This window comes from Aegilops tauschii, chromosome 4, assembly GCF_002575655.3.
Source record: "Aegilops tauschii subsp. strangulata cultivar AL8/78 chromosome 4, Aet v6.0, whole genome shotgun sequence".
NCBI lineage: Eukaryota > Viridiplantae > Streptophyta > Magnoliopsida > Poales > Poaceae > Aegilops > Aegilops tauschii.
The window spans coordinates 131,077,202-131,149,290 of NC_053038.3; positions in this window are offsets into that span (position 1 = coordinate 131,077,202).

Sequence of the window (72,089 nt, forward strand, 5' to 3'; positions counted from 1 at the left end):
TTGTAAACAACATTATTGAAATTTGATAGGTGACTTAAACAACCTCAAACAGTGGCTGAAAACATTATTTAATAACCTTTTTATTAATACAAAATAAATATGAAATGATATTTACGCCAAACTAGTTTTTGGTGGTAGGATATATTGTGTTGTGGTTTGTGGGCCAGCTCTCATATTTTACAAAACTCATTTGGTGCCCAGACAATTAGCCAAAATAGAAAAGACAATAAAATAAAAAGAAATGGCAAAACTGTAAACAAAAACAAAAAAATAAAATAAAAACAAAAGGCCCCCAGCCCCTCCCCCATTGGGCCTCTTGGCCCAGTCGGCTTAGCTGACCAGGCCGACCCAGCCGGCCCACCCCGCACCTCCTCTGGACTATATGGCCCCCTTGCCCCCCCGAAACCCTAAAACCGCTTACCCCCAATCCCCCACTCTCTCCACGCGCCCCCCACCTCTCGGTCCCGATCTGGATCGGGGACAGCGGTTCCCCTCGCCGCATGCCCGACGCCGCGACTCCCCGGATCCCGTCGCCGGAGCCATCTCGCCGGAGCTGCCCCGCCGTCCTCTTCGCCGTCGACCTCGTCCCCGTCCTCCTCCTCGACGCCCACTGCCAGTTCCCTACATTACCCCGTGAGCTCCCCCTCTCCTCGCCCGGTCACCGCGCGCATGCGCTGTCTCGCACGCGCACACCGCCGCACAGGCTGCACCCGGCCCGCTTCGTGCCGTCGCTCCTGCTGTTCGGCGCCGACGCCCATCCGCGCACCGCCCCGATGCCCCACTGCTCCTGCTGCCGCCCCTGACGCCGTTCGTCGGGCACGCCCCGCAGCCGCCTCGCTCCCGCTCGATGACCCTCTCGCCCCTGCTGCTATGCGCAATCATCTCCCTCACAGCCGGCTCCGCCCCTACCTCTCACTGCCCTGCCTCGCCGGGCCTCTTCCCCCTCGCCCAGGCTCGCCGTCGCCCGCACCAAGTGCCTCCGTTGAGCTCCCCGAACGCGCCCGCTCCTTTCACCGGTCGCACCCCGCACCGAGCTCGCGCCGCTCCGGACACGGCCCCGCTGAACCGCTCGGGGCCGCTAGCGGCCACGCCCGCACGCCCCCGGGCGCTAGCGCCCAAGAACCCGTCACCCGTTAAGGCCCCCTGGACCTATGACATAGGGGCCCATGCCCCAGAACGAAAATTAAAAAAAAAAGAATAAATAAATAAATAAATAAATAATAAAAATAAAAATAATGAATTAATTAACTTAATTAATATTGATTAATTAAACTAAACAACTAATTAAACTAATTAAACATTAGTTACCTAATTAACCTAATTAGCTAATTAAGTAGTCAGTGACAGTGGGGCCCACCCCTAATTAATCCTGACTAGGTTAATTAATATGTTTAATTAAAATGTGTCACTGACCAGTGGGACCCACTGGTCAGGTTGACCAGTCAACCCCTGTTGACTGCTGACTTCAGCATGACATCATGCTGATGTCATAAATCCAGTTTCAAATTAAATTAATTCTGTTAATTCTAAAATGATTTAAAACTTTGAAATTTAATATAAAATAAACCGTACCTCGGATGAAAAAACATTGTACATGAAAGTTGCTCAGAACGACGAGACGAATCCGGATACGCTGCCTGTTTGTCCGCCACACATCCCTAGCATAGCGAACACGCAACTTTCCCCCTCCGGTTCATCTGCCCGAAAACGCGAAACACCGGGGATACTTTCCCGGATGTTTCCCCCCTTCGCCGGTATCACCTAATACCGCGTTAGGGCATACCTAGCACCGCGTATTACCTCATTATGTTTTGTGATGCTTTGTTTGCTCCGTATTTACTATTTCTTCCCCCCTCTTCTCTCAGGTAGACTACGAGACCGACGCCGCTGCTGGTGCCCCGTCCGACTACGCTGTTGATGACCCCTCCTTGCCAGAGCAATCAGGCAAGCCCCCCCCCTTGATCACCAGATATTGCCTATTCTTCTCTATACTGCTTGCATTAGAAGAGTGTAGCATGTTACTTCTTTCGATTAATCCTATTCTTTTGCATAGCCTATCATTGTTGCTACAGTTGTTACCCTTACCTGCTATCCTACTGCTTAGTATAGGATGCTAGTGTTCCATCAGTGGCCCTACACTCTTGTCCGTCTGCCATGCTATACTACTAGGCCGTGATCACTTCGGGAGGTGATCACGGGTTTATACTATATACTTTATATACATGACACATGTGGTGACTAAAGTCGGGTCGGCTCGTTGAGTACCCGCAAGTGATTCTGATGAGGGGGCTGAAAGGACAGGTGGCTCCATCCCGGTAGAGGTGGGGCCTGGGTTCCTGACGGCCCCCGACTGTTACTTTATGGCGGAGCGACAGGGGCAGGTTGAGACCACCTAGGAGAGAGGTGGGCCTGGCCCTAGTCGGCGTTCGCGGATACTTAACACGCTTAACGAGATCTTGGTATTTGATCTGAGTCTAGCCATTTGGTCTATACGCACTAACCAACTATGCAACATCGTGGTATCAGCCGAAGCCTTCGTGACGTCAGCGACTGAGTGGCGCGCACCGGATTGGACTGGAACGCCTGCTAGGCTAGGTCTGCTTCCGGCCGCGTTCGCAACATGCAGGTGAGCAATGGGCGATGGGCCCAGACCCCTGCGCCATAGGATTTAGACCGGCGTGTTGACCTCTCTGTTGTGCCTAGGTGGGGCTGCGACGTGTTGATCTTCCGAGGCCGGGCATGACCCAGGAAAGTGTGTCCGACCAAATGGGATCGAGCGTGTTGGGTTATGTGGTGCACCCCTGCAGGGAAGTTTATCTATTCGAATAGCCGTGTCCCTCGGTAAAAGGATGACCCGGAGTTGTACCTTGACCTTATGACAACTAGAACTGGATACTTAATAAAACACACCCTTCCAACTGCCAGATATAACCCGGTGATCGCTCTCTAACAGGGCGACGAGGAGGGATCGCCGGGTAGGATTATGCTATGCGATGCTACTTGGTGAACTTACCATCTATTCTCTTGTACATGCTGCAAGATGGAGGTGGCCTGAAGCGTAGTCTTCGACAGGATTAGCTATCCCCCTCTTATTCTGGCATTCTGCAGTTCAGTCCACCGATATGACCCTTTACACATATACCCATGCATATGTAGTGTAGCTCCTTGCTTGCGAGTACTTTGGATGAGTACTCACGGTTGCTTTTCTCCCTCTTTTCCCCCTTTCCTTTCTACCTGGTTGTCGCAACCAGATGCTGGAGTCCAGGAGCTAGAGATCCCGAGGATGATTCTACATGGAGTTCGGCTTCGAGGAGTAGTTAGGAGGTCCCAGGCAGGAGGCCTTGCCTTTTCGATCGTTGCTACTTTTGTGCTAGCCTTCTTAAGGCAAACTTGTTTAACTTATGTCTGTACTCAGGTATTGTTGCTTCCACTTACTCATCTATGATCGAGCACTTGTATTCGAGCCCTCGAGGCCCCTGGCTTGTATTATGATGCTTGTATGACTTATTTATGTTTTAGAGTTGTGTTGTGATATCTTCCCGTGAGTCCCTGATCTTGATCGTACACCTTTGCGTGCATGATTAGTGTACGGTCAAATCAGGGGCGTCACAAGTTGGTATCAGAGCCAGGTTCGATCCTGGGACCTGTGGGTTATGGGCCCACCTCTACCGGGATCGAGCGTGTTGGGTTATGTGGTGCACCCCTGCAGGGAAGTTTATCTATTCGAATAGCCGTGTTCCTCGGTAAATGGACGACCCGGAGTTTTACCTTGACCTTATGACAACTAGAACTGGATACTTAATAAAACACACCCTTCCAAGTGCCAGATATAACCCGGTGATCGCTCTCTAACAGGGCGACGAGGAGGGGATCGCCGGGTAGGATTATGCTATGCGATCTACTTGGTGAACTTACCATCTATTCTCTTGTACATGCTGCAAGATGGAGGTGGCCTGAAGCATAGTCTTCGACAGGATTAGCTATCCCCCTCTTATTCTGGCATTCTGCAGTTCTTTCCACCGATATGACCCTTTACACATATACCCATGCATATGTAGTGTAGCTCCTTGCTTGCGAGTACTTTGGATGAGTACTCACGGTTGCTTTTCTCCCTCTTTTCCCCCTTTCCTTTCTACCTGGTTGTCGCAACCAGATGCTGGAGTCCAGGAGCTAGAGATCCCGAGGATGATTCTACATGGAGTTCGGCTTCGAGGAGTAGTTAGGAGGTCCCAGGCAGGAGGCCTTGCCTTTTCGATCGTTGCTACTTTTGTGCTAGCCTTCTTAAGGCAAACTTGTTTAACTTATGTCTGTACTCAGATATTGTTGCTTCCACTGACTCGTCTATGATCGAGCACTTGTATTCGAGCCCTCGAGACCCCTAGCTTGTATCATGATGCTTGTATGACTTATTTATCTTTTAGAGTTGTGTTGTGATATCTTCCCGTGAGTCCCTGATCTTGATCGTACACGTTTGCGTGCATGATTAGTGTACGGTCAAATCGGGGGCGTCACAAGTTGGTATCAGAGCTGACTGCCTGTAGGAATCCCCCTTCCACACTCCTTGGCCGATGTCGAGTCTAGACATTACAAAACTTTTACTAACATGGTTGTGCGGCTTACGGGCCCACGTCGCCATTGGGTGGTAGTAGGATCTCTTATTCCTCGACCTTTACTCTAGGACTCTGATCTCTCTTCTATTCGGGTTAAGTGAATTTTGCTAAATCTAACATTAGGATCTCGTTATCACTTTTACCCGGAGAGCCCCTTATTACTGATGATCGTCTGCTGCACGTGAAGATCCTGAAGACACTCCCCGATGTTAACCCGAGAACTTGTGTTCATCGCGTTTGCAATTCCCCTTCCACGGTCAACCCTTATGGATAACTACATGCAATTGTCATTCTTACATTCATCCCTAGTTGGTCTTGTTATTACAAGATACCCCGAAATTCTCTCTGTTGTTCCGAGAATCCTTTAAGCTTACTGCCTTGCTGTTCTTTGTCACCTGAATAACCCTACGGATAATTCTCGCACTTACCGAGTATCCGCTCACCCCCAGTTGATTCTAGTATTTCACAAAAGTGTTCAAAATACCATTCGATCTTCCAAAAATCCTCAGGAGCCTTTTTGCTCTTGAAATTCTTGCTTACTTGCATTATGGTTAATCCCATAAGTCTTGTAATCTTATTGGCAACTCTTGTCATTATCATTTTGAGTCCGTTGATTCAATTTGTCGCGAATGCTCGCAATCCTGAATCAGATCCTAGAATTCATCCTTCCGGCTCAGACGTCATTTTAAACGTGAGATGGATCTCGACCAATCAAATTGCCATCGATTGTACCCCTAAGCCTACTCAACTTATCTATCCTTGATCAGAGCATTGCTTCTGATCCCCTGATTTGGAAATCATAATTCTTTTGCATTTGAACTTTGAATTAGTCAGTTGTTTCTATAATCAGATCTCCTTGCATTCTTCTTCCTCTGGTTGTGTGCCGATACTCACATCAGGTCCTTTATGGACCATCAGAACCTTGTTGGATTTTATCCGACAACGTCCTTCATATTCAATCACTTTGGAAGTTCTTTCCCTGATACATAATGCCTTTAGTAAATTGTATCCTCTCGTTTTGTCACCCATGCTCTACTATCGAGCTTGAGTTATTTACCCCTAAAGCTTGTGGTATATGTTTCCATGATGCCCCGATGGGTTGAACCTATGCCTTTCATAATATGTGTGAACTCGAAAGTTTTCATGAGTCATACTCTTCTGGTATTTTGCCAGATAAAATTTTTCAACACTGCAACTTCATCAAACGCGAGAAGTGAATGAAAGGTTATGCATTGAAGAAGTGGGAGTCGACCTTGAACTTTGTGTTCATGCCCATGGACACGATGTAGATCTTATCATTAAAGGTTTTCTTAAATTAATTATTCCTTTGGTATAAGTTCATCTTATATCTGGGATCTGGCCTTTTGCAATCGTGGTTCCGACCATGTTCTCCTTTAAATACCATTTCTCGTACAAGTTTAAGCACTTGTCTTCTGTAGAGTAATACCCCAGTCCAACCTCTACTTTGGTTAGTCGTCGAGTATTACCCCCCTGGTATCTCAAGATTATCACGGAACTACATAACTTCTTATGAGTTCTCGATCAAGTATTACATTCTCATTGATCCCAATTTTTCACAGGCTCCGAGTTATTAAACACTCAAGGACATCGATAACTGAATCGAGTCCGCCTCACGATTAAACAACTCTTAGTAATCTCCTTTGCTTACGAGTTCATACTCGATCACGTCATCACTAGCCTGCTTGGCTATGTCTTTATCGTGCCGATTTTAACTGTGCTACCTAGTCCTTCCCAGCGCACAAATTTCGACAGTGAGCTAATCTTGCGTCGATCTTCCTCGTCATATCACTTCTCCTTGAACAGCAAACTTGATTTCGAGTTTGTGTCCTAACCGTGGTTCCAATAACCTTTCGCTTTTCATCATTCCTTTGACTTGATGTCATCATCGATCAATTACGTCTTCTTGAAAACCTCTCGACAAATTTGTCGTGATCATTGTCAACAATTTGACTTCTTCCAAGTTGTGTGTCGAAATTCAGGATGAGAAATACCATCCTTGCCCCTCGATGAATTGTGTTATCATCGACAACATTCTTGCCTCCCCCCAACACAAACTTGTTCATATTTTGTGTTGTATCTTGATTTCCCTGCTATCCAACTTATGTTATGTTCTACCGTGGAGTATTACCATCTTTGATGTCAAGAATGTCATGAGCATTACTCCACCTCTTAAGAATTCTTGGTACAGTGATACTTCTCACCATCACCATTCTTTCTTGGTCCCCGTGTTGTTTCTAAACAAAATACCGACAAATGGTCTGTGATGTGTAAATTCTAAACTTCTAGCAACCCTATTGCTTTGAAGTTATTGGTCTATAGTTTCATTCTACGTCTATGGCTTAATGAAACATCATTCGAACATTGATCGTGCTACCTAGCCCATATTTCGGGTGCACATTTCAACCAATGTTTAACTGTGTATGTTTTCCTCAAGCATACATCATTAAGTCATTCGATCTAGCTAATGTTATCTCCTTGTTCACATAGTTGTGGAAATCCATCTTTTGGAAATCTCAATGGATTGTCGCTGAGTCAGTCAGTCACCTCCTCACCTCTCCTTGATTAAATGATGAACCCTTGTTCGGAACTCGCTTCCATAGTTCATCTCCCGAGAATCTTACATTGTCATCTCATCAATTTGTGTTGCACCTTTTCTTCTCAGGCATCCTGAGTCTGAGTTATCCTGACACCAATCAGATCTGAATCTCGGTCAGATATGATGGTTGGAACATATTTCCAAGAGATATAACATTGGTCTATTTATGACCCGGTAAGGTGATGTCATGCCTAACACACCTGGCCGGAGGACCTATTGTTGTAAGTTTTCCTTTTTAGCAAGGTTAGCCATTCTTCCATGAGGAAATTGTAAGACTTATTCTATAAGTTGTTCCTGATGAATCCTTTGAGTATCCAAAGTCCGACCATGCTCGAAGACCATGTCAATGCTATCTCGAAGCATGTCTGTGGTACTCCGATTTTCGACAAGAACATTTGAAGCCCAATGCTACATGTTTTCTTGCTCAATTATCCAAACACCGTTGTATGGGTATTGTCATCGAATTCCTCTCCCCTTACCTAAATGGTTTCTACTTTCTATCCTGTCGTGGATATCTTGCTCTGCTTGTCCTTGGGAAGGGTATACCCCTGGTATATGTGTCAAACACATTTTCCTTTCCATTGATTTGTTTAACCTTCCTTGTGATCCATATGATCTAAGTAGTAATATTCTTCTGCTTATGTAAACACCTTGGTGTACAACCGTGTCAGTAAGACCCTGTTGCATTTGTCGATAGCATTCCGGTAACCACCGATGGACGAGAACTTTGCCTATTGGTCCGCCTCGTTCAACGAGCAGGAAAATGGTTCTCTTCGTCCCTCGCTCTTTGTACCGACGATGTTGCTGACATATAACTGACAGGCCATCCTCTGACATGCCTTGCTATCATGATCGTGCAAGATGTCACTGCCCTTCCTACTTTAACCACATGGTGGGCCCCTAACCCACAGTTCCACAGGATCAAAACCTAACTCTCCTGTGCACTCCCTGTTCCCAAATGTATTCATCGCGTGTGGCCTCGTATGTAATTCACGGACCACCGTCCTACTGATCTATACTGGCATCAGATATAATACTTATTCCGATTGCTTTGAACCCCTTTCACACTTTGTTTCAGGCTTCGAACGATTGCCTACCCATTTGAAACTTCTCATGGTACTTTCTTACTTGCTCTCGGCTTTTCCTTAAGATTTAGTTCGAGAGTTACTTTCCGCCACCTTCCCCGATGATATTGACGAGATAGTCAACCTTGCAGAGGTCCGTTCTTCCAGAATACCCCCTTACTCTGTCGTAAGTACGATGGAGATCCCGAACAAAGGATGACGACTTGTCATGGTGACTTGAAGCAGAGAAATGAAGACATCAAAGTATTGGACCGGCCTCTTCAAGAAGAGCAAGCCAGAATGAGAAGACCTGCTAGATTTCGTAACCAGATCTTTCCCCCTTGCTCCACCTCTTAAATCTCGGGGCGAGATTTCTTGGAGTGGAGGAGAATTGTGACGCCCGGATAATTAAGCTACCGTAATCCCACGTTAACGATGCCACGTCACCTTGGTTATTGTTGCTAATCTCGCGTTAGTTCGAAACCGATTCAAATTCAAAATTTAAAATCAAGCAAACAATAAAAGTTTTCAAATATTAAAACTAAAATGTTCAATAAATAGTAGATAAATCAGAGGCTATGGTAAAATTGTAAACAACATTATTGAAAGTTGATAGGTGACTTAAACAACCTCAAACAGTGGCTGAAAACATTATTTAATAACCTTTTTATTAATACAAAATAAATATGAAATGATATTTACGCCAAACTAGTTTTTGGTGGTAGGATATATTGTGCTGTGGTTTGTGGGCCAGCTCTCATATTTTACAAAACTCATTTGGTGCCCAGACAATTAGCCAAAATAGAAAAGAGAATAAAATAAAAAGAAATGGCAAAACTGTAAACAAAAACAAAAAAATAAAATAAAACAAAAGGCCCCCAGCCCCTCCCCCACTGGGCCTCTTGGCCCAGTCGGCTCAGCTGACTAGGCCGACCCAGCCGGCCCACCCCGCACCTCCTCTGGACTATATTGCCCCCTTGCCCCCCCCCAGAAACCCTAAAACCGCTACCCCCCGATCCCCCACTCTCTCCACGCGCTCCCCACATCTCGGTCCCGATCTGGATCGGGGATAGCGGTTCCCCTCGCCGCACGCTCGACGCCGCGACTCCCCGGATCCCGTCGCCGAAGCCATCTCGCCGGAGCTGCCCCGCCGTCCTCTTCGCTGTCGACCTCGTCCCCGTCCTCCTCCTCGACGCCCACTGCCAGTTCCCTACATTACCCCGTGAGCTCCCCCTCTCCTCGCCCGGTCACCGCGCGCATGCGCCGTCTCGCACGCGCACACCGCCGCACAGGCTGCACCCGGCTCGCTTCGTGCCGTCGCTCCTGCTGTTCGGCGCCGACGCCCATCCGCGCACCGCCCCGATGCCCCACTGCTCCTGTTGCCGCCCCTGACGCCGTTCGTCGGGCACGCCCCGCAGCCGCCTCGCTCCCTCTTGATGATCCTATCACCCCTGCTGCTACGTGCTGTCATCTCCCTCACAGCCGGCTCCGTCCCTACCTCTCACTGCCCTGCCTCGCCGGGCCTCTTCCCCCTCGCCCAGGCTCGCCGTCGCCCGCACCAAGTGCCTCCGTCGAGCTCCCCGAACGCGCCCGCTGCTTTCACCGGTCGCGCCCCGAATCGGGGTCGCGCCGCTCCGGACACGGCCCCGCTGCATCGCTCGGGGCCGCTAGCGGCCACGCCCGCACGCCCCTGGGCGCTAGCGCCCGAGAACCCGTCACCCGTTAAGGCCCCCTGGGCCTATGACATAGGGGCCCACGCCCCAGAATGAAAATTAAAAAAAAGAATTAAAAATAAATAAATAATAATAAAAATAATTAACTTAATTAATTTTGAATAATTAAACTAAACAACTAATTAAACATTAGTTACCTAATTAACCTAATTAGCTAATTAAGTAGTCAATGACAGTGGGGCCCACCCCTAATTAATCCTGACTATGTTAATTAATATGTTTAATTAAAATGTGTCACTGACCAGTGGGACCCACTGGTCAGGTTGACCTGTCAACCCGTGTTGACTACTGACGTCAGCATGACATCATGCTGATGTCATAAATCCAGTTACGAATTAAATTAATTCTGTTAATTCTAAAAATGATTTTAAACTTTGAAATTTAGTATAAAATAAACCGTACCTCGGATGAAAAAACTTTGTACATGAAAGTTGCTCAGAACAACGAGACGAATCCGGATACGCTGCCCGTTTGTCCGCCACACATCCCTAGCATAGCGAACACGCAACTTTCCCCCTCCGGTTCATCTGCCCGAAAACGCGAAACACCGGGGATACTTTCCCGGATGTTTCCCCCCTTCGCCAGTATCACCTAATACCGCGTTAGGGCATACCTAGCACCGCGTATTACCTCATTATGTTTTGTGATGCTTTGTTTGCTCCGTATTTACTGTTTCTTCCCCCCTCTTCTCTCCGGTAGACTACAAGACCGATGCCGCTGCTGGTGCCCTGTCCGACTACGGTGTTGACGACCCCTCCTTCTTGCCAGAGCAATCAGGCAAGCCCCCCCCCTTGATCACCAGATATCGCCTATTCTTCTCTATACTGCTTGCATTAGAAGAGTGTAGCATGTTACTGCTTTCGGTTAATCCTATTCTGCTGCATAGCCTATCATTGTTGCTACAGTTGTTACCCTTACCTGCTATCCTACTGCTTAGTATAGGATGCTAGTGTTCCATCAGTGGCCCTACACTCTTGTCCGTCTGCCATGCTATATTACTGGGCCGTGATCACTTCGGGAGGTGATCACAGGTTTATACTATATACTTTATATACATGACACATGTGGTGACTAAAGTCGGGTCGGCTCGTTGAGTACCCGCAAGTGATTCTGATGAGGGGGCTGAAAGGACAGGTGGCTCCATCCCGGTAGACGTGGGCCTGGGTTCTTGACGGCCCCCGACTGTTACTTTATGGCGGAGCGACAGGGCAGGTTGAGACCACCTAGGAGAGAGGTGGGCCTGGCCCTGGTCGGCGTTCGCGGATACTTAACACGCTTTACGAGATCTTGGTATTTGATCTGAGCCTGGCCATTTGGTCTATACGCACTAACCAACTACGCGGGAACAGTTATGGGCACTCGACGTCGTGGTATCAGCCGAAGCCTTCATGACGTCAGCGACTGAGTGGCGCACGCCAGATTGGACTGGAACGCCTGCTAGGCTAGGTCTGCTTCCGGCCGCGTTCGCAACGTGTAGGTAAGCAATGGGCGATGGGCCCAGACCCCTGCGCCATAGGATTTAGACCGGCGTGCTGACCTCTATGTTGTGCCTAGGTGAGGCTGCGACGTGTTGATCTTTCGGGGCCAGGCATGACCCAGGAAAGTGTGTCCGGCCAAATGGGATCGAGCGTGTTGGGTTATGTGGTGCACCCCTGCAGGGAAGTTTATCTATTCGAATAGCCGTGTCCCTCGGTAAAAGGACAACCCAGAGTTGTGCCTTGACCTTATGACAACTAGAACTGGATACTTAATAAAACACACCCTTCCAAGTGCCAGATATAACCCGGTGATCGCTCTCTAATAGGGCGACAAGGAGGGGATCGCCGGGTAGGACTATGCTATGCGATGCTACTTGGTGAACTTACCATCTATTCTCTTCTACATGCTGCAAGATGGAGGTGGCCTGAATTGTAGACTTCGACAGGATTAGCTATCCCCCTCTTATTCTGGCATTCTGCAGTTCAGTCCACCGATATGACCCTTTACACATATACCTATGCATATGTAGTGTAGCTCCTTGCTTGCAAGTACTTTGGATGAGTACTCACGATTGCTTTTCTCCCTCTTTTCCCCCTTTCCGTTCTACCTAGTTGTCGCAACCAGATGCTGGAGTCCAGGAGCTAGAGATCCCGAGGATGATTCTACATGGAGTCCGGCTTCGAGGAGTAGTTAGGAGGTCCCAGGCAGGAGGCCTTGCCTTTTCGATCGTTGCTACTTTTGTGCTAGCCTTCTTAAGGCAAACTTGTTTAACTTATGTCTGTACTCAGATATTGTTGCTTCCGCTGACTCGTCTATGATCGAGCACTTGTATTCGAGCCCTCGAGGCCCCTAGCTTGTATTATGATGCTTGTATGACTTATTTATGTTTTAGAGTTGTGTTGTGATATCTTCCCGTGAGTCCCTGATCTTGATCGTACACGTTTGCGTGCATGATTAGTGTACGGTCAAATCGGGGGCGTCACATGGATTAAGCCATGGAAAAGTTATATTACAGTAGCTATAATGCAAAAATAAAATATGAATTGGTTTGCAACAGTACTTATAGTAGTGATTTGCTTTATTATACTAACAGATCTTACCGAGCTTTCTGTTGAGTTTTGTGTGGATGAAGTGTTCGAAGATCGAGGAGGTCTCGATATGAGGAGAAGGAGGAGAGACAAGAGCTCAAGCTTGGGGATGCCCAAGGCACCCCAAGTAAATATTCAAGGAGACTCAAGCGTCTAAGCTTGGGGATGCCCCGGAAGGCATCCCATCTTTCTTCAACAAGTATCGGTATGTTTTCGGATTCGTTTCGTTCATGCGATATGTGCAAATCTTGGAGCGTCTTTTGAATTCACTTTTCACTTTTATTTTATGCACCATGCTGGTATGAGATAGTCCTTGGTTGATTTATAGAATTCTCTTTGCACTTCACTTAAATCTTTTGAGTATGGCTTTATAGAATGCTTCATGTGCTTCACTTATATCATTTGAAGTTTGGATTGCCTGTTTCTCTTCACATAGATAACCGCCATTTGTAGAACAATCTTTTGCTTCACCTATATTTTTTAGAGCGTGGGCATATATTTTGTAGAAAGAATTAAACTCTCTTGCTTCACTTATATCTATTTAGAGAGATAACAGGAATTGGTCATTCACATGGTTAGTCATAAAATCCTACATAAAACTTGCAGATCACTGAATATGATGTGTTTGATTCCTTGCAATAGTTTTGAGATATAAAGATGGTGACATTAGAGTCATGCTAGTGGGTAGTTGTGGATTGTAGAAATACTTGTGTTGAAGTTTGTGATTCCCGTAGCATGCGCGTATGGTGAACCATTATGTAACGAAGTTGGAGCATGAGGTATTTATTTATTGTCTTCCTTATGAGTGGCGGTCGGGGACGAGCGATGCTCTTTTCCTGCCAATCTGTCCCCCTAGGAGCATGCGCGTAGTACTTTGTTTCGATGACTAATAGATTTTTGCAATAAGTATGTGAGTTCTTTATGACTAATGTTGAGTCCATGGATTATACGCACTCTCACCCTTCCATCATTGCTAGCCTCTTCGGTACCGTGCATTGCCCTCTCTCACCTCGAGAGTTGGTGCAAACTTCGCCGGGGCATCCAAACCCCATGACACGATACGCTCTATCACACATAAGCCTCCTTATATCTTCCTCAAAATAGCCACCATACCTACCTATTATGGCATTTCCATAGCCATTCCGAGATATATTGCGATGCAACTTCCATCATCATCATATACGTGACTTGAGCATTTATTGTTATATTGCTTTGCATGATCGTAAGATAGCTAGCATGATGTTTTCATGGCTTGTTCGTTTTTTGATGTCATTGCTACGCTAGATCATTGCACATCCCGGTACACTGCCGGAGGCATTCATATAGAGTCACATCTTTGTTCTAGTATCGAGTTGTAATATTGAGTTGTAAGTAAATAAAATTGTGATGATCATCATTATTAGAACATTGTCCCATGTGAGGTTATCAAAATAAAAGTGGCCAATGAAGCCCCCCCCCCAAAAAAAGAGGCCAAAGAAGCCTACAAAAAAAGAAAAAAAAGAAGAAAAAAATGAGAAAAGAGAGAAGGGGCAATGTTACTATCATTTTACCACACTTGTGCTTCAGAGTAGCACCATGTTCTTCATATAGAGAGTCTCTTGAGTTATCACTTTCATATACTAGTGGGAATTTTCATCATAGAACTTGGCTTGTATATTCCAACAATGGGCTTCCTCAAATGCCCTAGGTCTTCATGAGCAAGCAAGTTGGATGCACACCCACTTAGTCTCAGTTTGAGCTTTCATACACTTATAGATCTAGTGCATCCGTTGCATGGCAATACCTACTCCTCGCATTGACATCAATTGATGGGCATCTCCATAGCCCGTTGATTAGCCACGTCAATGTGAGACTTTCTCCTTTTTTGTCTTCTCCACACAATCTCCATCATCATATTCTATTCCACCTATAGTGCTATGTCCATGGCTCATGCTCATGTATTACGTGAAAGTTGAAAAGGATTGAGAACATCAAAAGTATGAAACAATTGCTTGGCTTGTCATCGGGGTTGTGCATGATTTGAATATTTTGTGTGATGAAGATGGAGCATAGCTAGACTATATGATTTTGTAGGGATAACTTTCTTTGGCCATGTTGTTTTGAAAAGACATGATTGCTTTATTAGTATGCTTGAAGTATTATTGTCTTAATGTCAAATGATAGACTATTGCCTTAAATCACTCGTGTCTTAATATTCATGCCATGATTAGATTGCATGATCAAGATTATGCTAGGTAGCATTCCACATCAAAAATTATATTTCTTATCATTACCTACTCGAGGACGAGCAGGAATTAAGCTTGGGTATGCTGATACGTCTCCCTCGTATCTATAATTTTTTATTGTTCCGTGCCAATATTATACAACTTTCATATACTTTTGGCAACTTTTTATACTATTTTTGGGACTAACATAATGATCCAGTGCCCAGTGCCAGTTCCTATTTGTTTCATGTTTTTTGTTTCGCAGAAAATCCATATCAAACGGAGTCCAAACGGAATAAAAACTAACGGAGATTTGTTGTGGAATATATCTGATTTTTGGGAAGTGGAATCAACGCGAGATGATGCCCGAGGGGGCCACGAGGCAAGGGGCACGCCCCAGGGGGGCAGGCGCGTCCCTAACCCTCGTGAACACCCCGTAAGGCGGTTGTTGCCCTTCTTTCGCCGCAATAAAGCTAATATCCGGATAAAAATCATGTTCAAATTTCAATCCAATCAGAGTTAGGGATCTCCAGTTATAAAAGAAACGGTGGAAGGGCAGAATCGAGAGTGCAGAAATAGAGAGAGATAGAGAGACAGATCCAATCTCGGGGGGGCTCTCACCCCTCCCATGCCATGGAGACCAAGGACCGGCGGGGAAACCCTTCTCCCATCTAGGGAGAAGGTCAAGGAAGAGTAAGAAGAAGGGGGGCTCTCTCCCCCTCTCTTCCGGTGGCGCGGAACGCCACCGGGGCCATCATCATCACCGCCATCTACACCAACAACTTCATCGCCGTCCTCACCAACTCTTTCCCCCTCTATGCAGCGGTGTAACCCCTCTTTTGCCCACTGTCATATTTACTTAAACATGGTGCTCACCGCTATATATTATTTCCTAATGATGTATGGCTATTCTATGATGTTTGAGTAGATCCGTTTTGTCCTATGGGTTAATTGATGATCGTGATTGGTTTGATTTGCATGTTTTATTATTGGTGTTGTCCTATGGTGCTCTCCATGTCGCACAAGCATGAGGGTCCCCTCTATAGGGTTTGCAATATGTTCATGGTTTGCTAATTGGCTGCGTTGCGTGAGTGACTGAAACACAAATACGGATAAGTGGGTCATGGTGTATGGGAATAAAGAGGACTTGATACTTTAATGCTATGGTTGGGTTTTACCTTAATGATCTTTAGTAGTTGCAGATGCTTGCTAGAGTTCCAATCATAAGTGCATATGATCCAAGAAGAGAAAGTATGTTAGCTTATGCTTGTCCCTCAAATAAAATTGCAATAGTGATTACCTGTCTAGTTATCGATTACCTAGGGACACATAACTTTCTCGTGACAAAAAGCTCTCCACTAAAACTAATTTAGTTGTGTCTTTATCCAAACAGCCCCTACTTTTTATTTACGTGCTCTTTATTATCTTACAAACCTATCCAACAACACCTACAAAGTACTTCTAGTTTCATACTTGTTCTAGGTAAAGCGAACGTTAAGTGTGCGTAGAGTTGTATCGGTGGTCGATAGAACTTGAGGGAATATTTGTTCTACCTTTAGCTCCTCGTTGGGTTCGACACTCTTACTTATCGAAAGAGGCTACAATTGATCCCCTATACTTGTGGGTTATCAGTCGACCACGAACAGCGTCGAGGAAGTCGATGGCGATAGGCTGCGGCAAGCGGAAGTGCCGAAATGTGGTGGGGTTTGCCGGGAGCCTGGCGGCGGCGGCAGGCGTCGAGCTAAGTGGTTACCGCCATGCATAGACACGGAGGAGCTTGTGCAGGTGTGAATGGGGGCCGGAGGGGGTGGCGGGCGGGGTGAGGGTTTTTGTGACGTGGGGATGGTGAGGGTTTTCTTTTTTGAATTGGGTGGTGACGGTTTTCTGTCCCACAAAGAATTTCGAAGGAAACGGTTTGCTAGAGCCAACTGTGTATGATTGACGCAATAGGCAAAATGAAAGTCATTGCACACGGTTCCAATTTTGGGAATCGTGTGTGATTGATGTACTACCTCTATCCTGGTTTATTGGTCCCCTTTGTAATTTGTACCAAATTTCAACCAAATATTTATCTAAGAAATGTTTATGCATGCCACGAAAAATTATATCATTGAACACTATGTTCAAATACGCATCGAACGATACAATTTTTGCTGGCCTGTACTAACATTTTGTTAGTTAAATCTTCGGTCAAAATTTAACGCAAATTACAAAGGAGACCAATAAATGATGACGGAGGTAGATTCCTTCAACCGAACTGATTGCATCCATATCCCACAGTTAGACATAAGTGAAAGTGCGTTAAGTCGACTAGAGGGGTGTGAATAGGCGATTTTAATGAATTCTTCACTGAGGAATTTCGGGGTCGGGAAATTCCTTAGAGAAGAACTACTTGCAGCAGAATAAGTACTCAGATTCATACATGACATAACATAAACATGGACATCATGATGAAACGAAAACAGACACAGAGTACAGGAAGCGTAAGCACAGCATAAAACAGGATGAAGAGAAACAGACTGAAGAAATTGAACTGAGGAAATTGAGAAAGTCTTCAGTCAAAGTCTTCAAACAGATATGAACAAGCATACAACACAAAATGAGGAAATGGAAGGGTTGAGGAAATAGTACCTGTTAGCTCGGTGAAGACAATGATTTGGTAGACTAGTTCCAACTGATGTGACAGTTGTATCTATGGTTGGAGCGGCTAGGTATTTAAACCTGAGGACACACAGTCCCGGACACACAGTCCTCACTATATTATCCTTGAGCTAATGTCACACAGACCTCGCCCAATCACTCGTGGTAAGTCTTCAGGTGACTTCCAAACCTTCACAAACTCGGTCACTCGGCGATCCACAATTTCCTCTTGGATGCTCTAGACCATGAGGCCTAACCATCTCGAAGATGCATAGTCTTCAAAGGTAACAAGCGTCAGATCCACGCAGGATCAATCTCTTCAGTGATGCTTAATCACTTTGGGTTTGTAGGTGTTTGGGTTTGGGTTTTCCTCACTTGATGATTTTCGCTCAAAGTCCTCGGAGGATGGGATGCTCTCAATGACAAGTGTCAATTTCTCTCGGAGCAGCCAACCAGCTAGTGGTTGTAGGGGGCGGCTATTTATAGCCTAGGGAGCAGCCCGACATGATAAGACATAAATGCCCTTCAATGATATGACCGTTAGGTGGGTAGATATTTTGGGAAAGCTGGCGCGTAGCACGGCAACGGTCGGAAATTCGAATATCAAATTCCTCAGGGCTATCATCTTACTCACTTGTAGGCAATCCGCACTGGCGAATTCCTAACTCCTCAGTCAGAACAAATTCCTCAGAGACCAGAAGAACTTCATCTCTGTCACTAAAGAAATTGACTAAACTGCATGAGATTTCCAATGGCTTCACTCGAAAGGATTGGTAGGTGTAGGATTTTGAGATGAGCATCACTTGGAAACTTTTCCTTAGTTTTTCCTCGACCCGCTTCAACAGTACGGTGTTTCCTATGACTCAAGAAAGAGAAAAACGAAACAACAAAAACAAAGTCTTCACGCTTCATGTTCCTTGCATGAATATCAAGTCCTCATGGTCACAACAATTTCTTCATCTTCAAAGTCTTCAGAAAGTCTTCAGAAATCCAAAGTCTTCAGTTGAAGACGTTCATTTTTAGGGGTCGACTTTCTCTGTAAATATCAAACTCCTCATAGACTTACATGTGTACACTCACAAACGCATTAGTCCCTTAACCTATAAGTCTTCAATACACCAAAATCACTAAAGGGCACTAGATGCACTTACAATCGCCCCCTTTTTGGTGACTGATGACAATATTGGTTAAGTTTTCAACGGGGATAAACATATGAAGTGTAAATACTGATACTGAGGAATTTGATTGCAAGATATAGAAGAACTCCCCCTGAAGATGTGCATAGTGAGGAATTTGCTTTTGAATCAATGCACATTTTGAAGAGTACTATCATGGAGATCTCCCCCTATATCTTGTAATTCATACACGCATTTAACATATGATATGAAGAGTTTGAAATGCATGATGAAATATGGTGACTGATGTAATTCAGCATGCGTGCATTTGACATATATGAGGAAATAGCATGCAGAAGAACAAAGCGAAAGTATCAGACCACCATCGGGTTTAAGTTTACAACTCGATCCAACAAAGTCTTCAGAAGAACGAGAGTTGTAACTTAGCAAAAAGATGCCCATATATAGAGACCTGCTTGAAGACTAACTCAAATTTCTCCCTCTTTGTCATCAAATGACCAAAAGGGACGAAAAGTGAGGACTAACGCCCCTGAAGAATATCATCATGAAGTCGATGGAGGAGCGCCAGCATTGTTGGGGTCGGTTGTTGAAGTAGGGCCTGCCGCAGTGTCGTCCAAATCTTCATGCTCATCAGTGTCGCGCGATGAAGAATATGAGCTGGACACCAAGGAAGGAACTTTTACTTTCTTGAATTTGTTCGCTGGTGATTGAGACCAGTCAAAGTCCTGCTTGAAACCCATTTTCTTCAGATCTGCTTCACCATATAGATGAGACAAAACAGCCTAGGTGCGATTGAATACTTCATGGAGGTAGAAGTGGTTCTTCTTCACTGCATTGTGTGTAGCAATCATGTTGTGAAGAATGGAACCAAACTAACGCTTAACCCATTTGTGGTTGCGATTGTCGGGGGAAACGACACCTACAGGATCGCGAGGAATCCCTTTTGCTATGGTTGGCGGGCGCAGGGCTGTGGAAAGAGCGGGATTGAGAGATCAACGTAGGGGGATTATCCAGGTTCGGGCCGCAAGTGATGCGTAATACCCTACTCCTACTGGTTTCTGTTTATCTAGTGTTCTTGGACTAGCTACAAGGCGTGTAGGGTCCAAAAAGTCCGAATCCTTTCTCAGTATGCCGCGGGCCTCCTTTTATAGACAAAGGGCTGCCACAGTGGCACACATGAGGTGGAAAGCTATACAGTCGTCGAGTCTATCCTCTGGCACCATAGGACAAATGCATTTAATGTGCTGCCGATGTGCCCTTCTTGCTTTATCAGGGACGGCAAGGATGCTCGTCCCAGCTGTCGCCGCCTCGCCTGGCTTCGACACGCGTCCGAACTGACGAGGCGTGTAGCACCACGCTGGCTGGCTGGCTGCTAAGTTGGTGCGGTGGAAGGGCCTTCACGAAGATCTGCATGCCACCACGCAGGTGCGTGCTGAGTTGGCCTAGAGGCCGTACGTCGCCACACAGGTGCTTGCCTAGTTGGTGGGCTGGTAGCTGCATGGGAACAGCGGCGGAGTCTTGGAAGATGTGGGCCTGGCTGCGGCCCTGCGGATGTCTTCGGCAAGGGTCTTGCCGCGGCGTCGTGGGCGTCCCCGGCGGGGCCTCGAGGGTATCCTTGGCAAGGATCTTGCTGAGGATCTCTGTTTTCGGATTCTCATCTGATCTTGCACGTTCTTGGTCTTCACAAAGATCTGCAGGCCACCACGGAGGCGCCTCCCGAGCTTTGGTTCCAATGTGGTTGAGGGGATCGGAACTCTCAGGCTCCAGGGTGGTAGCCCTGCTGGCGCTGGGCAAGCTGCCCCGGCAAGGTTCTTGCCGGGGCTGTGGAGTCCACCTCGCCCTTCTGCTCTTTGTGTTTCCGGATTGGCGTTGGTCTCGTCGTCTCGTGCCTTTGCTTCCTCTGCCCCGCTAAGCATGGCCAGGGGCGTGGGGCTGCGACTACCCGTGCACAAGTAAAGGGGTGCAAAAAGGGACCCCTACTTTTGTACACCGACAGGAGCCCCCGGGCCTGGGCCACATATAAGTGCGGGGCGTTAATGGGCCAGGCCCAGAACGGTGCGCGGGCGCGCGTGTGGCGGAGTTTTTACCACAGTAACTACCTCGCTCGTTGCGCTTCCCCACGACCCGCGTTGAATGCGTGACGTGGGGGTCATGCGTGGGGTGGTTGCTGCCCTCATGCGTCACATCATAGTAAAGAGGCGGCTCGTGCCTTCCCCATAAAAAGAGGAAAACGCAGGGGCACGACTCATTTACTAAGTGGACCCGAGTCGTGGCCTTCAAGGCACCCGTGCCCCACGATCACGGGGTGGAAAACGGTCGCTTCACTTGTCTTCTCGAAGTTGGCTTGATCGCCACGTGTCCCCCATGCCTCGAAGATGGTAGGCGGCGGACGCGGGGGGAACGGGCCTTAAATGGTGAGGCGGGAAAATGGACCGTCGCTGATTAGAGCAGCGAGTCGGTCTCGATTCCCTGCGCCCCTGGTGACTGGATTGGTTAAGTGGGGCGGCCGAGCCCTGGCCCCACCCCTTTATAAGAAGGGGAGGGGGATGGCACCCCTCAATCCTTCATCATTCATCTCCTTCCACCTTGGCTCCTTCATTCCTTCTGTTATGGCGAGAGGGCGCTGGCACTCCGATGGCGGCGACGAGGGCCTCTGCTCGACAGCGTGCCCCTCCTTCCCTAGAGCTCGTGGCGGCGGAGCCGGCCGTGAGAGGAAGGGCGAGGGGGCGAGGCCGAGGCCACCGTGGCGCTCGGGGAAGAGGAGGACGGGGTGGCGCACCGGCCTCGCCTCCGCCAGCGGCCCCTCCCCCAATGGAGGGCCATGTTGGAGACCAACCCTGCGAATTTTTCATCAGGCTGTACAGGCCAGTGCGTCGTCGTCTTCGTCTCCCTACTCCGTTCGCTCAGGAGATGGAGCTCGACCCACCAAAGGCTTTGAGGCTGCATATGAGGGGCTGCGGGAATGGCAGCACGCGGGTCGACATCGACTTCCCCGCCCCTCACGTCATGTATCTTCGCCGTGGATGGAAGGACTTCGCTCGCGCCCACAGCCTGTCGGAGGGGCTAGTTCTCCACTTTAAATTAATGGAGAACAGCCTGCTCTCCGTCAAGGTCTTTGGACACTTGGGAACTCGCTTAAGGTGCTGCGTGGAGAGCTCATCCGACGATGAAGACTCCTCCTCAAGAAGGAGTGACGAGGAGGACAGCGACAGCGACGACGAGGGCATCAGGCGGGAGGACGCCGACTCCGACTGACCGCACCGCCCTCCTCCCTCGGCCACGCGCCCTGCCAAGGGTCTTCCTCGTCAAGCTCTCCATTGGCGCGTTCCCCTTCGCCGCCTTTTTGCCTTCACCTGCCGCATCCGGGGAGGGAAGGGGCAAAAACAGGGATCACGGGGCACTTATTTTTTTTTAGCTTTTAAGCCTGCGGGCACTTGTTAGATTTACATTCCGTACGAATGGTACCTGTTTGGAACGTATTAATGAAAAAGGGTGCTTGCCGGGTTCTTTGTGCATGAGCAAGGCCCATGCCAAGGAATGAATCCTTGTTATTTTTAAGATAAACATTGTCGCCCGGCAACAGGCCTTGCCGTCCCCTCACTTCATTCACGACCATACTCACGCTCTGGCGGAGGCAGGGGCGAAGTAGGGTCAGGCCCTTCATTTGCTTCCTTGCCACCGCAACTACAACCAAGTTCCAGCCCGGGGAATAGTTCCTGGGCACAGGAAAGGGGGAGCATGGTGGCTTAGGAATAAATGAGGCTTCATACGTCCCAATTCCATACGGAAATGCATAACAAGGGATAAAGGACTTATCTGAATCTGCAGCCTCCAGCAACGTCGGCTTGCCATGGTCGGGTGCTTGAATCTGCAACCTCCCGGCAATGGCTTGCCGGGGTCGGGGATGTCGATCCACCTCTCTGCCCTTAAATGGCTTAGCAGAAACGCCGGTGCAACCTGCGAGCCAAAGAAAAGACTGGAAAGGACGGAAAGAAACACACCCAACCTCTATGCTAGGGGTTAGTTGCCGCTGGCAGTATCAACCCTACCAAAGAGAGACTTAACCTAGCATGCATGCTAAAACTTAGGGCGCCAGCGCTTCATTTATTTATGCTCAGGGTCTGCGCCTAGCTTTGTACGAAGGGTTACATGCCTTGCGGCAAGGCTTGTACAAAAGGTGGCTTGCCGGGAGGCCCGGCAACCGCGCCTCATGGGTAAAACTTACGAAGATGTTCGATGTTCCAGGAGTTGCTCACTGGGACACCATCTTCGGTCTCCAGGCGGACTGCGCCAGGCCTGGCGACTCGTATTACCCGATAAGGGCCTTCCCAATTCGGCGTCAACTTGTTGGAATTCTTGGCCAACTGAACGCGCCGAAGAACAAGGTCGCCTTCCTCAAGACTTCGGGCATGAACCTTGCAGCTATGGCAGCGGCGCAAGGCCTACTGGTAGCGTGCAGCTCGCACAGCCGCCCGAAGACGATCTTCCTCAAGGAGCATCGCGTCATGTTGCCACAACTGCTCTTGCTCAAGCTCATCATAAGCGAGCACTCGAGGTGACCCGTATGTGAGTTCCGTGGGGAGAACTACTTCTGCCCCGTATACTAGGGCAAAGGGTGTCTGGCCGGTGGCTTGATTTGGCGTCGTTCTGATCTACCAAAGAACCGTCGGCAACTCATCAATCCAGTGCCTTCCACACTTGTGCAGCCTGTCAAAAGTCTTTGTCCTCGGGCCTCGCAGTACTTCAGTATTTGCCCTCTCCGCCTGGCCGTTGCTCCGTGGGTGTGCCACCGAAGCGAAACAGACCTTGCTACCGAGGTCCTGGATGTACTGCATGAAGATTCGACCTGTGAACTGCGTGCCACTGTCGGTGATGACCCTGTTCGGCACACCAAAACGGAAAACTAGCCCCTTGAAGAACTTGATGGCTGACTGTGCTGTCACCTTCCTCACTGCCTCCACTTCGGGCCACTTTGTGAACTTGTCGATTGCAACGTACAAGTACTCAAAGCCCCCGACAGCACGGGGGGGAGGGGCCCAGTATGTCTAGGCCCCAGACCGAAAATGGCCAGGAGAGAGGGATTTTTTGAAGGGCTTGAGCTGGTTGATGAAGCTTCTTCAAATGGAACTGACACACTTCAAACTTGGTTACTAGCGCAGCTGCATCCTGGAGGGCTGTGGGCCAGAAGAAACCTTGCCGGAATGCCTTGCCGGCAAGCGCCCTTGACCCTATGTGGGAGCCACACATACCTCCATGTATCTCTGCCAACAGCTCTAGTCCGTCCTTTTGAGGAATGCACTTCAGCCTGACTCCGTTCGGCCTCCTTCTGTACAGGGTTTCATCCACAAACTGGTACATGTTGGACCGCCGGGCTACTTTCTCTGCTTCTTCCTGCTCCTCGGGGAGCTCTCCTGTTTGGAGGAAACGGACAGTGGGCTGCGCCCATGCCGGAGCCTGGGGCTCGACGACAAGGACCAAAGGCACATCTTCGGCCGCAGGGGCAGCTGCCTCTACCGTCAGGGCCTGGGGCCCCGTCGGAGGTAGTTGCCCCTCGGCAGACTTGGGGTACCCGGCAAACTCCTTGCCGGCGGCTCCTGGGAGCTCGGCGGGAAGGTACTTGCCGGGGCTTGTCTTCCTTCGCTTGTTCTGCCCTGCCGATGGCTCTATGGATGGTTGTATTAACTGAAGTTCAAAGGTACCTGGTTCCAAAGGCAACTTGAGGGCAGTGCGTTTTGACAGGTCCTCGGCAATGCTGTTCTCCGCTCGGGGAACATGTTCTGCCTGTAGGCCGTCGAAACGTGCTTCCAACTTCCTCACTTCATTCATGTAGGCCTCCATCAGTGGGCTCTGCTAATCCTTGTTAACTTGCTTGACGACAAGCTGCAAATCACCTCTGATGATGAGCTTCTTGATTCTGAGGTCCGCCGCGATCCTGAGACCGGCAAGCAACCCCCCGTACTCCACTGTATTGTTCGTTGACCTCTCCTAGGGAAAGTGCATCTGGATTACACACTTAAGGTGCTCTCCGGTGGGTGCGACGAGTAGCACGCCAGCACCAGCACCTTGGAGTGAGAAAGCTCCGTCAAAGGACATAATCCACTCACTACTCGTCTCCTTGCCGGGAAGGGTGGTCTCTTGAATCTCCTTGTCGGGTGTTGCGGTCCACTCTGCTATGAACTCGGCCAAAGCTCGGCTCTTGATCATTGAAGTACTTTCAAACCTAAGGCCAAAGCTCGACAGCTCCAATGCCGACTCCACAATCCTCCCTGTCGCATCCGGGTTGTGCAAAATCCGTTGCAAAGGGAGGCGGGTGACGATGGTGATCTCGTGCGCCTGGAAATAGTGGCGCAGCTTTCTCAAGGCCATGAGAAGGCCGAAAAGCAGCTTCTGCATTCCAGAATATCTTTACCTAGACCCCTGCAAGAGGGAGCTAACAAAATATACTGGGTGCTGCACCATCTTCTTCTTCTGTCCCACTTCGCCCATCCGCTCAGGCTTTGCCTCGCCAGGTCCGGGCCTTGCCGGGGGTTCTGGTTTGCCGGCGTCAGGCTCTGCCGAGGAAGACCGCGGCCCGCCATCCGACGGCTCTGCTGCAACTGCTGCTTCTCCATCAGGTTCCCTCTGCGCCACCAGCACAGGACTGACCACTTGATTCGTTTGCTGCTAAGTACAACAGCAACGGCTCTCGTGGTTTAGGTGCGACTAGTATTGGCATGGAGGAGAGGTACCTCTTCAAATCTTGCAGTGCTGCCTCTGCCTCTGTAGTTCATTTTACTGGACCCGCCTTTTTCAAAACTTTGAAAAAGGGGAGGGTGCGCTCAGCGGATTTGGAGATGAACCTACTCAGGGCAGCAACGCAGCCAGCGAGCCTACGGACGTCTTTGGCCCATTTCGGCGCCTCAATCTGCTCGATTGCTTTGATCTTGTCGGGATTTGCTTCGATTCCGCGTTGAGACACAAAGAACCCGAGAAGTTTGTCGGAGGGGGCACCGAACACGCACTTCTCTGGGTTGAGCTTGAGGTTGATCTTGTGCACGTTTGCGAATGTTTCTTCTAAATCTTGCACGAGCATAGCCCTGTCCTTGGTTTTGTTGACCACTATGTCATCCATATAAGCGTCCATATTTCTATGTAGCTGGGGATCAAAACCAATCTGGACTGCTCGGGCAAACGTCGAACCAGCGCTCTTCAACCCGAAAGCCATTCGTACAAAATAGTACGTACCACATGGGGTGATGAACGCGGTCTTCTCTTCGTCTTGCTTAATCATAAAGATCTGGTGGTACCCTGAATAGGCATCAAGGAATGACACCAGGTCACACCCGGCAGTGGAGTCTACAATCTGGTCAATGCGTGGCAGAGGGAAAGGATCCTTTGGATAGGCTTTATTGATGTCTGTGTAGTCAATACACAGCCTCCACTTCCCATTTGCCTTACGCACCACCACCGGATTGGCCAACCACGTGGGGTGGAGTACTCCTCTTACCAGGCCTGCCGCCTCTAACTCCCTGATCTCTTCAATGATGAACTCTTGTCGCTCCAAAGCTTGCTTCCTGACCTTCTGCTTGACGGGCCGCGCGTGAGGACAGATAGCAAGATGGTGCTCAATCACCTCCCTGGGAACACCGGGGATGTCAGATGCTTGCCATGCAAATATATCGACATTTGCTCACAGGAAGGCGACGAGCGCGCTTTCCTATTTGCTGTCAAGGGTGGAGCTTATAGTGAAAGCCCTGCCCGTGCCGTCCTCCTTGACGGACACCTTCTTGGTTTCTGGTGGTGCTGCCTTGGACATCTTGCTCTTGCCGGTGGAGCTCTCTGGCACGTCCTCAACGGGAGCACAACACTCCGAAGAGGTGTGCTTGCCGGAGTGGGTGCAAGAGGTCTTGCCGGAAGGAGTCTAGCCAGAAGGAGCCCTGCCGGCCTTTTTCCTCCCTGGAGCTTCAGCGGCAGGAGCAAGTGCCCTGGCGGAAGTTGCTGCAACTGCCTCTCGGTAGAGTTGGTCGGCGCAGATGAGCATGTCTTTCTTGTCAGAGGGGATGGTGATGATGGTCAGCGGCCTCGGCATCTTCAACGTGTTGTAGGCGTAGTGGGCCGCCGCCATGAACTTGGCCAGCACTGGGCGGCGAAGGATCCCATTGTATGGCAAGGGGATCTCGGCGACATCGAAGATGATCTTCTCCGTCCTATAGTTCAGCTCGCCCCCAAACGTAATGGGCAGCGTGATTTTACCTTTAGGCTAGGTCCTTCCCGGGTTGACCCCTTGAAACGTGCCCGTCTCTTCGAGGTCTCCATCAGGAATCTGCAGCTTCTTGATCACAGCGGGCGATATCAAATTTAGACCGGCCCCACCGTCAACCAACACTCTGGTCACCTTGATGTTGCGCATTGTTGGTGAAACCAACAACGGCAAACACCCGACCGTAGTTGTGCGGTCAGGGTGATCCTCAGTGTCAAAAACAATGGGCGTTTGGGACCACTTCAGTGGCTTCTGGGCATCGAACGACGGCTCCACCGCAGTGACCTCACGCGCCCACTGCTTTAGCTGGCGGTGTGAGGTGTGCAACGAGGCGCCAGCATCGACGCACATAGCCTCTATAGCCTTCTGGAACTCGTGCCCGCCGGACTCATCGTCCTCGTCGTGATCATCATCCTCCTCTTTCTTGTCACGGTCCCGAGCGGGCCTCTCTTGTTGGTTCTCTTTGCCACGGCGACCCCCTTGGCCGCCACGCTTCTTGACAGATCCCTCAGCACCATCCTGGCCCTTCTCCTTGTCTCGCCTTTCATATTCAGCCTTCTGCTTTTCTGCAAGCAGCTCAACTTGTCGGCAGTTCTGGAGGTCATGGCCCTTGGTGCGGTGGATCTTGCAGTACTGCTTGTCAGAGCCTCCTGGCTTGCCGGCGGGCGCCAAGGCCAAGCAGGCGGCACACCCGGCAACCTGCTTGCCGGGTTCATCATCCTTGGCCTTTTTGGTGGCGCCGAGCTCACCGGATCCCTCAACGGCAAGCACAGTCTTGCCCTTGCGCTTCCTGTTGCGGTGGCGGCCCTTCTTTATCAGGGCGGCGGTGTCTTCATCTATGGAGTCGGTTTCCGCACCGGCGTCCTCGCCGGGGTACATCCTCCCCTCTTTAGCTCGAGCACATCTATCGGCCAGAACATAAAGTTCGGCCACATCTTTGACCTTGTTCATCGCGAACTCTTCATGCATCTTGCAGTTGCGCACATTCTGATGAAAAGCGCTGATAACGGCAGCAGGATGAACATCTGGGATGTTGTACTGCACCGGGCTGAACCTCTGTATGTACTTGTGCAGGTTTTCACCTTCCTTCTGGGGGATGATATGCAAATCGCTTGCCTGGCCATGAGCTGGTGGCCTCCAGTAAAGGTGCCACCAAAATCATGACACAAATCCGACCAAGAAGAAATGGAATCCACTGGAAAGTGCTTCAACCATGACATGACGTTGGGTTTGAGTGCCAACGGGAAGTAATTGGCAAGCACCTTGTCGTCGCGAGCTCCAGCAGCTTGCATCGCGATGGTGTAGATGCTGAGGAACTCCGACGGGTGGGTCTTGCCGTTGTACTTCTCGCCAACATCGGGCTTGAACATGCGGTGGGAGGGCCACTAGAACTTCCGTAGCTCTCGGGTAAAGGCTGGACAACCCACCTCGTAAGGCAGGTCGCCGGGGCCCCCGGCGCCGGGTGGTCGATAGTAGGCCCTGCACGCTGATCTGACTGATGGCGCGTCTCCCGTCATCGTTCGATGGTAGTTCGAGCGTCCTCCTGGGCCCGTTCCCGAAGGACTTGACGTTGGTCGCGGCGTGTTCGCAGGTCGGACGATGCTGTGGAAACATTGTCACCGACGCCGGGTCGACGGGCCGGTGTCTGTTGTCGCGGCCGCGGGGGGGGGGGGGGGGAGTGCACCATGGTCGCAACGTCTCTGGTCTCCTCACCGCTGGCATGCACCGACTCGCCAGGATGCCGGTGCGATGGTACGGTCGGGAGCGGCTCGTCTTTGTTGGCGAAGCTGAAAAGGCTTCGGATGGTGGCTCTCCACTCGTCGAGCTTCTCCACAGCAGGGGGGAAGTCGAGGAGCAGCTGCACGCGCGCCAGCGCTTCTGCTGGCATAGGCGGTGGGGAGATCTACGTAGACCGTGACGCGCTCCGACTTCTAACTGGGTTAGAAGGGGCTCTGTCGCGGTCTCGCGGTCGCACGCCGCCTGCACCGGCGTCTGAGCGCGCACGCCGGCCTGGTTCGTCCTGTAAGTGGCGCACAGGGCTCTTTCCGCGACGGTGCCCGGGGGATCCGGCATCGCGGTGTTGCTCATCGCGTGTGGCCTGGGAAGGGCGTGGCGTGGGCGCATGCTGGGGTGCCGTAGAGGCTGCTGTGCCGCCCGTGGGCAGCACGGCCCCGCCCCCGGACCCAGCGGCGCGTGGCTCGTCGTCTCGGATTCGGACGACGCCGCTCGCCTGGCTCCGATTGCTAGAATGGCGTGGATACTCGCGGGCCACGTCTCCAGCCCCATCCGTGGACGAGCCGATCGCTGTGATCCCCTTTCTCTTGGGGGCCATGGTGATGATGAAGTCAATGTGCTAACCTTCAAACCGAATTTTCACAGCTTCCGGCCTCCTACCTGGCAGCCAAAGATGTCGGGGGAAACGACACCTACGGGATCGCGAGGAATCCCTTTTGCTACGGTTGGCGGGCGCGAGGCTGTGGAAAGAGCGGGATTGAGAGATCAATGCAGGGGGATTATCCAGGTTCGGGCCGCAAGTGATGCATAATACCCTACTCCTGTTGGTTTCTGTTTATCTGGTGTTCTTGGACTAGCTACAAGGTTTGTAGGGTCCAAAAAGTCCGAATCCTTTCTCTGTATGCCGCGGGCCTCCTTTTATAGACAAAGGGGCTGCCACAGTGGCACACAGGAAGTGGAAAGCTATACAGTCGTCGAGTCTATCCTCTGGCACCATAGGACAAACGCATTTAATGCGCTGCCGACGTGTCCTTCTTGCTTTATCGGGGACGACAAGGAAGCTCGTCCCAGCTGTCGCCGCCTCACCTGGCTTCGATGCGCGTTCGAACTGACGAGGCGTGTAGCGCCACGCTGGCTGGCTGGTTGCTGAGTTGGTGCGGTGGCAGAGCCTTCACAAAGATCTGCATGCCACCACGCAGGCGCTTGCTCCTAGAGGCCGTACGTCGCCACGCAGGTGCTTGCCTAGTTGGTGGGCTGGCAGCTGCATGGGAACGGCGGTGGAGTCTTGGCAGATGTGGGCCTGGCGGCGACCCTGCGGATGTCTTCGACAAGGGACTTGTCGGGGCCCCGGCAAGGGTCTTGCCGCGGCGTCGTGGGCGTCCCCGGCAATGGTCTTGCCGGGGGGGCTCGACTGTATCCTCGGCAAGGATCTTGCCGAGGATATCAGTTTTCTGGTTCTCATCTAATCTTGCACGTTCTTGGTCTTCACAAAGATCTGCATGCCAGCACGGAGGCGCCTCTCGAGCTTTGGTTCCAATGTTGTTGAGGGCATCGGAACTCTCAGGCTCCAGGGTGGCAGCCTTGCTGGCGCTGGGCAAGTTGCCCCAGCAAGGTTCTTGCCGGGGCTGTGGAGGCCGCCCTGGCAAGGTTATTGCCGGGGGAGTCCACCTCGCCCTTCTACTCTTTGTGTTTCCGGCTTGGCGTTGGTCTGGTCGTCTCATGCCTTTACTTCCTCTGCCCCGCCAAGCGTGGCCAGGGGCATGGGGCTGCGACTGCCCGCGCACAAGTAAAGGGGTGCAAAAAGGGACCCCTACTTTTGTACACCAACAGCGATCGACCTTCTGGTGAAGACTGAGGAGAAGCTCATGATCAGTCATCACTCTAGGAGCTATGCCTTGAGGATTTTTCTTTGAGGCATTGGCGGCAGAGTCATGAGTGGCAGAGTCATCATTGGTGGAGTAAGATGCAGCTTTGCGAAATTGACCATCCAATGGACGAATGCCTTCATCAATAACAGCAGTGACCTTGCCCTTTTCATCAGCTGAGGAAAATGTCCGTTTGAGGACTTCAATGGGGGGCAAGTAGCTGTCATGGTTGAGTGTATTAGCCTTGTAATTGATTGAAGACCTTGATCTGAGGAATCTCATAATCCAGGGAGCGTAAGGCTTCAATTCAAATGGAGATAATGCAACATTGGCCAGAGTCCTCATGAAGAAATCATGGTAATTGACAGGAACGCCATGAATGATGTTGAATAGCAGATTCTTCATGATACCAATGACCTCCTCTTCATTCGAGTCGTGGCCCTTGATTGGACTCAAAGTCTTAGTCAAGATGCGATAGACACTCTGTGGCACATACAGAAATTCCTTCACGAGTAATTTGGTCCTTGGGGCTTGACCGGGCTTCAGCGGCTTCATCAACACTTGCATATAGTGGTCAGTAAGTTCAGGTTCATGATATATACAACGTGCACCTTCCAGGGGAGGACTGACAGGCAGGGCCTGAAGCAATTCAGAGGCCGGTGCTTTGAAGTGAGTATTCTCTGTCATCCAATCCAACACCCAAGAGTTCACATCGGCAGCATTTCCTCTGATGTGTAGCGTTGCATAGAACTGAAGAATTAGTTCTTCATTCCAATGACATATATCTGTGCAGAAGTTGAGCAGTCCAGTTTCGTGAAGAACACTAAGGACTGGCGTGAAGCAAGGCATTGATTCCATGTCCACGTGAGGAATATGCTCATGGTCGAAGACTTTGTCCTTATCAAAAAGCTGTGAAGAAAGGAAGTTTGCTTGGCTGGCAGTCCAGAAACACTTCCTTCTAAGACGAGCAGAGTCATATTTGTTGTAATTGATACGTCTCCAACGTATCTATAATTTTTGATTGCTCCATGCTATATTATCTTCTGTTTTGGACATTATTGGGCTTTATTATTCACTTTTATATTATTTTTGGGACTAACCTATTAACCGGAGGCCCAGCCCAAAATTGTTGTTTTTGCCTATTTCAGAGTTTCGCAGAAAAAGAATATCAAACGGAGTCCAAACGGAATGAAACCTTCGGGAACGTGATTTTTGGAACGAACATGATCCAGGAGACTTGGACCCTAAGTGAAGGAAGCTTCGAGTAAGCCACGAGGAAGGGGCGCGCCTACCCCCCCAGGCGTACCCTCCACCCTCGTGGGCCCCACGTTGCTCCACCGACGTACTCCTTGCTCCTATATATACCTACGTACCCCCAAACGATCAGATACGGAGCCAAAAACCTAATTCCACCGCCGCAACCTTCTGTACCCATGAGATCCCATCTTGGGGCCTGTTCCGGAGCTCCGCCGGAGGGGGCATCGACCACGGAGGGCTTGTACATCAACACCATAGCCCCTCCGATGAAGTGTGAGTAGTTTACCTCAGACCTTCGGGTCCATAGTTAGTAGCTAGATGGCTTCTTCTCTCTTTTTGGATCTCAATAGAATGTTCTCCCCCTCTCTCATGGAGATCTATTCGATGTAATCTTCTTTTGCGGTGTGTTTGTTGAGACCGATGAATTGTGGGTTTATGATCAAGTTTATCTATGAACAATATTTGAATCTTCTGAATTCTTTTATGTATGATTGGTTATCTTTGCAAGTCTCTTCGAATTATCAGTTTGGTTTGGCCTACTAGATTGATCTTCCTTGCAATGGCAGAAGTGCTTAGCTTTGGGTTCAATCTTGCGGTGTCCTTTCCCAGTGACAGCAGGGGCAGCAAGGCACGTATTGTATTGTTGCCATTGAGGATAATAAGATGTTTTTTTATCATATTGCATGAATTTATCCCTCTACATCATGTCATCTTGCTTAAGGCGTTACTCTGTTCTTATGAACTTAATACTCTAGATGCATGCTGGATAGCGGTCGATGTGTGGAGTAATATTAGTAGATGCAGGCAGGAGTCGGTCTACTTGTCTCGGACGTGATGCCTATATACATGATCATACCTAGATATTCTCATAACTATGCTTAATTCTTTCAATTGCTCAACTGTAATTTGTTCACCCACCGTAAAATACTTATGCTCTTGAGAGAATCCACTAGTGAAACCTATGGCACCCGAGTCTATCTTCATCATATTAATCTTCCAACACTTAGTTATTTCCTTTGCTTTTTACTTTGCTTTTATTTTACTTTGCATCTTTATCGTAAAAATACGAAAAATATTATCCTATCATATCTATCAGATCTCACTCTCGTAAGTGACCGTGTAGGGATTGACAACCCCTTATCGCGTTGGTTGCGAGGATTTATTTGTTTTGTGTAGGTGTGAGGGACTGGCGCGTAGCCTCCTACTGGATTGATACCTTGGTTCTCAAAAACTGAGGGAAATACTTATGCTACATTGCTGCATCACCCTTTCCTCTTCAAGGGAAAACCAACGCAGTGCTCAAGAGGTAGCAAGAAGGATTTCTGGCACCGTTGCCGGGGAGGTCTACGCAAAAGTCAACATACCAAGTACCCATCACAAACCCTTATCTCCCGCATTACATTATTTGCCATTTGCCTCTCGTTTTCCTCTCCCCCACTTCACCCTTGCCGTTTTATTCACCCTCTCTTTTTCGTTCGCCTCTTTTTCGCTTGCTTTTTGTTTGCTCCTGTGTTGGATTGCTTGTTTGTCATGATGGCTCAAGATAATACCAAATTATGTGACTTTACCAACACCAACAATAATGATTTCCTTAGCACTCCGATTGCTCCTCTTACCGATACTGAATCTTGTGAAATCAATGTTGCTTCGTTGAATCTTGTTATGAAAGATCAATTCGCCGGCCTTCCTAGTGAAGATGCCGCTACTCATCTAAATAGTTTCGTTGATTTGTGTGATATGCAAAAGAAGAAAGATGTGGACAATGATATTCTTAAATTGAAGCTATTTCCTTTTTTGCTTAGAGATCGTGCTAAAGCTTGGTTTTCGTCTTTGCCTAAAAATAGTATTGATTTCTGGAATAAGTGCAAAGATGCTTTTATCTCTAAGTATTTTCCTCCCACTAAGATCATCTCTCTTAGAAACGATATTATGAATTTTAAGCAACTTGATCATGAACATGTTGCACAAGCTTGGGAGAGGATGAAATTAATGATACGTAATTGCCCTACTCATGGTTTGAATTTGTGGATGATTATACAAAAAATTTATGCCGGATTGAACTTTGCTTCTAGAAATCTTTTAGATTCGGCCGCAGGAGGCACTTTTATGGAAATCACTTTAGGAGAAGCTACTAAACTCCTAGATAATATTATGGTTAATTATTCTCAATGGCACACTGAAACATCTACTAATCAAGAAGTGCATGCGATAGAAGAAATTAATGTTTTGAGTGGAAAGATGGATGAACTTATGAAATTATTTGCCAGTAAGAGTGTTTCTTCTGATCCTAATGATATGCCTTTCTCTACTTTGATTGAGAATAATAATGAATCTATGGGTGTGAATTTTGTTGGTAGGAATAATTTTGGTAACAACGCGTATAGAAGAAACATTAATCCTAGGCCTTATCCTAGTAATTCCTCTAATAATTATGGTAATTCCTACAACAACTCTTATGGAAATTTTAATAAGATGCCCTCTGAATTTGAGACTAGTGTTAAAGAGTTTATGAATTCGCAAAAGAATTTCAATGCTTTGCTTGAAGAGATATTGCTTAAAGTTGATGAATTGTCTAGGAACGTTGATAGAATTTCTCTTGATGTTGATTCTTTAAAACTTAGATCTATTCCTCCTAAGCATGATATCAATGAGTCTCTCAAAGCCATGAGAATTTCCATTGATGAGTGCAAAGAAAGAATCGCTAGGATGCGTGCTAAGAAAGATTGCTTTATGAAAGCGTGCTCTTCAAATTTCTATGAAAATAAAGATGAAGATCTAAAAGTTATTGATGTGTCCCCTATTAAATCTTTGTTTTGCAATATGAATCTTGATAATGATGGGACTGAATATGATCCACCTTTACCTAGAAGGTGGTCCAAAAATTCAGAGTTTTTAGATCTTGATGCTAAAATTGATAAAAGTGGGATTGAAGAAATCAAAACGTTAGATGTTAATAAACCTACCATTTTGGATTTCAAGGAATTTAATTATGATAATTTCTCTTTGATAGATTGTATTTCCTTGTTCCAATCCGTGCTAAATTCTCCTCATGCTTATAGTCAAAATAAAGCTTTTACCAAACATACCGTTTATGCTTTGATGCAATCTTATGAAGAAAAACTTGAGTTGGAAGTTTCTATCCCTAGAAAACTTTATGATGAGTGGGAACCTACTATTAAAATTAAGATTAAGGATCATGAGTTCTATGCTTTATGTGATTTGGGTGCTAGTGTTTCCACTATTCCCAAAACTTTGTGTGATTTGCTAGGTTTCCGTGATTTTGATGATTGCTCTCTAAACTTGCACCTTGCGGATTCCACTATTAAGAAACCTATGGGAAGAATTAATGATGTTCTTATTGTTGCAAATAGGAATTATGTGCCCGTATATTTTATCGTTCTTGATATAGATTGCACTCCTTCATGTCCTATTATTCTTGGTAGACCTTTCCTTATTGATATGAAGGAAGGGAATATTAGATTCCAATTTCCATTAAAGAAAAGGCATGGAACACTTCCCAAGGAAGAAAATAAAACTACCATATGAATCTATCATGAGAGCCACTTATGGATTGCCTACCAAAGATGGCAATACCTAGATCTATCCTTGCTTTTATGCCTAGCTAGGGGCGTTAAACGATAGCCCTTGTTGGGAGGCAACCCAATTTTATTTTTAGTTTTTTGCTTTTTGCTTCTGTTTAGGAATAAATATTTGATCTAGCCACTGGCTAGATGTGTTTTTATGTTTTAATTAGTGTTTGTGCCAAGTTAAACCTATAGGATCTTCTTGGATGATAGTTATTTGATTTTGCAGAAATTTCCAGAAACTTTCTGTTCACGAAAATAATTGTTAAAAATCACCAGAACGTTATAAAATATTGATTCCAATTGCTGCTGATCAATAAACAAATTTACTAGGTCATCCTATTTTGGCTGATGTTTTGGAGTTTCAGAAGTTTGCGTTAGTTACAGATTACTACAGACTGTTCTGTTTTTGACAGATTCTGTTTTTCGTGTGTTGTTTGCTTATTTTGATGAATCTATGGCTAGTAAAATAGTTTATAAACCATAGAGAAGTTGGAATACAGTAGGCTTAACACCAATATAAGTAAAGAATGAGTTCATTACAGTACCTTGAAGTGGTCTTTTGTTTTCTTTCGCTAACGGAGCTCACGAGATTTTCTGTTAAGTTTTGTGTTGTGAAGTTTTCAAGTTTTGGGTGAAAGATTTGATGGATTATGGAACAAGGAGTGGCAAGAGCCTAAGCTTGGGGATGCCCATGGCACCCCCAAGAGAATCTAAGGACACCAAAAATCCAAAGCTTGGGGATGCCCCGGAAGGAATCCCCTCTTTCGTCTACTTCCATCGGTAACTTTACTTGGAGCTATATTTTTATTCACCACATGATATGTGTTTTGCTTGGAGCGTCTTGTATGATTTGAGTCTTTGATTTTTAGTTTACCACAATCATCCTTTCTGTACACACCTTTTTGAGAGAGACACACATGATTCAGAAATTATTGGAATACTCTATGTGCTTCACTTATATCTTTTGAGTTATATAGTTTTGCTCTAGTACTTCACTTATATCTTTTAGAGCACGGTGGTGGATTTGTTTTATAGAAACTATTGATCTCTCATGCTTCACTTAGATTATTTTGAGAGTCTTTAATAGCATGGTAATTTGCTTAAATAATCCTAATATGCTAGGTATTCAAGATTAGTAAAAACTTTCTTATGAGTGTTTTGAATACTAAGAGAAGTTTGATGCTTGATGATTGTTTTGAGATATGGAGGTAGTGATATTAAAGTTGTGCTAGTTGAGTAGTTGTGAATTTGAGAAATACTTGTGTTGAAGTTTGCAAATCCCGTAGCATGCACGTATCGTAAACATTATGTAACAAATTTGAAACATGAGGTGTTCTTTGATTGTCCTCCTTATGAGTGGTGGTCGGGGACGAGCGATGGTCTTTTCCTACCAATCTATCCCCCTAGGAGCATGCGTGTAATGCTTGGTTTTTGATGACTTGTAGATTTTTGCAATAAGTATGTGAGTTCTTTATGACTAATGTTGAGTCCATGGATTATACGCACTCTCACCTTTCCATCATTGCTAGCCTCTTCGGTACCGTGCATTGCCCTTTCTCACATTGAGAGTTGGTCCAAACTTCGCCGGTGCATCCAAACCCCGTGATATGATACGCTCCTTCACACATAAACCTCCTTATATCTTCCTCAAAACAGCCACCATACTACCTATTATGGCATTTCCATAGCCATTCTGAGATATATTGCGATGCAACTTTCCATCGTTCCATTTATCATGACACGTTCATCATTGTCATATTGCTTAGCATGATCATGTAGTGTACATAGTATTTGTGGAAAAGCCACCGTTCATAATTCTTTCATACATGTCACTCTTGGTTCATTGCATATCCCGGTACACCGCCGGAGGCATTCATATAGAGTCATACTTTGTTCTAGTATCGAGTTGTAATCATTGAGTTGTAAATAAATAGAAGTGTGATGATCATCATTTAATAGAGCATTGTCCCAAAAAAAGAGAAAGGCCAAAAAAAAGAAGGCCCAAAAAAGAGAAATAAAAAGGGACAATGCTACTATCCTTTTTTCCACACTTGTGTTTCAAAGTAGCACCATAATCTTCATGATAGAGAATCTCTTGTTTTGTCACTTTCATATACTATTGGGAATTTTTCATTATAGAACTTGGCTTGTATATTCCAACAATGGGCCTCCTCAAGTGCCCTAGGTCTTCGTGAGCAAGCAAGTTGGATGCACACCCACTTAGTTTGTTTTGTTGAGCTTTTATATATTTATAGCTCTAGTGCATCCGTTGCATGGCAATCCCTACTCCTCGCATTAACATCAATCGATGGGCATCTCCATAGCTCATTGATTAGCCTCATTGATGTGAGACTTTCTCCTTTTTTGTCTTCTCCACATAACCCCCATCATTATACTCTATTCCACCCATAGTGCTATATCCATGGCTCACGCTCATGTATTGCGTGAAGGTTTATAAAGTTTGAGATTACTAAAGTATGAAACAATTGCTTGGCTTGTCATCGGGGTTGTGCATGACGAGAGCATTCTTCTGTGACGAAAATGGAGCATGACTAAACTACATGATTTTGTAGGGATGAACTTTCTTTGGCCATGTTATTTTGAGAAGACATAATTGCTTAGTTAGTATGCTTGAAGTATTATTATTTCTATGTCAATATTGAACTTTTGTCTTGAATCTTTCGGATCTGAATATTCATACCACAATTAAGAAGAATTACATTGAAATTATGCCTAGTAGCACTCCGCATCAAAAATTCTGTTTTTATCATTTACCTACTCGAGGACAAGTAGGAATTAAGCTTGGGGATGCTTGATAAGTCTCCTACGTATCTATAATTTTTTATTGCTCCATGCTATATTATCTTCTGTTTTGGACATTATTGGGCTTTATTATTCACTTTTATATTATTTTTGGGACTAACCTATTAACCGGAGGCCCAGCCTAGAATTGTTGTTTTTTGCCTATTTCAGAGTTTCGCAGAAAAAGAATATCAAACGGAGTCCAAACGGAATGAAACCTTCGGGAACGTGATTTTTGGAACGAACATGATCCAGGAGACTTGGACCCTAAGTGAAGGAAGCTTCGAGTAAGCCACGAGGAAGGGGCGCGCCTACCCCCCCAGGCGTGCCCTCCACCCTCGTGGGCCCCACGTTGCTCCACCGACGTACTCCTTGCTCCTATATATACCTACGTACCCCCAAACGATCAGATACGGAGCCAAAAACCTAATTCCACCGCCGCAACCTTCTGTACCCATGAGATCCCATCTTGGGGCCTGTTCCGGAGCTCCGCCGGAGGGGGCATCGATCACGGAGGGCTTGTACATCAACACCATAGCCCCTCCGATGAAGTGTGAGTAGTTTACCTCAGACCTTCGGGTCCATAGTTAGTAGCTAGATGGCTTCTTCTCTCTTTTTGGATCTCAATAGAATGTTCTCCCCCTCTCTCATGGAGATCTATTCGATGTAATCTTCTTTTGCGGTGTGTTTGTTGAGACCGATGAATTGTGGGTTTATGATCAAGTTTATCTATGAACAATATTTGAATCTTCTGAATTCTTTTATGTATGATTGGTTATCTTTGCAAGTCTCTTCGAATTATCAGTTTGGTTTGGCCTACTAGATTGATCTTCCTTGCAATGGCAGAAGTGCTTAGCTTTGGGTTCAATCTTGCGGTGTCCTTTCCCAGTGACAGCAGGGGCAGCAAGGCACGTATTGTATTGTTGCCATTGAGGATAATAAGATGTTTTTTTATCATATTGCATGAATTTATCCCTCTACATCATGTCATCTTGCTTAAAGCGTTACTCTGTTCTTATGAACATAATACTCTAGATGCATGCTGGATAGCGGTCGATGTGTGGAGTAATATTAGTAGATGCAGGCAGGAGTCGGTCTACTTGTCTCGGACGTGATGCCTATATACATGATCATACCTAGATATTCTCATAACTATGCTCAATTCTGTCAATTGCTCAACAGTAATTTGTTCACCCACCGTAAAATACTTATGCTCTCGAGAGAAGCCACTAGTGAAACCTATGGCCCCCGGGTCTATCTTCATCATATTAATCTTCCAACACATAGTTATTTCCTTTGCTTTTTAGTTTGCTTTTATTTTACTTTGCATCTTTATCATAAAAATACCAAAAATATTATCCTATCATATCTATCAGATCTCACTCTCGTAAGTGACCGTGTAGGGATTGACAACCCCTTATCGCGTTGGTTGCGAGGATTTATTTGTTTTGTGTAGGTGCGAGGGACTCGCGTGTAGCCTCCTACTGGATTGATACCTTGGTTCTCAACAACTGAGGGAAATACTTACGCTAAATTGCTGCATCACCCTTTCCTCTTTCAAGGGAAAACCAACGCAGTGCTCCAGAGGTAGAAGTAATCTGTGAAGAATACATGCTCATGGAAGAAATCATCGGCCTTGAAGTTTTGCTTCTTGGGGAAGGGATTCTTCGGCTTGGGCAGAGGAGTGTCAATCAAAGTCATCACAGCCTCAGGAATCACATTCTCAGGAGCTACAGGCTGAGGAATTTCAGTTTCTGCTTCAGTAGCAGCCTGGGTCTTCAATTCTTCATCAACATTAACATCAGCACTAGTGGCTAGAATTTCTTTAGGAATGGAAGGAGTGGTGTGGTGTTCTTCAGAACCCGTTTGAACTTCAGTGTGCACTAGGGACTGAGGAATTTGTTGCAGTGGCTTGAACAAAGGAGAGTTGGGGTGCTGACTTTCCCAAAAGTCATCATTCATCATAGGCGTGGTGCTCACAATGTCCACATCTTCATCTTCTTCACTTAATTCTTCAACGCCTGCCTCTTCAGCTGTGAACTGAGGCACTGGCGATGAAGCAACTGGAGTTGAAGGGATATCATCCACTTCAATGACTTTGCCCAACTGCTCTGAAGAAGTAGCAGAAGGAACGACTTCATCCGATCCGCTTGGGATCTCATAATCTTCACCAAAAGGAACGAGTTCTTTTGATGGCATACTGGAGATAGGAACAGCATCAATGGGATTCTCAAAAGATCTTGTCAATGTCTTTTCGAGGCTGAAGAATCTGATGAAGTTGATGCTTTCCTTTTCTTCACTACTGCTCGCTCCACAACCTTGGTTTTCTTCGCTTCTGATGCAGAAGGAAGAACTGGACTTGGTGTTGGTGCAGGAGGAGTAGAGGAAATTGGTAGATTTACCTCAAGCACAACTGATGCAGTTGGCCTGGTTTGTTCAGTTTCTTCAGGCTCATTGGTTGATGGCACAGCTGGCCTGGATTGTTCCTCAGGTGCAACACTAGTGGTTGCCCTGCCAATTTCATCAGCGGCTGGAATGGAGTCATCAGCCCTGGTACTAGCAGCTTCATCAGCAGCCTGATTTTCATCAGCGGTGCTGGCATGTTCTTCAGTGGGCTGAGCAAATGCTTCACCCTGAGGAGATTCAGTTCTTCAAGTGAATTTTGAAGTTAACTTCACAAATCTAACTTTGGCTCCAAGCCAGTCAGCATAATAGCGATCGAATTCATCACTGACATTTATGATCTCTGATTGAAGAGCTACAAGTTCATCAGTTGTCATATTGACAACATTTTTCTTCAGAAGGCGCTCCTTCTTGTATTGGGTTTTATTCAGTTGCCTGGCCTTCTCATATTTCCATTTTTCTTCTCCAATGAAGGCAGTCAACATATGACTTTGACCAGGAGTGAGGTTCATCTCAGGCAAGGGTGTGTTGGGGTCCTTATGCCATAGGTCGATGAAGTCGAGGATCAACTTTGGATCCAGCATCAATGGCACATTGCTGACTTTGGCTGTAGCAGCCCTCTGTTGTCTGTCTCTGATGATTTCGGCGAGTTCCTCATCATTAGCTTCGTCATCACTGGAAGGTACTTGGAAGGCGACTTGCTTCTTGTGAGGACTTGGTCTAGTGTCTCGTCCAGCAGTGGCCTTGGTCTTCAGCGGAGTGGGGCCTGTTGAGGAATGCGGAGGAGCTGAAGAACTTGCAGAGGCTGTTGAGGCAATTGATTTGCCTATGGTCCTTTGACACGAGGCAAGATGCACAGGTGCTGAGGACTTTGCCGGAGGAGCTGAGGACTTTGGAGGAGTAGGAGCAACATGAGGAATTTTCTGTGAGGGCTTTGCAGAGTTGGGCCGTGAGGGCATTTCTGAGGTGCTTGGCTGTGAGGGAATTGAAGCAGAAGCACTGGGCTTGTGTGTAGGCTTCTTGGGCATAGCCTTCTTAGGCTTGCTAGCAGAGGCCTCAGCAGTGGCAGCAGCAGAATCTTCATTGAATTTATTTACTGCCTCTTTTGCCATTTTGGCCAGCTTAGCTTGACGCTTGGCCCACTCCTTGGGGAAATCCTCACCTCTTCTGATGCTAGAGGGGTCAGCTACTTGGCCTGGTGCTAATGGAGGTCTTGGGCATGGACGGTGTACAACGAATTTCTTCATGTACTTTGGAGTGACATAACGATATTCCCTCCATTCTCTAGCCCATCTCCTCTCTATCCTCTGAATGTGCACTTTACGCTCATTCTTTGTCTCATGAGGAGGAGTGTGGTACCCTGCATAGATTTCTTCAGGTATCTCAAAAGCATTGTTGACTTCCAATTTCTTCCCTCCCTTTTGAGGTTTCTTGCCATCAGACATTTTCTTCAGCCGAAGATTCTGAACAATTGAGTTCTCTGATGAGGTATGTAACTTTTCTTCGAGGAACACTGCAAATGAGTTAAGTTGATGAGAACCTAGTGATTCAGCAGCGGACATGTGTACCTATGAACAGAGTATAGGTGCGAAGAATTTGGAGAGGTCATATGCGTTCTCAGAATTTTTTGCAAAAAGAACAAATTTGAGGAATTTGACCAGATGTGTCCTGAGGAATTTCAGTAAGCGTTCTTTGACTTAGGATCCAGAGTTGTATAGATTGAAAATCCACACGATTGAGGAATCTTGAAGAAAAATGTTGCTTAGGGAAACAGATCAAGAATAGATGTTTGTGTGAGGTGTTTAGAGTGTGAAGATTGAAGAATAAACACCTTTTGAAGATTTGTCGAAATCAATGGAATCGACAAGGGCAGTAAAAGTAACCCGACGAACTATGAATAGTAGATTTGAAGCTCGTCGGTTCAGATCTTCCACGCCCTAACTTGGCAGAGGAAGATAGCTATGGTAGCGGCGGGGTGAAGAAATCTGCGGCCGGCGCGAGTACTGCTACCTCTTGAGCACTGCGTTGGTTTTCCCTTGAAGAGGAAAGGGTGATGCAGCAAAGTAGCATAAGTATTTCCCTTAGTTTTTGAGAACCAAGGTATCAATCTAGTAGGAGACTACACGCAACTCACCTCGTACCTACAAAAACAAATAAGAACCTTGCAACCAACGCGATAACGGGGTTGTCAATCCCTTCACGACCGCTTGCAAAAGTGAGATGTGATAGAGATAATAAGATAAATATTTTTGGTATTTTTATGACATAGTTTGAAAGTAAAGATTGCAAAGTAAAAATAGATTGGAAACTTATATGATGGAAAATAGACCCGGGGGCCATAGGTTTCACTAGTGGCTTCTCTCAAGATAGCATAAGTATTAGCGGTGGGTGAACAAATTACTGTCGAGCAATTGATAGAAAAGTGCGTAGTTATGAGAATATCTAGGCATGATCATGTATATAGGCATCACGTCTGCGACAAGTAGACCGAAGCGATTCTGCATCTACTACTATTACTCCACGCATTAGGCAAGATGACATGATGTAGAGGGATAAACTCAAGCAATATGATATAAACCTCATCTTTTTATCCTCGATGGCAACAATACAATACAGGCCTTGCTGCCCCTGCTGTCATTGGGAAAGGACACCGCAAGATTGAACCCAAAGCAAAGCACTTCTGCCATTGCAAGAAATATCAATCTCGTAGGCCAAACCAAACTGATAATTCGAAGAGAGTTGCAAAGATAACAAATCATACATAAAAGAATTCAGAAGAGATTCAAATATTGTTCATAGATAATCTTGATCATAAACCCACAATTCATCGGATCTCGACAAACACACTACAAAAAGAATTACATTGAATAGATCTCCAAGAAGATCGAGGAAAACTTTGTATTGAGATCGAAAGAGAGAGAAGAAGCCATCTAGCTAATAACTATGGACCCGAAGGTCTGTGGTAAACTACTCACACATCATCGGAGAGGCTATGGTGTTGATGTAGAAGCCCTCCGTGATCGATTCCCCCTCCGGCGGAGTGCCGGAAAAGGCCCCAAGATGGGATCTCACAGGTACAGAAGGTTGTGGCGGTGGAAATAGGGTTTCGTGGTGCTCCTGGATGTTTTTGGAGTATATGGGTATATATAGGAGGAAGAAGTAGGTCGGTGGAGCTGCGAGGGGCCCACGAGGGTGGGGGCACGCCCAGTGGGGCAGGCGCGCCTCCCTGCCTCGTGGCTTCCCCGCTTCTTTCTTGACGTCCACTCCAAGTCCTCTGGATCACGTTTGTTCCAAAAATAACTCTCCCGAAGGTTTCATTCCGTTTGGACTCCGTTTGATATTCCTTTTCTGCGAAACACTGAAATAGACAAAAAAACAACAATTTGCACTGGGCCTTCGGTTAATAGGTTAGTCCCAAAAATAATATAAAAGTGCTTAGTAAAGCCCATTAAACATCCAAAACAGATAATATAATAGCATGGAACAATCAAAAATTATAGATACGTTGGAGACGTATCAAGTACGACGGCGACGAGGTCGAGGCAGCGAAGCTCTTCCTCATCGGTGACTATGGAAGTAGCGGCGGCGCTAGGTTTTAAGAGCTCGAGCGAGGGAGTGAGGTCGAGCGGAGTAAAAAACAGTGTGAGGAGGATGAGGGGTATTTATAGTCAAGGTGAAAAACCGCTCGCCCAAGGAATATGGACGAACGTGCCCCTAACCCTTCTCATTCATGCGACATGTGTCACCCACGTACAGAGAGGTGGAGATCGTGGGTGAATAGGATAATCATATCTTGGAATGTGGAACGGTTTGAGTGGCAAAAGCCAACAATTCAGATTAAAATATTTTAAGGTTTCGTTCGCAAATTCTTCAGCTTACAAGGACACAGTGAAGATTTTGAACGGGTTTCAAATAGACCGCGCATGAAGAATTTGTGAACAGACTGGGTTAGGTTTAGCATAGAGGGGGAAGGGTCCGATCACATTCACTTAGCAGAAAAAGCAACTTGAGGAATTAGCAATAAGTGAATGTTGTAGACGACATAAACTCATATATATATATATATATATTTATATAGCCAATGAAGGAAAATGACGGAAAGAGAGAAGACAATGCAAAGTTGAAGATATTGAACAACTGAGGAAATACAAAAAAAAACTCAAATTGAAGATTTTCAACTTTTGTTGGTGGCGTGACCCACCGTATAAGAATGCTGATTTCAGACGTCGCGTACAATTGTCGTAGGGCTCTAAGAATCAAATTCTTTGTTAATTTCTTCACACTTAGAGTGTTAGTCTTCATTGATTGAAGAAAAACGTTACTTTGTGTGTTGCACATCTAAGTCATCAATTTTGCATAAGTGTTAGGATGTGTGTCCTATTCAAAGGACATTCGAAGATTCTAAGATATTTAGCTCACACCGCAACCCGCAACTTGCTAAATCTCTTCTCATCCAAGGGCTTTGTGAAGATATCGGCTAGCTGTTCTTCAGTCTTCATGTGCTCGATAGAGATGTCGCCCTTCAACACATGATCACGAAGAAAATGATGACAAATCTGAATGTGCTTTGTCTTCGAGTGCTGAACTGGGTTATGACCAATCTTGATGGCACTCTCATTGTCACAATAGAGTGGCACATTCTTCACATTGACACCGTAGTCCTTGAGGGTTTGCTTCATCCATAGCAATTGAGCACAGCATGAACCAACAGCAATGTACTCAGGTTCAATAGTACAGAGTGATACGCAGTTATGTTTCTTCGAGGACCAACAGACTAAGGATCGTCCGAGGAAATGGCATGTGCCTGATGTTGACTTACGGTCCACATGATCACCAGCATAGTCAGAGTCTGAATATCCAATGAGATCAAAAGCCAAGCCCTTGGGATACCATAATCCATGTGTTGGAGTGTGAGCTAGATATCGAAGAATATGCTTCACAGCCTTATGGTGTGATTCCTTCGGTGTAGCTTGAAAACGGGAACACATGCAAACACTAAGCATAATATCCAACCTAGATGCACATAAATACAATAAAGAGCCAATCATGGAGCGGTATACCTTTTGATCAAAGTCAATACCATTTTCATCAGTGCATAGATGGCCATTTGTGGGCATAGGGATTTTGACGCCTTTGCAATCTTGCATGCTGAATTTCCTCAAATACTTCCTTGAGGTATTTCTCCTGAGATATGAATATGCCATTGCGCTGTTGACGAATCTAAAGACCTAAGAAGAATTTCAATTCTCCCATCATAGACATTTGATATTCTTCACTCATCATATAGGCAAATTCATCACTGTAACGTTGGTCAGTACAGCCAAAGATGATATCATCAACATATATTTGACACACGAATAGTTCATCATCATAAGTTTTGGTGGAAAGAGCTGGATCAAGTGAACCGGGTTTGAAGCCTTTCTTCATGAGGAATTCCTTCAAAGTATCATACCACACCCGAGGGGCCTGCTTGAGGTCATAGAGGGCTTTATTGTGTCTGAAGACTTTGTCAGGATGCTTTGGACCTTCAAAACCTGGAGCTTGAGCAACATATACTTCTTCCTCAAGCTTACCATTGAGGAATGCACTTTTCACATCCATTTGATATAAGATGATATTATGATGGTTAGCATAAGCAAGTAATATGTGAATAGCCTCAAGTCTAGCAACAGGTGCAAAAGTTTCATCGAAATCAATTCCTTCAACCTATGTGTAGCCTTGAGCTACAAGTCGTGCCTTATTCCTCACCACAAGGACATTTTCATCTTGCTTGTTGCGGTAGATCCACTTTGTGCCAATGATATTGTGCTTGCGAGGGTCTGGTCGCTTGACAAGCTCCCAGATGTTGTTGAGCTCGAATTGATGCAATTTTTCTTGCATAGCTTGAATCCACTCAGGCTCTAGAAATGCTTCATCTACCTTAGTGCGCTCTGTGATAGAGACGAAAGCAAAGTGCCCACAAAAGTTAGACAAATGTGAAGCTTTTGAGCGTGTGAGAGGACCTGGTGCGTTGATGTTGCTGATGATTTTCTCAATCTGCACTTCATTTGCAACGCGAGGATGAGCTGGTTGGCGACGAGAAATTGGATCAGCATTTTCTTCAGAACCATTTTCCTCAGGTGCACCAGCATGATGTTCTTCACGGTCTGGAATAACTTCTTCACCAGATTCTTTGGTAGGAATGACATCCTCATGAGCGTTAAACTTGATGGTTTCCTTAGGATACTGTTCATCTAGCACAGGAGGTAGGTGCTCTCTTTGCGAGCCATTAGTTTCATCGAACCGCACATCTACAGTTTCAACAACCTTGTGGTGAACGGTGTTGAAGACTCTGTAGGTGCGCGAGTCCTTTCCGTAACCAAGCATAAAACCTTCATGTGCTTTCGGTGCAAATTTAGAATTGTGATGAGGATCTCTAATCCAACATTTAGCACCGAAGACTTTGAAATAACTCACATTGGGTTTCTTGTCAGTGAGGAGTTCATATGCAGTCTTCTTGAAGAATTTGTGAAGATATGCCCTGTTGATGATGTGGCACGCAGTATCAATTGCCTTAGTCCAGAAATGACAAGGTGTCTTGTATTCATCAAGCATAGTGCGAGTCATCTCAACAAGAGTCATGTTCTTGCGCTCCACGATGCCATTCTGCTGAGGAGTATAAGGAGTAGATAACTCATGAGTAATACCAAGTTCATCAAGGTAGTCATCAAGACCAGTATTCTTGAACTCAGTTCCATTTTCACTTCTGATGTGCTTGATCTTCACACCAAAGTTGGTTGAAGCCCTTGAGGAAAATCGTTTGAAGACTTCCTGCACTTCACGTTTGTAAGTGACAATATGTACCCATGTGTAACGAGAGTAATCATCAACAATAACAAAGCCATATAGAGAAGCTTCATTGGTAAATGCAGAATAATGGTTAGGACCAAAGAGATCCATGTGAAGCAATTCAAATGGACGAGTGGTAGTCATGATAGTCTTTGCTGGATGCTTGGCCTTGGTCATCTTTCCAGCTTCACAAGCCCCGTACAAGTGATCCTTGAGGAATTTGACATTCTCAATGCCAATGACATGCTTCTTCTTCGCGAGCGTGTGCAAGTTCCTCATGCCAGCATGACCGAGTCGTCGATGCCATAGCCAGCCTTCTGAAGCTTTTGCAAGTAGGTATATAGCGGGTTGTGGTCCTGTAGAGAAATCAACAATATACATGTCTCCTCTCCTAAAGCCTTCGAAGACTTTGGAATGGTCAGCTTCCATGATCACAACACAGGGACACTTGCCAAAGATAACAACCATATCAAGATCACAAAGCATTGAGACTGACATGAGGTTGAATCCTAAGGACTCGACAAGCATGACTTTGTCCATGTGTCGATCCTTTGAGATCGCAACCTTACCTAGGCCCAATACCTTGATTTTGCCTTTGTCAGTGTAGGTGATATGCTTCAGATGCGATGGAGATAAGGGAGCGTCCATCAATAAGTTCTTGTCACCAGTCATGTGATTTGTACATCCACTATCAAGGACCCACTCAGTGGCTTTGGGTTGATCATCCTGCAGATGAATTAGTGCAGCTTACGAACTCATATACTTCATCAGTGAAGAATATGACATCAATTTCATCAGATCAATTTCATCAAGAATAGAACAGATAAAGTAGTATGAGGACGTGAGAAATGAAAGTTCATTTCTACATGATTAGCTTGCGTCCTTTCAAGCATATTCATGTCTCCAGCAAATTCCTCAGACGTTTAAGTACGTCTAGAGACCTGACCCTGCATAAGAGATTAGTTCTTTTTCTTCACCACCCACATCTGAAGGGGTGGCAAAGAGTTCATCATTCTGCGAGCTCCATCAGAGAAAGGTGGCATAGAAGCCAGTCCACTTTGCTTCACATAAGAGGAGTTAGGGTAAGCATATGAATAAGCAGAGAAATTCTTCGAGGACTTATGAACATAATGGTTAGAAGAATAATGCTCATATTCATAGCCATTAGATCTTCCCTGCGAAACAGAAGTGTTAGCATGATGATGTTCATATGAGGATTTTGATCCACATGAGGAATTTGGTCCGTATGACGACTTGGATCCATATGAAGAATTTGATCTGGGGTTCCTATTCTTCACAGGTGGTGTCATGATGACATTCACCTGAAGACTTTCAAGGCACCTTTTGGGAACCCAGATTTTCTTCATAGGAGAACCGTTCCTGCAGTTAGTGACAATATATCTAGCAAATACTTCACCATTCTGATTTTTGAACAGCTTATAGTTGGAGTCAAATGACTCATCAGAAGAATGAGGAGATTCACATGTAAAGCCAGATGAAGTAGATGGATCTACTGGAGATCCCTTTGCAGCAACCCATGAGGTTTTGGGATACTGCTCGGGCTTCCAGTATGTTCCATCAGCATTGAGTTTCCTCTCAAAGGCAATACCCTCTTTCCTAGGGTTCCTGTTGAGGATCTGCTTTTTAAGCACATCACAAAGAGCCTGATGCCCTTTGAGGCTTTTGTACATGCCTGTCATATAAAATTCCTTCAGCCCTGCATTGTCGGTGATACTAGCAATATCCTCAGATGAGGAATTAGTGATAGCAGAGACAGGTGAAGAATTTGCAGCAATATAAGCATTTGAACTTTCAGGAGTGTGCAGTTGTGTGCTTTATACAAGAATAAAGTGAGACCTCTGTGAAGGTTTGGATTAATCGATAGATTTCCGTGTTAGTTATCTGCTCGATCACTTTCTTTGTCACTTTTCCAAATGAGTTCACACGCCGGGCATGCCATACAAACGCACCGCCGCCACGTATAGCACAGATGTTGGTGTCCGGGAAGTAAATTACTCAAAACCACCATATTGGTCAGGGTACTCTAAAACTATCGGTTTTGTCAAAAATCACAAAAACCCACCAACTCTACGGTAAGTGAGTAATAAATCACACTGATTCTCTTATTTGGTCGTTATAACGGCAAAACTAACAACTGGGACCCGCCTGTTGGGCTGACATGGCATACGCCTGTGGACACTACACTGAGGTGGATATGGGTCCCACCTGTCAATCGCTCAATGGTTATCTTCCTCCTTCACCTCCCCCATGGGGCATTTCATCGAGTAGCTTTCGGGCGCCACGGCCGCGTGTTGCTCGCATTGGCTGCTGCTGGAGGCCCGCCAAGCTGCGCGCCATCAGCGCCTTAGTGTGGGTGCACCGGCAAGGCGGCAGAAGAAGCCGCGACCTGCCACAGCAGGGCCGCCACACCACGCCTCGCACTCCTCCAGTTGTTGCCCGTACATAGGCGGGCAATGGGCTATTGCCCGAGATGCGGACGGAGCTGGCCACACCCTCCCCTTACGCGGTGCCCTAGGGAGGAGCGGTGGCACCTGTGCACATGGCAGGTGGCCAGGCATCAATTTTCGGCACACGTCCGAGCCGACGGTGCTCAAGGTCACGGCCACGGATGCCTCGCGGGCTGGCTGGGGCGGTCACGCGGAAGACGAGGGACAGCGCATCAAGGTCGTCGGGGCCATGCCGGCACGGGCGGCGAGTGGCCTGAGCAGGAGCCCTGGTGGCGGTCGGCTGCAGCGGCGACGCGCAGGCGAGCTCGAGCAAGGGGAGAGAGAAGGAAGGAGGAGGCATAGGGGAATAGGACGGCGAACAATGTCCCTTGTGGTCGGTGGCGGCGGCTCCTCTCGGGACATGGGCAAGGGCACGGGCTGGCTAGGGTTTGAGGCCACCGGAGCATATTAGAGGCGAGGAAGAAGGAGAAGAGGGGGAAATAATATGTGGCTGACAGGTGGGACCTGTCCACCCCAGCAGGTCAACACATTGACTAGGACTAGTCTTTGCCACATCAGCCCGACAGACAGGCCCCACCCATTAGTTTCGCTGTTAGACACGGCTCAGTTCCGAATTAGTGCGATTTGTTACTTGCGCAGAGGTGATGGTATTTTGTGATTTTTGCAAAAGCGGTGGTTTTGGAATATTCTAATCACAAATGTGGTGGTTTTAAGCAATTTAGTCGTGTCCGGGACATGCCTTCCTCATGGGGGTGGGGAGATCAAAGCACTGTCACTTTTTGGGTTAGGCTTCTTTTATAAAAAAACTTTCATAATTTTGTTTGTCACATATGCCTACAATATCAATAGTTTTTTGTTCCAAAAAACCCAAATGACCGAGTGATTAACATTTGCTCAGGGTTATGACAGTAGGGGCCTACACGTAAGAGAACATTATTTTACCGTGAACTTACTTATGGAGCCCACATATCAGTGTCTTTTCCTCATATTCTAATAAAAAAGAATTCATGTACTCCCTCTGCCCCATAATGTAAGACATTTTTTGACACTGGTGTAGTGTTAAAAAACATATTATATTATGGAAGTGAGGGAGTAAAAAATTGCTTCAATCCTCCTATTCTTTTATAAATTTACAAATATGTCCTCCTTTTTCTATAGAATAAAAAGCAATCAAGTCTATACATTGGTATCTCTTTCTTCCTCCACAAGAAAAGCTCTTCAACTCCCGTCAGCGCTACCGCCGGTCCGCCCCATCTCCCATGACCTCTAGGCCATGGAAGTGCAGAGGATCTCGGCCCCCCACTCGCGGGAGGGGCATCGTTCCCGTTCTTGTTAGGTTCAGCGTCTTGGTTGGGGTTGTGTGGCAACGATGTCCCTTAGTAGGAATAATGTCTCCCACTCTCTATCCCCGTCCGATGGTGCGTCTAGCATCATGGGAGGGCGTGTGGAGGTGTGTCTCCGTCAGATCTCGTGGGATTCGGTCGGTGCTGGTCTTTGGTGGATCTGTTTGGATTCGGTCTTCGTTCGTCTTTGTTTGGATGTTTACATGCTTGATCCTTCTAATCTACGACTTCCTTTATCGTCGATGGTTGCTACTCTGGTGCGCTGGTCCTATGGGACCTTAGCACATCCCGACTGTCTACTACAACAAGATTTGCCTAACTCTGGTGACAGATGGGCGATGACGGCGGTGCGCCTTCGGCTCGCTTCAGTGCTTGTAGTCGTCGCTAGGTGGTCCTCGGACATGGTTGTAATTCTTATTATCTCTGTTGTTTTTTGTACTATCATGATTGAAGATGAACATATTGAAAGTTTCTCAAAAGAAGCAATCAGGTCCTAGCAAACATTTTTAAAAAGCAATCGGGGCCCCATGATAATGGTGACAGGCGGCGCGACACCGTCGCCGCACGCTGCTCCCTCCTCACCCGCTCCGGCCCTCCACCTTAGAGCATCTCCAATCGTTGTGCCCCCCAGGAGGCATTTTTTCAGCCTCCTGGGGTTGCCCCGGCGGAATTTTTGCACTGGGGAGAAGAATTTTTCCAGCCGTCCCCCCACCCAGCCGGCGTTGGAGGCCGCCGTCGAAGAACCCACTGCGCACGTGCCCATCGAGCTCGATTTCCGCCCCCACCGAGCTCGACCGCCACCGCTCAGTCCTCGTGCCCGGCGTGCCCAGTGAGGACCCCGGCGAGCGTATTCATATACAGGTCGAGGTGCACCAGCGCCTTAAACCCGGCGACGGCCTTGGCGGCGATGTCGGAGGGGAAGGAGCCTTTGAAGTTGGTGTTGGGGAGCGAGACCTCCGTGAGGGCGCCGTCGACGCAAGAGACGCTCGTCCAGCCGCAAGGCGTGGCGTCGCGGGGGTCCCTGTCCGTGAGCGCGGAGCCGGTGAATGCGTGCTTGGCGTCGAGTAGGTAAAAGCCGTCCTGGTTGAGCCCGAGCGACGGGGCAACCAGCAACCCGGCATTGTCTGTGACGAGGAGCAGCAGGAGGGGGAGGAAGGCTACCATGGTGGCCTCGGCTGCGTCGGCGGTGGGACTTTGGTTGGGCGCGCTTGAGGCGTGTCAGGGGTCAGACGAAGGACGGTGACATGGGCGTCGGCATTGGTGACTGCAGCGCCAAGTCCCAAGGCGTTCACAGCCTCAAGGTGGTCCGGATCCGTCCTCCGATGCCGAATCTAAGTGATACGCGTCTGTTTTCGTTGTCGGAGTCCAAGTCCCGTGCCGCTGTCGCCGCCGCTCGCTGCATCCGTGTCGCCCGCCCGTGTCCTCTGCTTCGAGCAGGCGGGGATGCGGCGAGCAGGCAGGGAGGTGGCAAGCAAGGCGGTGAGCAGGGAGGCAGGCGCGCGGCGAGGATGAGAGCAGTGGCCGGGCGGTGTGCCAGGCAAGGCTTTCCTGCGCGGGCGTAGGATTTGGTGGGGCGAGAAGGAAAAGAGAGAGCATGCACGTGGGTGTGGCCCGGAGAAAAAGGGTGGAGAGAGGGAGTGGGAGGCTGACTGGGCCAAATGACATGCAAAATCTTCTCTCTCCTCCCCCAAGTGCCCCGGTGGGCTGGGGCCTCGGAGCGCCGGCTCTAATTTTGGCCAAATCCGGCAAAATGTGAGTCTTTGGGGTGATGAGTGGGAAAAAATTAACCGGCGCCCAAAACGTGGTCCTGGGGGGCGTCTGGAGATGCTCTTACATGCCTACCCCGCGGGTTGCGGACGTTGGCACGCCGTGGTGATGACCTCTGCAACGTGCTCCAACGGGGAGGTGCATGCAATGGGACGGGCTTGCGCCGGCCAGGTTGGCCCGCGATATCTCCAGGAGCTCAACCTACGCAGGAAGTTTTTCAGCTTCGGGTGCTCAACATGGAGAGGGATGCACTGCGGGTGACTCAAGGAACGAGTCTTGGATAGCAGCGAGAACTTCACCTCGGACTGCGGCCACTGAAGTATCGCGCTCCAACGATGCCGAGGGCGACTTGAGGCGCTTGACGCTATCCTCCAACATAGCTAGCGGGGCGTGGTCGCCCTACCACCGGAGAGCACCTGCCTCGGCGTGGGCATTGTCAGTGTGGTGGGCGGAGTCGGGGAGTACCCGGCCGAGTCAGCCACCATGGCGTATTGGCGTGGTACTGGTGCAACACCGCCTCCACAGATGTGTAAGCCGCCGCGAGCGCGTGCCATTTCTGGCCAGCCATGGCTCGTGCGAAGGAGATCAATGCATATTCCGGTGGGCTTGGACGCGAAGGGGGCTCCGGGCAGCCATGGCTCAGCGGAGAGTGAGAGATCATGGCTCGGGGAAGAGAGAGAGAGATCAGGAGTGGAGATGGAGAGAAGAAAGATAAGAGGAAGGAAGGCCCCATATGTAAGTCAACGATCAAACAAAATGGTCAAACAAACTGTTTGTTTAGGAGCGGGCTCAACCTATCATAAACCAGATCAAGTTTAAATCACAATGTCCTTTAGTTTTTTTTTCTGGGAAGGTCATTTAGTTTTTTGAAAAAAAAAAACCCACCAACCTGGTAGGTATCCGCGACAAACAAATATGTGGTAGATTTTTGGAATTCCAGCTCGAAAAGTTGTAGTTTCTATGCTATTCACTTAAGCATATGCAACCGAACCGGGCAATAGTGAGCCTTAAACATCCTTGAATAGTGACCGACCATCTCTCAAATGCTCACATCCACAACCATCCCCCTCATAGAAAATCCTCGGATTCATATAATGTCATGCAACGTTATGTAGTTCGTCTAGATCAACACACACGTAACATAGAGAGTGCATACATGTTATCGGACTGCCAAAAATTGACATGTTTTACTAGCTATGAATTACATGGCTATAGAGGAAGTACACCCACGACGAACCTTTTCCTTGCCCTTACCCTTGTCGTCTTCATCGTGGAAGTAGCAATTGAAGACACAATATGGATCGAGTCGAATCTGCTCACCCCAGAGTTGTCTGATCGTCACCGACCACCTCCTCCCCCTCTTTAGGCTACAGTCCTGCGAGGTCACAGACCACCCAGGTTTGCTATAAAGTCGACACATTGACAAAGCTTTTAGAAGAAATTATCAACGTCAAAAATACTGAAGAAAATTTATCAACATCCAAAATACTAAAGAAAAATTATTACTGAGCTCGTATTTTGAGTTGCTTGAGTTGACGCCAATGAGGTGACGGCTTGAGCACTGCAGAGATCTGGTACTCCTACGCACCCTAGAAAACAAGATCTTCTATTGGCTTGCTTCTAAAGATCGCTTGTGGACGGCCAACAGACTCGCCCGAACTGTCGCACACCGGACAATGCCAGGGCGATAAAGATGCCCTGCACAGGCTGATCCGATGTCCATTCGTGAGGGAAGTTTGGTACCAAATTTCCTCCCCCTACGTTTGCACCGCTTCACCCCGTCGACAACATGCCCTATCTCGGATTGGTGGCCCGCACGGAGCGCAGCAGTGTCGCGCTTGCTGTGGAAAGAGCTCAACACGATCGTTTTCCCTACCATGCGGTTCATCTGGCTAGAACGCAATAACAGGGTGTTTGGCCGTAAATCCTCGTTCCCGGTCATTGTTGTGGGTTGATCAAGGCGGATCTTGCACTTTGGCGACTAGCACATGTCAACGGGGGGCCAACATTTAAGTATATTGAGTGTGGACAGTGGGGTTGGGTTGGAGTTCGCATGTGACCTCCATCCTTGTAATTATCTGTGAACGTTGTTCTTTCTTATCTTAATGGAAAAGGCAAGACAACGATCCTGCTAAATGGCACCCAGGGACAATGGATCAACTGTAAGAATGGTCTCCACAGGGTGACCCTCTTTTCCCTTACCTCTTTATAATTATCGCAGACCTTCTTCAATGTTTAATCATTCAGGCTTTCTCTTCCAACCAGCTATGCCACCCAATCTACACTAATCGTCCTCCGGCTGTGCTCCAATACGCTGACGACACTCTAATCATTGCCCATGCTTCTACCAAAGCGCGGCCACTCTCAAAGATATCCTTGACAAGTTCGCCCTTGCTACCGGCTTGACCATAAACTTCCAGAAAACCACCTCCATGCCCATCAACACGGACCCCAGTACTAACCATAACATCGCCCTAAATTTTTGTTGCGAGCTCTCCTCCTTCCCACAAATTTATCTAGGTCTCCCTCTTTCTCACACATGCTTCCCGTCCTCTGCCTTTGAACCCATCATTCAGCGCTTCCTAAAATACCTCTCTGGTTGGGCGTCCAAGATTCTCTCTCGCGGAACTTGACTCACCCTTCTCTCATCCACTCTCGACGACCTCTCCACTCACTTCATGTTTGTCTTTAGACTCCCCAAGAAGATTATCAAAAGGTTAGACGTTATCTGTAGATCTTTCTTCTGGTCTGCGGAGGAAAATTGCTCCGGGGCTAATGCCTTATCGCGTGGAAAATTGTTTGCAAACCAAAACTGGCTAGTGGTCTTGGGCTCAAAAACCTGCTTCTCCAAAACGACCGCCTCCTCATGAAGATTGCTTTCAAAATTCTCCAAAAACCAGACCTCCCTTGGGTTAATTGGGTCTTCCAACACCACTCTCTTGACTTCACGTTTAAACCTCACAACCCCTCCTACGTTTGGAAAATCGTTAACCACCAAATCCCCCCCCCCCTTCAAAAAATCCCATTCGTCCTTACCAACAATGGCACCTCCACCTTCTTTTGGCTCGACACTTGGCTTCTGTCCACTCCTCTCGCAAAAACCTATCCCCATATTTCCACACACTCCACCTCACCCTCGGTCCTGGTATCTCATGTCATGCATGATGGTGATGGTTTACTCGCTAATCTTCGGAACCGCCTAACCCTTGTAGCCTATGTCGAGCTTATGTCTGTTCTATCCCTGTTGCAGGATGTCACCACTAGTGACACGCCCGACGACAGGTTCCTCACCCACGGCTCCTCATTCACCTCGAGGTGCGCCTACTCGCTGGTCTCCTCCAACCACCGGTTTGATCTCAACACAGGGTACATCTGGGGCTCCAAGGCACCTATCAAGGTTAAGATCTTCGGTTGGCTTCTCTGCCGTGACAGGCTTAGCACGATGGTGAACCTACATCACAAGACCATTACCACTACTTTGATTTGTCCTCGGTGCAACAACTCTTTTCAGGACGCGACACACCTCGCCATACTCTGCCCATGCGCGGCTCTGGTCTGGGCCCTCCTGGGCCTTCAGACACCTCACTCCATCGACCTCGTCTGGGATACTCCAACACCGGTTGGCCTCTACATCAGCATCTAGCCTACCGTCACTCTCGCCATCATCTGAAAGCTGTGGGACTCTAGGAACACCTGTGTTCTCCGCAACGACATGAACTCCCCCCTTCATACTATTCAAAACATCATTATAGACTTTACGCTTTGGGCCTTTAGATTTAAGGACCCCGTAAGCAGGGAGGTTGCCCTGTCTTGGCGCATGTACCTCTTCTCTCGTTGTAATCCTTAATGTAACTTGCCTTCGGGCTTTTGAGTAATATATTCAGGTGGGGATCCTCTCCCTCTCGATGATTGTTCAAAAATAATAATGAAAAAGGAATGCAAAGCTCTTGCATGCTCTTGAAAAAAAAGGTGATGGTTTGTTAATTTAACTCTATAATCACATTAGAGTTATTTATAAAGTTGGGCCTGAGGTTTGACTTCCAATTAAATTAACCAAAAAAATGATATGGTCAAAGATATGATATCTGAGTATCAAACAAATGGATGGCTAAACATATTCGTGGTTGCATGTTAGGTTTGAAGATTGAAACATCCACTTTGGCCCTCATTAGGAACACTAGAATACGGTGTGAATCAATTCAATTTGGCATGCCAAATGGACCTATCTAATGCCTTCTCCATTTCATCATTAAAACAAACATATAAGGTGTTTTATAATTTGTCAAGACAAAGATCTGATAAAGATCTACCATAATATGTAGCTTATGTAAATATGTAATACAAAACTATAATCATAGTTAGCCATATGCTTTTGAATATAAGTCAAATTATATAAATTCTCCTCCACCATAGACCCGGACTAGCTAAACTGAAGGCATGCAAGCGCGTTGTCCAATTGGCGATGGAGCTCCATGTCCGGAAGCTGGTCTTGGAAACTGACTGTCGGGTGGTGGCCGCCAAGCTCACTATCACACAAAGGGATTCATCCATCTATGGGTTGTTGATTGAGGAAGTCAAGGGGTTACTATTATCGCGTGATGATTTTAGGGTTAAGTTGGTTCCGCGTTCTGCCAACTCTGCGGCCCATTTGTTAGCTAAGAAAGGTTGCAGGAATAAATTATGCAAACTGGCTTCATATCCCTCCTGATTGTATTTTTGAAATTTAAACTTGTATTTAGCCGATAACTTTGAATAAAGAAGCAACACTTTTGGTTGTCAGAAAAAAGCAACACTTTCAACTTTAAAAATATTATATAAATTCTATATCATAGAAAGTATATATTAAGAAAGTGGTTGTTTCTCAAATCCTTGTGCCAACTATGACAAGGAGACTAGTACTTGTATGAATTAGGCATGCATTTAGTCAAAAATATCTAATGTTTCGTTTTGTGATCCAGTGCGAGGATACTTAGAGAAGCTCTAGCAGTGTCTATATAGTCGCTATCGCTATAATAGCCATCAATATAGTGATTTTGGTCAAAAATTGCACTTTAGCAGAGTCGTCATATAGCTCTCGGTCGCCATAGTTTATGGAGTTCGCTCCATAAATGACCTCGCAGCCTCCATATTTTGAGGCTAGGGAGGTCCAGTATGGAGCAATAGATTTCGCCCTTGATACGTCTCCAACGTATCTATAATTTTTTATTGTTCCATGCTATATTATATTCTGTTTTGGACATTATTGGGCTTGATTATACACTTTTATATTATTTTTGGGACTAACCAATTAACCGGAGGCCCAGCCCAGAATTGTTGTTTTTTGCCTATTTTAGAGTTTCGCAGAAAAAGAATATCAAACGGAGTCCAAACGGAATGAAACCTTCGGGAATGTGATTTTCGGAACGAACGTGATCCAAAGGACTTGGACCCTACGTCAAGACATCAACCAGGAGGGCACGAGGTAGGGGGCGCGCCTACCCCCCCCCCAGGCGCGCCTTCCACCCTCGTGGGCCCCCTGTTGCTCCACCGACGTACTCCTTCCTCCTATATATACCTACGTACCCCCAAACTACCAGATACGGAGCCAAAAACCTAATTCCACCGCCGCAACCTTCTGTACCCGTGAGATCCCATCTTGGGGCCTATTCCGGAGCTCCGCCAGAGGGGGCATCGATCACGGAGGGCTTCTACATCAACACCATAGCCTCTCCGATGAAGTGTGAGTAGTTTACCTCAGACCTTCGGGTCCATAGTTATTAGCTAGATGGCTTCTTCTCTCTTTTTGGATCTCAATACAATGTTCTCCCCCTCTCTCGTGGAGATCTATTCGATGTAATCTTATTTTGTGGTGTGTTTGTTGAGACCGATGAATTGTGGGTTTATGATCAAGTTTATCTATGAACAATATTTGAATCTTCTCTGAATTCTTTTATGTATGATTGGTTATCTTTGCAAGTCTCTTCGAATTATCAGTTTGGTTTGGCCTACTAGATTGATCTTTCTTGCAATGGGAGAAGTGCTTAGCTTTGGGTCCAATCTTGCGGTGTCCTTTCCTGTGACAGTAGGGGCAGCAAGGCACGTATTGTATTGTTGCCATCGAGGATAACAAGATGGGGTTTATATCATATTGCATGAGTTTATCCCTCTACATCATGTCATCTTGCTTAAAGCGTTACTCTGTTCTTATGAACTTAATACTCTAGATGCATGCTGGATAGCGGTCGATGTGTGGAGTAACAGTAGTAGATGCAGGCGGGAGTCAGTCTACTTGTCTCGGACGTGATGCCTATATACATGATCATACCTAGATATTCTCATAACTATGCTCAATTCTGTCAATTGCTCAACAGTAATTTATTCAACCACCGTAAATACTTATGCTCTTGAGAGAAGCCACTAGTGAAACCTATGGCCCCCGGGTCTATTTTCCATCATATTAATCTTCCAACACTTAGCTATTTCTGGCGTCATTTTTATTTTACTTTCTTTACTTTGCATCTTTATCATAAAAATACCAAAAATATTATCTTATCATATCTATCAGATCTCACTCTCGTAAGTGACCGTGTAGGGATTGACAACCCCTTATCGCGTTGGTTGCAAGGATTTATTTGTTTGTGTAGGTGCGAGGGACTCATGCATGGCCTCCTACTGGATTGATACCTTGGTTCTCAAAAACTGAGGGAAATACTTACGCTACTTTGCTGCATCACCCTTTCCTCTTCAAGGGAAAACCAACGCAGTGCTCAAGAGGTAGCAAGAAGGATTTCTGGCGCCGCTGCCGGGGAGTCTACGCAAAAGTCAACATACCAAGTACCCATCACAAACCCTTATCTCCCGCATTACATTATTTGCCATTTGCCTCTCATTTTCCTCTCCCCCACTTCACCTTTGCCGTTTTATTCGCCCTCTCCTTTTTCCGTTCGCCTCTTTTACTGCTTGCTTCTTGTTTGCTCATGTGTTGGATTGCTTGCCTGTCTCGATGGCTCTACCAAGATTTGGTGATCTGCACCTTAAAAGACTAGAAGAGATCGAAAGCAACGTTAGGAGTTTCATGATCTTACAATTTGAACATAATAATTTCTGTAGAAACGAGCTTAAGGAACAAAAAAAGCTTTATGAGTTATATGAATAAAGAGCTCGATGATATGTCTAAAGAATTTGATGGTTTGAGATCCCAAATTGCTCATCTTGAGAAGTTAATAGCTGAAATATCGGATAAGCAGACCACCTTAGTTAATAAGATGGCCGCTAAGCCGGAAAACTTTGAAAATAAAGATGAAGATCTAAAGGTTATTGATGTGTCCCCTATTAAATCTTTGTTTTGCAACATGAATCTTGATAATGACGGGACTGAATATTATCCACCTTTACCTAGAAGGCGTTCCAGAAATTCGGATTTTTTAGATCTTGATGCTAAAATTGATAAAAGTGGGATTGAAGAGATCAAAACATTAGATATTAATGAACCCACTATTTTGGATTTCAAGGAATTTAATTATGATAATTTCTCTTTGATAGATTGTATTTCCTTGTTGCAATCCGTGCTAAATTCTCGTCATGCTTATAGTCAAAATAAAGCCTTTACCAAACATATCGTTGATGCTTTGATGCAATCTTATGAAGAAAAACTTGAGTTGGAAGTTTCTATCCCTAGAAAACTTTATGATGAGTGGGAACCTACTATTAAAATTAAGATTAAAGATCATGAATGCTATGCTTTGTGTAATTTGGGTGCTAGTGTTTCCATGATTCCAAAGACTTTGTGCGATTTGCTAGGTTTCCATGATTTTAATGATTGCTCTTTAAACTTGCACCTTGCGTATTCCACCATTAAGAAACCTATGGGAAGAATTAATGATGTTCTTATTGTTGCAAATAGGAATTATGTGCCCGTAGATTTTATTGTTCTTGATATAGATTGCAATCCTTCATGTCCTATTATTCTTGGTAGACCTTTCCTTAGAACGATCGGTGCAATTATTGATATGTGGGAAGGGAATATTAGATTCCAATTTCCGTTAAAGAAAGGAATGGAACAATTTCCTAGAAAGAAAATAAAATTACCATATGAATCTATCATGAGAGCCACTTATGGATTGCCTACCAAAGATGGCAATACCTAGATCTATCCTTGCTTTTATGCCTAGCTAGGGGCGTTAAACGATAGCGCTTGTTGGGAGGCAACCCAATTTTACTTTTATTTTATTTTTTTGTTTTTTGCTTCTGTTTAGGAATAAATATTAGTTCTAGCCTCTGGTTAGGTGTATTTTTATGTTTTAATTAGTGTTTGTGCCAAGTTTAACCTATAGGATCTTCTTGGATGATACTTATTTGATCTTGCAGAAAATTCCAGAAACTTTCTGTTCACGAAACAATTGTTAAAAATCACCAGAACGTGATAAAATATTTATTCCAATTGCTGATGATCAATAAACAAATTTTCTAGGTCGTCCTATTTTGGCTGATTTTTTGGAGTTCCAGAAGTTTGCGTTACTTACAGATTACTACAGACTGTTCTGTTTTTGACAGATTCTGTTTTTCGTGTGTTGTTTGCTTATTTTGATGAATCTATGGCTAGTAAAATAGTTTACAAACCATAGAGAAGTTGGAATACATTAGGTTTAACACCAATATAAATAAATAATGAGTTCATTACAGTACCTTGAAGTGGTCTTTTGTTTTCTCTCGCTAACGGAGCTCACGAGATTTTCTGCTGAGTTTTGTGTTGTGAAGTTTTCAAGTTTTGGGTAAAAGATTTGATGGATTATGGAACAAGGAGTGGCAATAGCCTAAGATTGGGGATACCCATGGCACCCCCAAGATAATCTAAGGACACCTAAAAGCCAAAACTTGGGGATGCCTCGGAAGGCATCCCCTCTTTCATCTACTTCCATCGGTAACTTTACTTGGAGCTATATTTTTATTCACCACATGATATGTGTTTTGCTTGGAGCGTCTTGTATGATTTGAGTCTTTGCTTTTTAGTTTACCACAATCATATTTTCTGTACACATCTTTTGAGAGAGACACACATGATTCGGAAATTATTAGAATACTCTATGTGCTTCACTTATATCTTTTGAGTTATATAGTTTTTGCTCTAGTACTTCACTTATATCTTTTAGAGCACGGTGGTGGATTTGTTTTATAGAAACTATTGATCTCTCATGCTTCACTTAGATTATTTTGAGAGTCTTAAATAGCATGGTAATTTGCTTAAATAATCCTAATATGCTAGGTATTCAAGATTAGTAAAAACTTTCTTATGAGTGTGTTGAATACTAAGAGAAGTTTGGTGCTTGATGATTGTTTTGAGACATGGAGGTAGTGCTATCAAAGTTGTGCTAGTTGAGTAGTTGTGAATTTGAGAAATACTTGTGTTGAAGTTTGCAAGTGCCGTAGCATGCACGTATGGTAAACGTTATGTAACAAATTTGAAACATGAGGTGTTCTTTGAGTGTCTTCCTTATGAGTGGCGGTCGGGGACGAGCGATGGTCTTTTCCTACCAATCTATCCCCCTAGGAGCATGCGCGTAATGCTTGGTTTTTGATGACTTGTAGATTTTTGCAATAAGTATGTGAGTTCTTTATGACTAATGTTGAGTCCATGGATTATACGCACTCTCACCTTTCCATCATTGCTAGCCTCTTCGGTACCGTGCATTGCCCTTTCTCACATTGAGAGTTGGTGCAAACTTCGCCGGTGCATCCAAACCCCGTGATATGATACGCTATTTCACACATAAACCTCCTTATATCTTCCTCAAAACAGCCACCATACCTACCTATTATGGCATTTCCATAGCCATTTCGAGATATATTGCCATGCAACTTTCCACCGTTCCGTTTATCATGACATGTTCATCATTGTCATCTTGCTTTGCATGATCATGTAGTTGACATAGTATTTGTGGCAAAGCCACCATTCATAATTCTTTCATACATGTCACTCTTAGTTTATTGCATATCCCGTTACACCGCCGGAGGCATTCATATAGAGTCATACTTTGTTCTAGTATCGAGTTGTAATCATTGAGTTGTAAATAAATAGAAGTGTGATGATCATCATTTTCTAGAGCATTGTCTCAAGTGAGGAATGAATAAAAAAGAGAAAGGCCATAAAAAAGAGAAGGCCCAAAAAAATGAGAGAAAAAGAGAGAAGGGACAATGCTACTATCCTTTTACCACACTTGTGCTTCAAAGTAGCACCATGATCTTCACGATAGAGAATCTCTTGTTTTTCTCACTTTCATATACTAGTGGGAACTTTTCATTATAGAACTTGGCTTGTATATTCCAACAATGGGCCTCCTCAAGTGCCCTAGGTCTTCGTGAGCAAGCAAGTTGGATGCACACCCACTTAGTTTCTTTTGTTGAGCTTTCTTATATTTATAGCTCTAGTGCATCCGTTGCATGGCAATCCCTACTCCTTGCATTAACATCAATCGATGGGCATCTCCATAGCTCATTGATTAGCCTCGTTGATGTGATACTTTCTCCTTTTTGTCTTCTCCACATAACCCCCATCATTATATTCTATTCCACCGATAGTGCTATATCCATGGCTCACGCTCATGTATTGCATGAAAGTTGAAAAAGTTTGAGATTACTAAAGTATGAAACAATTGCTTGGCTTGTCATCGGGGTTGTGCATGATGAGAGTATTCTTGTGTGACGAAAATGGAGCATGACTAAACAATATGATTTTGTAGGGATGAACTTTCTTTGGCCATGTTATTTTGAGAAAACATAATTGCTTAGTTAGTATGCTTGAAGTATTATTACTTTTATGTCAATATTGAACTTTTATCTTGAATCTTTCGGATCTGAATATTCATACCACAATTAAGAAGAATTACATTGAAATTATGTCAAGTAGCATTCCACATCAAAAATTCTATTTTTATCATTTACCTACTCGAGGACGAGCAGGAATTAAGCTTGGGGATGCTTGATACGTCTCCAATGTATCTATAATTTTTTATTGTTCCATGCTATATTATATTCTGTTTTGGACATTATTGGGCTTGATTATACACTTTTATATTATTTTTGGGACTAACCTATTAACCGGAGGCCCAGCCCAGAATTGTTGTTCTTTGCCTATTTCAGAGTTTCGCAGAAAAACAATATCAAGCGGAGTCCAAACGGAATGAAACCTTCGGGAACGTGATTTTTGGAACGAACGTGATCCAGAGGACTTGGACCCTACGTCAAGACATCAACCAAGAGGGCACGAGGTAGGGGGGCGCGCCTACCCTCCACAGTCGTGGGCCCCCTGTTGCTCCACCGACGTACTCCTTCCTCCTATATATACCTATGTACCCCCAAACTACCAGATACGGAGCCAAAAACCTAATTCCACCGCCGCAACCTTCTGTACCTATGAGATCCCATCTTGGGGCCTGTTTCGGAGCTCCACCGGAGGGGGCATCGATTACGGAGGGCTTCTACATCAACACCATAGCCTCTCCGATGTAGTGTGAGTAGTTTACCTCAGACCTTCGGGTCCATATTATTAGCTAGATGGCTTCTTCTCTCTTTTTGGATCTCAATACAATGTTCTCCCCCTCTCTCGTGGAGATCTATTCGATGTAATCTTCTTTTGCGGTGTGTTTGTTGAGACCGATGAATTGTGGGTTTATGATCAAGTTTATCTATGAACAATATTTGAATCTTCTCTGAATTCTTTTATGTATGATTGGTTATCTTTGCAAGTCTCTTCGAATTATCAGTTTGGTTTGGCCTACTAGATTGATCTTTCTTGCAATGGGAGAAGTGCTTAGCTTTGAGCTCAATCTTGCGGTGTCCTTTCCCAGTGACAGTAGGGGCAGCAAGGCACGTATTGTATTGTTGCCATCGAGGATAACAAGATGGGGTTTATATCATATTGCATGAGTTTATCCCTCTACATCATGTCATCTTGCTTAAAGCGGTACTCTGTTCTTATGAACATAATACTCTAGATGCATGCTGGATAGCGGTCGATGTGTGGAGTAATAGTAGTAGATGCAGGCAGGAGTCGGTCTACTTGTCTCGGACGTGATGCCTATATACATGATCATACCTAGATATTCTCATAACTATGCTCAATTCTGTCAATTGCTCAACAGTAATTTGTTCACCCACCGTAAATACTTATGCTCTTGAGAGAAGCCACTAGTGAAACCTATGGCCCCCGGGTCTATTTTCCATCATATTAATCTTCCAACACTTAGCTATTTCTGGGGCCATTTTTATTTTACTTTCTTTACTTTGCATCTTTATCATAAAAATACCAAAAATATTATCTTATCATATCTATCAGATCTCACTCTCGTAAGTGACCGTGTAGGGATTGACAACCCCTTATCGCGTTGGTTGTAAGGATTTATTTGTTTGTGTAGGTGCAAGGGACTCGTGCGTGGCCTCCTACTGGATTGATACCTTGGTTCTCAAAAACTGAGGGAAATACTTACGCTACTTTGCTGCATCACCCTTTCCTCTTCAAGGGAAAACCAACGCAGTGCTCAAGAGGTAGCAGCCCTCAGCTCCGGTTGCCGTAGATGAATAGTCGGCCTATGACAACGCCGCTGGGGCGCATTTCCAAGCCAAGCAGGCCAACATTGGCACATTCTACGCCGGTCATGGCGGTGACTGTGGGGGCGGCCATGGCCGTGGCTATGGGGGTGGTTGTGGTCATGGCCGTGGTGGTGAATTGAGGTGGAGGTGGTCGTGGCCCCGACAAGTTTAACTAATTAGTGTGTAATTTAACTAATTATCAAGTGTTGTATGAATCTAAGTCGCAAGGCCACTAATTTTTCTCTCCATGCCTATGAATAAAATCGATGCTTCCGAACTTCTTTTATGAGTTCAATGAGTTCGTCTGAATATTTTAGAGAAGAATATGTGCTCCAATATCATATGGGCCTACTTATGGGACAAATATAAAACTCACATTAAGACAATTTTGTATTTCCGTTTTCGCTCGACAGTCTCCATATATCTATGAGCAAGTACAATATTGGGTTATAAGTCCGTTTACATGACACTATTTTCTAGAAACGTTTACATGACACTTGTGCCTATGTGGAGAGAGAGACAAGAAAAAAATGAAGGAGTGAGCTCTCAGACTACCCACAGGGGGAGTAACATAGGTGGTAACATCACACATATCTAGATAAAATAGATGATGTGACAAGCAATTAATGAGGAAAGAGAGACATGTGATAACATAGCTAGTTACTAGTAATATGAGTAACATCACATATACCAAGTCAAGATGAGTCTGTAACCTAATAAATGATATGTTGCATGACACCACACACATGTTACTTCCCACTATAAAGGTAGTAACATAGACTACTTCCTCCGTCTCGGTTTACAGGGCATGCACGTCGTTCTAGGTTGAGAATTTAACTAGCAATATATGTGTTATATGTGATGAAAAATATATGTTTCGAAACTACATCCTATTAAGAATCCAATGATATACTTTGGTGACATATAACTCATATTTAGTTAGTCAAATGGATGACCTAGAACTACGCACACGCCTTCTAAATCGAGACGGAGGGAGTAGTAACATATGCATGTTACTAGTCTAAGTTACTTCCCACTGTGGCTAGTCTCATGCAAGAGCCGGCCTCTACACGTGCTCCTAGATGAACGCATTTAATGAGAAGAAAGAGATAGAGAGAAAGTGAAAAAAGTTGTGGACTTATAGCCAAAACTATTGTATGAGTAATGAATATTGTTAATACTTGATGACATGGCAAGTCCAATAGCCAGCAGCTGGCTATATTATTAACCATGCTCTATATGAAACATGTGTTATCCTTTATATGTGATGTAAAGGCTGCCCTGCCAATGTAGCACGAAAAAAACACCCCCTCGGGTGCTCCCACGATCGCTAGGTGATCTGGCGGCGACGGCGGACGAGCGCTCGTGAGATGGCGGACTCGGCGGCGGGGATCCCACCAGAGGGGAGGCGATTGACTACAGTAGGGAGCCAGGAGGTGGGCCTCTCCAGCGTGAGGGAGTGGGAGGAGATCAGGAAGAGATCGAGGCAGATCCTTCGGGGATCGAAGGACCGGGCCTGATACTTAATTCGGGCGCAGAGGAGAGCGAAGGAAATCGAAGTTGTTTTGGCAGGTGAGATCCAGTTGTCTCCTGGGAGGGAAAGCGGGATAGGATTGGGGAGGGCCATGCATCCCGATGGATCAGAGGGGTATGGATCGAAGGGAAAGGGCGTGGTGTGCGTTCGGGTTATACAGGCAGCTTCGGTTGATTCACCAATATGTTTATTCCTTCCGGATTTTAGCATGAGAGATCAACAAGATTTGAAGGAGGAGTCGATTTTAGGCCCAGATATTACCTTTTGTGGATCAATCAGGGGAGAGGGAGCTGTTTTTGCTGTAGTTATTAGGAAACTGCTCATTCATGGCATTTTATTCTTGATTAATAGCATCAAATTCCTTTATGAGATTGTTTGGAGGGGAACATTGGCCTGCTATATCTATGGGCACGGGACAGGTCGGGCCTTTTCACCTACCCTACCACTGCACACTCATTTGTTCTTTGATCCCTCCATACCCTGCGGCGGCTTAGAGAGGTGGTCCATGGCGGGTCAGGGGGGTTTGTGAGTAGTGCTTTGGGGAAGAAAGTTGTGAGTGGTGTGAGTTCCAGGGGGTGACGGATGCAGCGACGAGAATGCGCTCTTCATTGGCCATCGACCAAGCTGGTTCATCTCTTGGTCGGCCTCTTGTCATTGACATGGAGGCTACCCGCAAGACTGTCTGCGGGCTCCTGGTGGTGGGGCGCCTCCTGTCCCCTTTCCAGGTCAACCCGAGATTCATAGTCGACGACCTCCGGAGCACAGCTTGGAAGAACCAGGGTGTGGTCACCATCCAGGAGGTGGCCAGCAAAGACGGGAGGTTCATCCTCAATTTTGCCGCTGAGAGTGACCGTCGGTTTGTGCTTGAGGAGCAGCCATGGCACTTCAAGCGGGACGGCCTCATCTTCGCCGAGTTCGACGGCAAGGGCGACCCTGCGGAGGTCGACCTTGGCGTCATGACCATATGGGTTAAGGTACGCAATCTCCCGTTCGAGTTTAAGACGGAGAGTGTAGGGTGGTCTCTCGAGGATCAACTGGGAGAGGTGCTGGAGGTTTCGCACCGTAACCATGTAATTGTTGAGAAATACATGTGTGTGCATGTGAAGATATTATTGCATGAGCCTCTGAAATGCTCTGTAGAGATTACCCCTTTAGGTAGTTCAAAGATCTTTAAATATGATGTAAAGTATGAGAAACTACCTTTGTACTATGAGTGTTGTGGGATAGTGTGTCATACATCAGAGGTTTTGTAAAATTCCAAGAGAGGAGAGAGTAGTTTGTTTTCTAAGAAACCTTAGTGTTGAGCCCTACTAGAAGAGCCAAGGTACTAGCAGGAGGGGTCTCCTCTTCGGGAACTACGTTCGCGGCAGCAACAACTCGACTACAGGCATTGTCAACAACAACATCGCCAAGGCCACAGACGTCATCAAGGTGGCCACTGCCGTGAGCGGGCTCACGGTCTCCGATAAGGGGGCCGCTACTTCCGTCACGACGAACACCGGCCAGGAGGGCCAGACTCAGGGGATCATGGCGCCTACCCCGGCGGGTGCGCCGCTTGGTCATGAGGACCAGGCGGGCACGCTAGCTGGTCCTGCCGGGGGAGGCCAGGAGGTCCAGGGGCGCGTGACCAGGCTGGAGTCGCGCCAGAATGCGGAGGTTGACCAAAGTCAGCATTGTTATGATGTTGTACATGCCCAAAGTACACATGCAGGTCACGTGGCCATGATTTCTCACGCTCAAGTGATGGCCAGGAAAACTCCAGTGGATGGAGATGATGCTGGCGAGCTTTTTTTTCAGCCGGGAGTGTTGGAGGCGTTGTCTAGCGCTGTTGCAGCGAAAATCGCTATGGCCGGCGGTGATACATTGAATAATGCTCTACCCTTTAAATTCAGTGCAGCAAAAAATCCTATGCGGGGCAACTCAGAAAAGAAAGATAAAAAGAAAGGGGGGCAAACAGAGTTGAAGATGCCCGCAAGCAAGTGATAGGGAAAAAAAAGGGGGGCATTCTTTTGCGGCTCGTCCAACGGGCAATGACTTAGAGATTTCTTTTGAGAAAGAGATGGATAGTTATGAGCGCATATTATATGGTGATGTAAACGTCTCATCCAAACGGGTGTGCACGGGTAGAGTGTAACGCCCACGATGCGGCTATATCTCCCACGTGTCGAGGCACGACTTAGAGGCATAACCGCATTGTGGTTTTGTCGCAAAAAGGGTCATCTTCACACAATCCCATGTAATGAACAAGAATGGGATAAAGAGTTGGCTTACAATCGCCACTTCACACAATACATAAATATAATTCATACATCATCCAAAATACACACATAGACCGACTACGGTCAAGATCCAAATGAAAATAAGATAACCCCAAATGCTAGATCCCCGATCGTCCCAACTGGGCTCCACTACTGATCATCAGGAAAAGACACATAGTAACGACCACGTTCCTCATCGAACTCCCACTTGAGGTCAATATCATCAACTGCACTGGCATCGTCGGCACCTGCAACTGTTTTGGTAGAATCTGTGGGTCACGAGGACTCAGCAATCTCACACCCGCGAGATCAAGACTATTTAAGGTTATAGGTAAGGATGGTGAAATGGGGTGGAGCTGCAGCAGGCACTAAGCATATATGGTGGCTAACATACGCAAATGAGAGCGAGGAGAGAAGCAACGGAACGGTCGTCAACTAGCAATGACCAAGAAGTGATCCTGAACTCCTACTTACGTTCATGCATAACTCAAACCGTGTTCACTTCCCGGACTCCGCCGAGAAGAGACCATCACGGCTACACACACAGTTGATGTATTTTAATTGGGTCAAGTGACAAGTTCTCTACAACCGGACATTAACAAATTCCCATCTGCCTCATAATCACGGGCACGGCTTTCGAAAGATAATACCCTGCAGGGGTGTCCCAACTTAGCCCATTATAAGCTCTCACGGTCAACGAAGGATAAACCTTCTCCCGGAAAGACCCGATCAGTCTCGGAATCCCGGTTTACAAGACATTTCGACAATGGTAAAACAAGACCAGCAAAGCCGCCCGAATGTGCCGACAAATCCCGATAGGAGCTGCACATATCTCGTTCTCAGGGCACACCGGATAAGTCAAGCTACGAGTAAAACCAGACCTCGAGTTTCCCCGAGGTGGCCCCGCAGGCTGCTCGGTTCGGACCAACACTCGAAGGAGCACTGGCCCGGGGGGGGTTAAAATAAAGATGACCCTCGGGCTCGCGAAAACCCGGGGGAAAAAGGCTTAGGTCGCAAATGGTAAAACCAAGGTTGGGCCTTGCTGGAGGAGTTTTATTCAAGGCGAACTGTCAAGGGGGTCCCATAAATCACCCAACCGCGTAAGGAACGCAAACTCAAGAAACATAATACCGGTATGACAGAAACTAGGACGGCAAGAGTGGAACAAAACACCAGGCATAAGGCCGAGCCTTCCACCCTTTACCAAATATATAGATGCATTAATCAAATAAGAGATATTGTGATATCCCAACATATCCATGTTCCAACATGGAACAAACTTCAACTTCACCTGCAACTAGCAACGCTATAAGAAGGGCTGAGCAAAAGCGGTAACATAGCCAAACAACGGTTTGCTAGGAAAGGATGGTCAGAGGCTGACATGGCAATATGGGAGGCATGATATAGCAAGTGATAGGTAGCGCAACATGGCAATAGAACGAACAACTACATGAACTTAACATGGCAAAACAAGGCATGGCAGTGTTCTACTAAATGCATATGACAAAAGTCCCTTACTGACCATAAGCCAAAAAGGACCAGAAGATATAATGGCAACCATGCAAACATAGCAAGTTTCGTTAACAGGTTTCAGACTTAGCAGAAAACAGAGCATGGCAGAAACAACAATATGAAGGCATCTTGGTGAGCTTGACGCACTCACTACAGAGCAATGCATGACAAAATAAGCATACCAACAGCAAGATGGAATCTTTATGAAGCTATCCATGGCAACATAAAATACATACCATGTATGAAACAACTAGAACAAGCTTGGCAAAATTGCATATCATGTAAACAATCTGCCAGAAATATTTTATAGCAAAAGTAGAGCAAGATTGAGTCATGCTATGGCACTCCATAATTGCAAACAAGGGTAGGAATGGATCAATTACAACAATACCTACAAAACATCCTTACTGAACATCTCCAAAATATGCATGGATCTCTCTGTAGCATCAAGTTTACATGGCAACAAAATAACAGCAGACAAAGACTTGGAGGAATTACTAAGTCCCTGAAATCAGAAACATTACGGAGCCTAGTGTGCATGCTTGTGCTAGTCACCACAGAGATCATAAAAATACATGGCATACACCACTGGAAAGATGGCATGGCATACAACAAAACACATGTAGAGCTCATGCCCATAAGATGCACAGATTAAATGCAACAAAAATAACAAATCCTCAAGTTCTGCTAAGTAACAGCAGATAACAGCAAGTAGCACTCTTGCACCAGAGATTTGGGCATCAAGATGAGCTCAAATGAACCTGGTGCAATGGAACAAAATTAAGAGCATCACGAGGCGAACATTTCGATATATTACACGCGCGAAATAGAGCTATATGCAGAGAGTTATGATGCTATGAAGATGGGCACATACTGTAAAATTATAAGGACTTGGGATTTTCGGGGAGAGGTGAAAAAGTCGACCCGTTCTCAGATCCGATCAGGGCCGGCTCGGTTTCGACGGTGGCCGGAGCTGGGCTACTGCCGGCGGCGGCGCGGAGGAGGAGGAGGCGCCGGGGCCCGGGGGAGATGGCGGCGAGGAGGAAGGAGGACGGCGGCGAGGGTGGCGTCGTGGCCGCAGGCGGCGGCGCGCCGGCGTCGGGGCGCCGGGTCGGGCGGCGTCGGGGCGCCGGGTCGGGCGGCGTCGGCGGCGTACCGAAGCGGCGGCGAGTGGCGGACGGCGGCGAGCAGGGCGGCGGCGCGGCTCGGGCGCGCGGAGGGCGAGCGGCGGCGGGATCCCGCGGGCTCGCGCGGGCCTCGCGCGGGCCTGGCGGGCCGGCGGCGGAGGTGGGCGGCACGGGACACGTGGCGGACGCGGGGTGGCTGCGGGATCCGTCCGGCGGCGACCGGACGTGTC